The sequence below is a fragment of the Rhyacophila brunnea genome, unplaced genomic scaffold (genome assembly GCF_057557595.1).
Source record: "Rhyacophila brunnea isolate RB1 unplaced genomic scaffold, BYU_Rbru_1.0 scaffold_6, whole genome shotgun sequence".
In the NCBI taxonomy this organism is placed as follows: Eukaryota; Metazoa; Arthropoda; class Insecta; order Trichoptera; family Rhyacophilidae; genus Rhyacophila; species Rhyacophila brunnea.
Window position 1 is genome coordinate 26,423,262 of NW_028233276.1, and position 60,948 is coordinate 26,484,209.

The following is a 60,948-nucleotide window of genomic DNA, read 5'->3' on the forward strand; positions in this document are numbered from 1 at the left end:
ATAAATAATCTTCATTTATTGAGAATCATGCATTGAATTTGAATATAATAAGTAACTACCAATACCATCGTCATTCCTAATCCATTGCAACGGAATTAATATAGTCGGCCTTGCCTCATTGATTCGAAAATAATCAAAAAATAGCACTACCATCGTAAATCGTAATTCAGTGACCCGGCCTGTATATATTATAGTCGTCCTTAATACTGCAAATATAATAATAGAATGCAATATATTCATTCAATTATTTGAGCGTAAGATCATTGATCCCGCAGTGGTATTTTTCTTTAATTATCTAGAATTTTTATTTTAGACATTTTATCATTTCTTTTTATGCTAATGAAATTCATAACTCGCCTGTCATGAATGGACTTTTTCTAGAATGTGAATACATATATATTATTTTTATTCGGCCTTTCATACGGATTTCAACAGCTTTGAGCTCCTCTCCCATTCTTATCAATTTTTCCACCCCAGCGTTCTGACGTCACAGCTCGATAGGGGTGAACGATGGTGATTCGACTTTATTGTAGTCATAGAGTACCTGCGGTGGACGTGCAACGAATAATAATCATGGCAACCATAGATGGATAAAAATAAATAGTATTTTTCTAAGAAAAATATACATAACTAGGATACTAACTATTTTACGCGAAACTGATATTTACTTATTTATGACTTATTATGAACATATAAATATTGTATTTTACAAAGATTTTTAATTTAATTACAAGTGGAGCTTTCTGTAGTTTTCTTATAAACATCACTGAAGCAAGTTCCCGTTTGACTTATTAGTTTATGCTCTGAAATTTACGTAGCTGCACTGAGATAAAAAAAAACTTCTTGCATTAGTGATACTGGCATAAAACAAATTTAAATACAATGGACAATCATTATTTAGGATATATTATTTAGATTAACAATCACAAAACAATCGTAAACAGCGTTAATTCATAAATCTATAGTTTCAGTAAATATCAGGAACATATTAAAATGTATACCTGTAATTTTTCAATATACTAAGATATAAAATATTGTTTTTTTATGGCAAACAACTTAAACGCACTGAAAACGTTTTGAAATAACCATCAAATGTTGTATTTTTGACAAAATCTTTAATTCTGAGACACTACATAATAATATTATAATACAATAATTTATGTTTTATATTTTTTATAAACGCTTTACAGAAAAAGGTTCCGTACCAATAATTTTGGGGTAGTTTGATTTATTGATCAATACAAATTTTGGATGGCCAAAACATAATGTAACCCTAATACTGGTTATTTATCATTACGTGCATACAAACACTAAATAAACATTCACTAGTGGTAATAGTGGTAAGAAAATATATAAGCACCTACTTATGCCGATGTATAAAAACAAACTGAATCAAAGTTCTTCCCCATCAAATCGATCGGTCGTAGGATCAATTCTACTATTTTCATTCATATTTGATTCATTTGTTTGTAGATAAATCATAATATGAATACTTAGAGGGAACTATATTATGTAGCTATAATACGTGGATGCAGTCGTGTTTGACTCGGCGATCGAACGGTTGGAGGTAACCGTGAACAGGCTCGCCGCGAACTGGAAATGTGTGGGTCTTCATCTGAATGCGACTAAAACCAATTCCATGAGCAGTGCTGCATGCATTGACACCGGCACTCTTCTGCAAGTTTCCGGTTTGCCGTCGAGCTGGTGTTCTGGTTCAAATATTTGGGTTCCACGGTTGCCGATGATAGTGGTATTTCTGGTGAGCTTGGAATCCGCATGGGTATGGCGGGGTGCATTCAGCCAACTTGGAGTATATAGTTGGTATTCTGTGAGGACCAAAATGTCGTTTGTTCAACGTGTGCGTGCTACCTGTACTCATGTATGGCTGTGAGACATGGCATCTTACTAAAATTTAAAGGTCTCGGCTTTTGAGGTTTGAGAATCGATGTCTCCGCTGAATTTTAAGGGTACATTGGTACGACCGCGTTACAAACATCCGAGTTCGTGAGCAGACACAGCAGCCTTCGGTGATTGAGGTAATCGCAAAGAGACATTTTACGTGGCTGGGACATGTGTTCCGGGTGCTGCCAAAGAGCGCGACACTTCGTCACAGCCTCAAGGGTTCCATCGTCGTGGCCGGCCCTCCCTCACCCCGCAACGGTGCTACAAAATCGATTTACGTGCTGCAGGTCTGGAATGGCGGGAGGCGCAAGAGTTGACGATGTATCGAGGGAAGTGGCGCAAACTTGTGCTTGCCCTATGCCCCAATGCTGGATCGTGACAGGGTGAAAGAAGAAGAAGAAGAGATAATACGTAATTAGTGTCGTTAAATTCATAGACAGGGAAAAAATAAGATTATAAAAACGGAAAATGGTACTATTGACGTTTTGCTTTCGTAACTTATTATTATTAATTTGAGACTCCGTGTGATCATCCATCTATATCCCATATAATAATGATTCATTGCATAAAAACATTATCTCAACGCAGCCTTGTGATATTAATCTTGGCTTGTTAAGCTTGCTAAAAATTAAATGCAATGTTAAATGCCTGATTTAATCTAATTGACTTAAATTTAAATTTTGTACTATTTAATTTGAGTCGCTTTTTTCGAATGTCGAAAAATTGATTATTTGTTTTTTTTACATTTACTAGGTAAGTAGGTATATTTAGTGACATTTCTCATTAGTTATTGTTAATAAATTCACAACACATAGGTACGTAGTTCCATTGTTTAGGAGTAATTACATTTTAATACACTTACTATAATATGTATCAATAGTGAGTATTTATTGTATCTACGACGGGTATTTACAAACACTTAAAACTTATAAGTAGGCACTTTTGATCCTGTACTTAGGCAATAAAGATTTTACTTTCTTTTATTGTATATGCGATAATTAACTGTATTTGCTGTCAGTGTGCATTTACCTTTGGTGAGTGTGTACTCTAATTTAACGTATAACTATAACTAAAACCAATTACAACAACAATGAAAAAGCTATATTTTTAGAAAATGCAGAGACATTTCCAGGACATTTTTACTTTTCACTAAATTCTCGTTTTTTTTTATTTTCAAGCGGGTTCAAGGCTGTCCATTTTTAAGATCACTCATCCTCTATTCCCTTTTCTCTTTCAATGATTAAGTAGTACTAGAATTTTTGAAGCATTGTTCTTTATACTCGTTTAAATTCAGAGTCAGGGAAATTTTCGTCAGATCAAAAAAACAATAGGTGGCTTAGTATCTTAATAAAAATATTTTGTGACTTCTTTATAAAAATTATTGAAGGTCGCAAAGCAAGCAATTGATGTTTTTTGTCGTAATTCACAAGAGAACTGTATAAAACGACAGAATATAATTAATAATAACATTACATATTATTCATATATATTACTAAAATAAAAAGCTTACGTAATAATATAACCTCACCTAGACTTTCAAATTCTTCAAAGTCAGAATACATTTAATTAATGCCACAACTCTATACCATAGTTTACTTACACTGATGCAACGAGCAAATAAAAGCTTTATGTTGATGTATTTGCGATGGGTTTATCATTGTTTTACATTTTAAGTGTAAGTGAAATCATAATCAAGCATTATTGATTCACTGAGTAAAAATGTATATTAGATTAGAAATTTTTATTTTTCTGATTTCGTAGACTAGTTTTATATTTGGTTATTTTATTTAAAATAAAATCACTCATATACTATTATGCTCGCTCCTTGCGGAGAATGGCAAGTTATAATAACAGAATTTTAACGAGGAATGGTTAATAGTCATTCACCGAACCCATTGGATACTTGCACTGGATCCATCATTGGTTGAAATAACAGCATGCCTTTTTGTCAGCCAAAACATCGAATCAGCAAACCGCGACACCAAAAACCGCTGCTCCACCAATTAAACCATCGTGTGCATTTTTAAAATAACCTCTTTATTAATTATTGTTGATAGATTGTATATACTTATGTTTGTATTAATGTCATTTAAAAATTAGATAACTTCCAAAGTATAAAAAATACAAAATACATTATTAAAAAAAATAATAAACGTATTAAAGTTGTAAATTTATATTTTATCTGTAAAGTTTTTGTATTAAATGCCACATAATCTGCGCCATTTAAAACAATTTTATTAATGTTGGTCATGCATAACGTATATTATGTTTTAAAAAGCTTCTTATAAGCCGCATATCCGTGTAAACATTATGCTGCCTTATTTATACAATGTAATAAAATAGCCACGTTTGTGGTACAATAAAACGTTATTAGCGACCGGGGAGGGTGGGATTGACGGAAGGAAAATCTACCTGAATTTATGGGGCGCAATCTATTTCCTGTAAATGGAAAATCTTTACAGAATATCCACCGCGTTCGCTGACCGGTATTTCCCTGATATACAAAGAACGAAAGAAAATAATTAAGTTTCTATATATGGATAAGCCTTAGTTAAGATTGTTCAGTGAGTGAAGGTGGATTGGAAAATTCTTCTTTGTTAAGAAAATGCTTTGAAGGAAACTTAGTTCACGGGCACAGGAAAATACTTGGAGATTTTGCTGTTTCGATTAGTTTTAAAGTGAATTTGTTTCTAAATATTGTATCTGCAAAAAATATTACTTAAATAATATTTTTTTATTTAAAGAATAATCGTCAATTTTTGAGAAAATAACAAATACAAGTACGTTATAATTAAAATTTGGAGAGATCCTGATACTACTTATAAATTAAGATATTTGATAATTTAAAACACAACAGCCGACTGCCGAAATCAACGCAATTAGTGAAGCGTTTCAGAAATGTAAAAACTACTAGTTAATTTTGTACTAATTAAAATGGATGCACATGACTCAATTGGTACTATTGGTAGAGCCCATTGGCGCGAATCCAATGGATGATGGTTGGAATCTTGTCTGGTGCTATATTTTTTTTCAAGATTTTTTCAAATAAATTTCAGGGGAGTTTTAAATCGTGTGGGCTTGTAAATTATACCGAATTATTTTGGTATCTGATTAAAAATACATAATCACTGAGCACTAGGTATTCGCACATAATAATAACATCAATATAAATATGTAATACACTATGTGCCCCATAGCCTATCTACTTCCAAAAGTCACTCTTTGTCACTGTATGCAGCTCGTGGTAATTAGACCTGCTGGAAATGCTCCAATTATCAGTGGTATGTATGGAAATTTAAAGATTTTTGGTGTATTTGTCTGTTTAAAATAAATTTTAATAATAAAACATGTAATAACTATGTAGATACTTACATAATGAATTTTTAGATAATTTTAAACTAAAAATGCAATGTTACGGCATTCTAATACTGCTTTCGGGCGGCAATTTGCCTAGGGATGTCACTGTGCGTTTTGATGTTTGATCGCACGCCCGTTTTTATACACAACTATTAAATTAACCCTAATTATAACAGACAGACTAACGAATAAACAAATTGTAAAACATTGTAATATAAATTAAATAAAACATGACATGCTGTAATAGTAATATTATGCAGTAAGTAATCACTAATTAGTATTTAGACTACTATAATGTACAGTGGTGTAGGACGGTACACTAATAAAATTAACTGAAAATAATGTAATAGTTTTTTAACATAATCGAGTGTCTCTACGAAAAAAAATGTGTGTATGTTTATTTGCTAGATTTTTTCAATGTACCGTTTGAATCAACGTAGTACTACCTACTATTTTCAATATACCGTTCCCATTGTTGCAATTTTATATTGTGTACAAAATTTAAATTATCATGATCCCGAATCATCATATGCATTGCATTAGTATTTACTCAACTGTCAAAAATCAAATCAGTCATGTATAGATTATAACACACCGCTCTCTCTCGATTCAATTATTATTGTTTTGTCAACGAACGATCTGTATCTGTCTGCATTAAAATTGAACGTAGGTATGAATCAATTCGGAAATAATTCGAATCAAATATTTGTTTTGGAAACGAGTCTGTGGGGTCAGCGAACGGAGGTCGAAGTGTAAACGAACGTGTCGACACACTGAATTTAAAAATAATTGAATCATTCTGTGTTACCAACATAAAATTAACGTATGCAAGTATGCCAATGTGATTTGCATTACTATTCTGTTCCACATGTCGAAAGTGCCTACCTACTGTATATTATTTATTATGTAGCGATCGATGTCTATTTAATAATAATGTTTACCATTGAGTAGTTATGTATTTACAAACATTGTTCGATCACAAAATTATCTATCATATTGAAACATAATATTATTATCCAACTGGACTAAAAGAAAAAATATTGAGCATTCAACATCTCACAGGTAGTGGAATTATCAATTTAATAATTATTATAACTACAGCGAATTTATTTATATATATATATATATATAATATGTATCCCAGTATTTATCAATACCGAAATACCGGTTTTAAAAATTCAGAATCTTGGTACCTATATTCGGTATTAAGAAAGCAGAGAAAAATGGCAAAAACTATAAGTATCTAAATGACTGAGTCATCCGACAGAATGAAATAATAACAAAAAATCTACCATACATTTTTTTTTGTTTTGGACGTAATATAAATTTTGGTAATATCTTGAAAAGCTCTTGAGCACAGAACAGATTAAATTTGAGTTTGGTTTGAAATTTTGCCTGAATGAAAAAAGATCTCTCGACTTCTAAACGGATTTTTTCATTTTGAGCGGTAAAGTTGTTTTTAATGGATGTCGGTATTGATACACCGGTATTCAATGTAAAATACCGGAATACCGTTATAGATGTTTTCTGTCGGTATTGCAATCCTTGGTAACACATAGTTTAACAAAATGGTGACAGAAAAGAGATCCTCATCAATGACACCGAACTCCAGTAAGTGAAGATGTACACCTTTATGAGACAATAAACTATAGATTGATATAATTAATATATTTGATGACATTATTCACAAATCAAAGATAGGGTGTAATGTTTCCAAAAGTGACCCCCATGTCGACTAAAACGCAGTGTTCAATCAGTGTATAGTCTACGCGTAGTATGGGAAGACGCACACTGGACATAATGCGAAAGGATAAAAAACGAAACCTATTTACAGGTTAACATTACAATCACTCAGTGAAACTCAAGTTGCCGCCAAATTGGTATCGAAGATATTAATACCTGCCAGTGTCGGCAGGGTTTATAATAATTCCTACACATTACCGCTATGCGAGTGAATGTATGAATAAAATAAGGATTTCATCAACAACTATCTGCTTGAGATTAGGAGCACCTGTGCAGTTAGGCCCTATTATTTGCTACATTTCTGCATATTGGAAATGCATTATAATACTAAATTAAATATCATGACCTTAAATATTCTGCATAATGATATTTTGCACGCTTTGCAAGTCTCTAGCTATTATCATATTATTATGATGGTCAGTCATTAACTAAACTTTACTAAAAAACTGTCATATTACAAAATCTATTTAGAGTTTAGAGTAACTTCTAAGGAACAGTTCCAAGTAACTTTTTTATAGATTAATTTAATATGTTTCAAAAACATAAATATTTATTTTATTAGCCCTGTAGTGATATAAAAATATATACCTAATGCCGCTTCGAACAATGGTCGTGCTCTCGAAACGAAATAATTCAAAGTTTAATGCTGCCACAAGTTGTCGTCTGTCAAAAACCACTCTCAAATAATACGTAAAGAGCCCCGTGAATGAATCGACTTACCCACATACATTTTTGATTTACTATTGCATTATTTTCTACACAGTAGAGGTCTAAAGCTTAGAAAAGCTCGGATCACAACGATAATGAACTTTCGGATGCTGGGTTCAAACAGCCGTGTTTTTTTAACTGCCATAATATATCTTGAATTTACTACACTGTAGGTGTGTCCTTAGATTGGAAAGAGAGATTACGAAATATTAGAAACTTTCACGTCATCATCAAGTAAAAATTATATATAAGTACATAATATTATGTAAATGGTAAAACATACTCATAAAAAGATATGAGTGATTCACCACTGTCTCATATCTACTAATAAGGCTGAAATTTACTAACGACTATGCGTCCGAGGTTTTATCTCAAATCCCATTAATATTCGCCTCTAAATTTAATCACTTATGGCTTCTAGTGGTTTAAACTATGGATCCTGCAAATTATCGGGCATATTCCTCATACCCAGATACTCCGAACATTGTGATCAATATCTAATAAAACCTACGAGTTATTGGGACCGGTCGCATTCACAATTGTATATCGAATTCGCGTAGCCTAACAGTCATAATTATTCGAATTGTTAGTGTCCATTTGTGTCATCCGCGCTGTCTTGTCTTTTAGACATGCCGCGTCATAATATCAAAACAAACGTTTGATGCCCCACGGATCTGCGTGTATAGAATGCCGAGAGTAGAGACGTCAACCCGTTGAGAAAGATTTTCGTCAGCCAAATCAACCGGGTCATATTCGTCAGTCTCAGAAGAATAAAAAGTAATGTTCCGGTTACCTCATTGCCCCCACATCCTGCAGTGAACCCCCAGGCCAGGATGTTTAGCGGGGCCCCCAACCTATCGTTTAGGTTAAGGGCAGTGTGATGTTCTACAAGTAGTGTTCCTTAGATGGTTTTCCACTGATCGCCTGGGATTCATAAGGTACAATAAAGGGCATTCAGTGTATTTTCAGCATTCTTTTGTTTTTTTAAATAAATCGTACTTGATATATTGAGTTGTCAGCACTCGGCATCATAATATTATAAAGCACTGATCTCGTCCACTTTTAGTGGTAGCTAAGAAGGTAAGTAACATGTGACCTGACGCCATTTTTCATAAATAGCCATTTTTATTAGTTAGGAAACACAATTATCATAATTAATAATATCAATCATATCGAATTGCATCACACAACCATATAAATTAATGATAAAATAATTCAAATAAAATAGCGCCACGGGCGACTTTTTTACTATTAGAGCAAATTTATGGTGTGTTTATTTCATTTAACTGCTCGACCCGCTCCAGGCTGGAGCCCTGTCAACCCCTCTTTGTGGGGACCATGAGTTACCTACCTAAATAATTAGCATTTTTACCACGTTTTTATTAGCTCGTATTTTTGTTTGTCCAGTACATTTTTTTTCTTGTTTGTCCAAGATTTGTATTGGACGATTGAAGATTTTTAACTAACTTCCCGACTAGCTAGACATTTGAAACTTTTAGAATATATGAGAACACAACGACAATGCATTCTTTTAATACTTTTAGCCATTTTTAAGCAGAATTGAATTCATTTTCAGTTAATTCTGTTTTTTATGGAAAGTTATTATTGTTGGTTGCCAAGGGGGTCGTAGCAACTAAATTATTAATATATACGTGCGTTACTATGGAAATAAATATGAAATGTCAAATTGTTTATTCAGTATTTCTATCAAGTACAGTAAAAAGTTTATATTAATACATAGAATTGTCAAGTTTATATGATTCAACAGAAAATTTTAAAACATGGTAGGTATATAAAAAGTTTTTTATCTTAATGTCTCCGCCACTCTCGACCCTTGTGTGCGCGCTCAATACCAATACACATGTGAATAACCCATGATACCACTGTAGAATGATTTTCCTATAACAGACACATTGACAATATTTTATTTTGCTGTACGTTTCAATGTGATTTTACACGAACTAAATTCGTACGCTCTATTTACTACAAGTCATTTATTCCGGAATAAACATGATCGGAAATGTAATCTCACTTTACCCCAGGACTCCACCCACCCCATAATATGTTCCTTGCCATAATGCTGTTCGCGTCGTAAAAACTTTACTCTCTATCTTTTCGATGGCCGGAAAACCGTTTGACCGGAGAACATCATTTTTCTTTAGAGGCAATTCTCGTGTTCGACCCGTCCGCCGGAAAATGCCCAGCAAAGGCAAATCAATTCAATGGAGGCTTATCTTCCATCACTCCTCGTCGACGCCCAGTACATACGGCACAATTCAGAAGTCCGAATCCGGAGTCATTCAAAATGAAATCAGTAAATACAATCTGGTTTCTATTTATAACGCTATTGGTCCATTACAGTAACCTTTACGAGACCTAGTTTCAGAGATTCCCAATTGCGACTGCCGGGGTTACTCGATAATTCGCAAAAGCTAGTAAAAAAATTGAACACAAAAATAATGGTTCAAGAAAGGTTCAATTCTCGATGTTATTTAAAATAATTAAATGATATCGAGAGTGAGATGACATGAGTTAACTCATTCGCTGCTGACTAGATAATGATTTTTTAATTACCACCTTTAAAATTCACATTAATTACATCGATCGGCCGCCTGGTCATTACGCGCCAGGTGCGTCTTCACGTCCAAAGTATTAATTATGCATTAAACTTTATCACATAAACGAAACGCGCATTCAATATTGGTAACTAATATTTGAATACACTTTGCACGCTTTATATGCTATGCGTCTTATATAAAAGTAATTCACCGAACCCGACTTCAACGCCTGGCTATCACAGTTCTATATTAGCAATCTGTTATGTGGTTGAAACCAATGTAGAAGTAAATTATGTGAGTTGTACATATTACGACAATAGTGAATGTACATAGTACCTGTGGGTCTATTCTATACTTATCGACCGCTAAAGTGATAAAGTGATATATATTACCAAACGTAGGATAGGTTTGTATCAAAATATTAGCACTTATTGTAACAATTACACGAAGTTGGTTTTTATTGTTGCAATAAGTGCTATATTTTAACAGCACCTATCTTGCTGCTGTTAAAATATCGCACTTATTGCAACAATAAAAACCAACTTCGTGTAATTGTTACAATAAGTGCTAATATGTTGATACAAACCTACCCTAAGTTTGATACTATTTATCACTTTAGTGTTCGATAAGTATAGAATAGACCCACTGAAAGACAAAATCCTGATTTCAAAAAAAGATTCAAATGGAAAGTACAAAATCTATTTATTATAGTCTCTTTATTAGTAAGTATTATCTTTCGTTGTACCTACATTAAATAGGTAGGTAATTAAGAAGTCATCAGTCAATCGTTAGCCTCTTCACAGTTATCTACCTTAATCAATCTGATTAATGTATACGAATGAAAGATACCTTATTACTTTGAGCGTGATTACCAACCTTTTTTGTTTGGCGGAACCCTTGAAAGTAAATTACAAAATAGACAACAGATTGGATAATGACATACATTGGCAACTTGCCACCATTAGAAGTTTAGAAGATTCCAAATGCCACTCCAGACTATTTAGTCTCACAGTGTATGTAAATTAATTACCTACTAGATGCAATGTATTCTTTCTTATTCTTCTTTTGTGGGTAGTTTGATTGGAAATATGCAAAAAAAATCTTCAATATTGTGAGATATACAATTCATTGAACATCCGATAGCGCCGCTATCATATCAACGGTATCTACTCGGGAAAGATTCATATGACTGCTGAAATGTGCCGCTCTTAAGCAACTCATGGCCTGCCTATCTTTATAGGATGTCATAACAATTAACTAATATTTTTTTCATTGCCTACAAAGTAATATCTCAACACATTTTATTGAAATGCTATAAACTTTGTTTTACTTTAAAAAGTCTTAAGTTCTACTTTTTTAAAATATCATATAATATTTTGAGAATTCTCAAGCAACCCCTGACTAGCTAACGTACGGACCCTGTAGCATGTAAATAATATAATTATAGTATACGAAATGGTTCTCAGAGTTTTTCTTCCGTAGAATAAGCAATGATAACATCGAGCGGTGCATGAACGGTAGTCGGGTGTCGATGAGACGGTGTCTCAACGATGCTACGTTTTAGCCGGCTCTCACATCTAAACTCACCTCGTCTCCCGTACAGCCATAAATCAAACTTTCTAGGAACGTCGATCCGATGTTGCATATGAAGACCGCGCACATATATCTACCTAGCGACAGTCGCACGTACCTCTCGAAACGTATAGATATTCGGATGCGGCGAGCCGGTATAGGAATGACCAATTCGTAGGTGTGTGTATAGGGTCTATGACGATTTGGCGCCGGGACAACTGGACGCCACATAATTCAAAAATAAATAGACGTTAGGTACTTATAGGTACTTTAAAAAAATGTGTAATATTATTATTTATATTTTAATTATTATATTATGATTTAATAGTTGATGATAATTTAAATATGCACACGTAAATAATGATTTTAATCGTGCATATATATGCCTTAGGTATGGTAATTCTCAATTTGGAATAAAAAACATTATGTTAAGAGTAAAATGAATTAAAACTACTAAGTAGTAGATAGAAACTGATTAAAATTCCTCGTCTACGTTCTGTTTACGTGTCTACGACAGTGCGGCGTCCAATTGTCCTGGCGTCCAGTTGTCCCATTCCCGTGTGTATGCGTTCTGACGCCTTCGACTCGCACCCCGAGATGCATGCGATTTGTTGATAGCAGCACTAGATGTTTTTTTTTCAAACTGGCAAGTGTGTTTACCGAAAAAATACCATACATAACCAAAGAGAGTCATGATAATAATAATGCAGTAATAATTATAATAGTACATACCTGGTGCAATAGGTCACTCTATGGCCTCTATGCATTTATAATAACGATAAAGTTCTGAGAATTATTATGCATTGCCGTAGGTAAAGTTTAATAGGAATTAATTCTTTTGAATGTACTCGTATATTCGACTTTTAAAAAGCTGTCGTTTATTTAACTGTTATGTCGATTCTTTCCGCAAGGGCAGACTGTGATTGGAAAAAAATGAGGGATACCTGAACTTTCACCTTGACCTTTCATTGGTTGCGCAATCAAAAACAAACAATAATGGGAGAATCGCGTGCAGTGTAAATCCTATTTGCAGAAACGACAAGGCAAAAACTACAACACCATTCCATTGTCAATTTGTGATAAAAACACATACTCGGTTTACTTAATTTTATGGCTCGCTGCGTAGTTAATGTTTTATTGTTATTTTTTCGAGTACATAATATGTACCTATTTAACACCATTTTAAAGACAATAAAAATTAGACACAAATTCCAGTGTTTTTTTTAATAAATCTAATAATAAAAACAGTGCTCTATTTTAGTTAAGCGGTAATATTATAATATTTACCCAGCGTTTAATTGATTTTTAAAAACTAACCAACACACTCTGCACATTGTAGTCTTAGTTCAATGAAAACAAAATACGTATGACTGAGAAATTGTAGTGTCCACTATTTATGTCGGATCTGAACAGCCTACCTCCACCCTTCGCCACTGATGTTCGTAAATGTTCGGAAACAATTTTGATACAACTTTTGAAAAGTTTGTATACAATGTTCAATGTTCACCGAACCAATATATATATATATATCGTCATTCAATACAATGTGTGGTTACTTTTGAATACATTATTCAGCCACTAAAAGCGTATTATAATACCCGTTTTAATTAATAAATTCATTTACTAACTAAGTACTCGACTACCTACCTACTCATGGAAATGAATAAGTAAGTACTTACGTGGATATCTAATAAATTATTGTAGTAACATTAAAACTGTGTTCCTACTTAAGAATTTATTATCATGATAATAACACGAAGAATAATGTGGGTAAGAGTCGGTATCTATGCTGATTGTGATAGGGGGTGAGGGGGTGCAATGGCCTTTAGGAACGCCACTGTTTTGCACCCCTAGATATCAGCCATGAATGCCCCTGAGTCACCAGTTTTTCGTAGATGCTCCCCTTCAATCGATCGCAAACAATAATTGTAATGTGTACACAGAGTAATTTAATAAAAATCAATAAACAAAAAATATGCATTCAGTTATAGGTGGGATAATCTATTGCTGTCTAGACAAATTTATTTTAAAATCGAATAAAAATAGTTTAATAAAATTTAACCCTGAAAGCTAAACCAGTCATTTTTAATTACGTAGGAATCAAAACACTGATTTTCTTTACATAATATATGTAATTAAGTACAGAAACATTGAGAATCCACACCGAGGCATGAAAATGCTGATACATATGCAATCTAATATAAATAGAAATTGCAAAAAATCTTAATGTAAGTGGTCAGATACAGCGACGATTTTCTTTGAAGCAGATGACGCAGTCAATTCACCATAAGATTTAAAAGGGGGCCTCGAAACAGTGAAATTCAGACATACAATATTATTGAAGTACATAAACCAACATCTTAAATATGTACGCAGTGACTTATCAGTAAGTATCACAATTTGAATAATATAAAATAGTACGCAAAGCAAAGAATAACCACCCACACAGATAATGTAAACAAATACATATGTTTAAAAAATCACTAATATTGTTAGGAGTCATTACTGTCAACTTTAATAATACTTATTTTTGGTTACAGGATACGATTCTTCGAAAGAGGTACATTGAAATAAATTTGGTTCTATACGGTTTTGTGGAAGGGGAACCATTCACATGTTCATGTTACGCTCACCTTTGAACCCACCACTGGGCAATATATTATCTGGTCAAGAGTTTCAAAATTATCAGAAAGGTGGATCCAAAACCGCTGGATCGACGAGATAATTGAGATAAGTTCTGTGGAAGGACATGGCAACGCGATACAGAGAACCGAGAGGAATGAAATCATCTAGGCTGATGATGACGGTGAGGATAATATCATTGATTAGTAGGAACCTAAATATAAGTTTCTAGCTTTAAGCTATCGATCACAAGAAAAGGTGATTTATTTTCAATGCGTTACCATTAATATTAATATTATTAGTAAATACCTCTTTCGATAATATTAATTAAAATGTATATTAATAACAAAATAAGGCCATATACCTATTTTGATAATTAATAAATAATATATTATATGGGAGAATATTTTTGTACTTACAATATCTGCAATACAGGCTGTTAAAAAGTTTATAATATATTATTCACTTCACAAATTTAATATTGTTTGTCAGATGAGTCAAAATATTTTAATACAAAAACACTAACTCACTGTTATTTCATATATTTCTAATGTTTTGTTTATATTTGACAAAAATCACTGCACATAAATAATATTACGATAATAAATAATTCACAACACCTCAACTGACATAATAAAACAAACTTTTAAATGTCAACACCAATCTGTTTTTTTAAATGTTTCAAAAATTTTACCGCACTTTTTAAATTTGGAACTATGTATGTATTGATACTATACAATGTTTATCGGCGCGATTTTATGGTATAAAAATGCATAAAAATTGGACGTGAATCAACCCCACAACACACGCCGGCCGGCTTTCGTGCCGCGAATGGGAAAACGAAGATGCAGATTGGTCGTCTGGGTGGTAGGTGGCGCCAACGAACATGCGCGAACTATTTCGGTGGTTCAAAAAAGGAAGACAGCGCAATCTGTACTGTGCGCCAGAAAGCTGCCGGTTATATTCGAGATAAACAAAAATAACTGAGAAAAAAAACTTGGGTAGGTATTGAAAACGACGGAGAAGACGTTCTTCATTTACTTTTTTTATTGAAGGAAATAATATTTCGAGCGTTAAAGAAAAGCCGGATAGCTATAAAAGTGTGCTTCGACAGAATGGGATCTTAAAATACAAGTGTCCAATTTATTGTTTGTCCAAGATTCGTCTTTATAAAATTATCTTATTTCGGACGGTGTGATGGAAGCGAATCGTAGACACCGAATGTGAAAGCGTCTAGAGCAGGGGGGGGCAAACTTTTTGGATTGAGGGCCAAATTCAAGAATTCAAAATGAGCGGCGGGCCGCAAGTAAAACACCATTTTTAGATATACACTATTTATTTTATAATCACGAAAAATGAAAATTACAAAAAAATTAATGAGAAGAATGAAACTGTTCATTTTTTAATATTTTTTTTAAATTCAGGTGTTAGTTTTGTAGTTGATATTCTCAAAACTTGTTAATGGGCATCGGAGATATTTGATCGAAAATATTTGTTCACATATATAGGTTGATTCAAAAATAACGAACATTTTTCTTGCATAATCTTTAAGTTGGTCGAATTTGTCTGAATTAAGGGCATTGTAAAATTTGGAGATTTCTTCACGACTATGCGATTCTCTTAAATCGGTGTCACACTGCAGATCAATAATCTCAAGTTGTAGCTCTGTCGGTACAATATCAATATCTATTGAAAATGGATCGCGTACTATTGCTAAACTTGTCTCAATTTTTCGGAAGTCACCAAATCTTTGTGAAAAATCGTCATTCAGAGCTTTAATAATTTTACCATATTCTTCAAATTTATATTCTGATATATTCAGCAACTTCAAAGTTGCAAAGTGGTCCACGTTGTTATTCGATATTTGTCGAAGGAATAACTAGAGTTTTAATTGAAATCCATTCAAACTTTTTACCATATCATGCATATATTTTTTTCCTTGCAACGCGGAGTTAAAAGTATTTAAATGTGTCACGATGTTCAACGTAGAAAATAGTGGTAACATAGTGTGAGACGAGAGGCAATGAAGACGTACTGAGATAATACATTTACGAAACAACAAATTCTTCAAATTTTAATCTATTGTCAATATTTTTTAAAAAAATATATAAAAAAGTTATTCGTAATTAGAAGTAAAATAATTAATGATGGCGGGCCGCAAAAAAATACCCGGCGGACCACATGCGGCCCGCGGGCCGCAGTTTGCCCGCCCCTGGTCTAGAGCTTAGACTTTATAGTGTTTCGAGTGTTCGACACCATCGAGCCTATGCCATGGTTCGATTCGACATAAATAAAAAGGATTTCGAGTTATTTTCATTTAAAAAAAATACATTAAAACTACCAATTATATAAAAATTGAGAAATTTTATTAAACCACATGTTAACTCATTGGAGACAATCGCCACCAATTTGACGCCGCTTGTCCTTAGTAAAAAATGTTTTATTTTTAATTTTTAGTTATTTCTTAAAATCCTCAAAATATTAATTAAATGAGGAATACATATTAAAGTGTTTCGATACCTATATAGGTTTTTTTTTTAAATATTGAAATGAGGAGAAACCTTAAAAAGGAGCACCGTTAGTAGATACCTACATAACCCAAATCACCTCTTAAATACCTGTAATTATTATTAATTTATAAAAACTCTCAAATACAGATAAAATACATTGAATAAAATATATGACAATAGTATTATGGCGAGGGAATAACTTTAATGAATCCACTTAACAATATAATAGCATTTTAACCGCATTCGATTCGCATTTCAGAGAAAATAGTGATGGCTTAAAATTCGGGCACTAAATCATCTGAACCATGTGCCTGACACGCTTGTCTAACTTGCCCACAATAGTTCGGACAATTTACGAGCATCGGTTTAGCGCACTTACACAACACAATAAATCTCTGCAACTGTAAATAGGGATTACATTCGACAGTAGCTCGGGACATCTCCAAGTACTGTCATAGATCGACCGCCTCAGACAATATTGAGTGCAGCCACAATCACTACCTTACTCTAACTAACAGTTAAAACTATTTTAAATTCCATCAACTACCCTCACTCGATATTAGGTACATACATAGATTTAATATAAATTCATACCTTAATTTCAGGCTTTTTGTGGTGAAACTTTTTTTACTATTATTTCTTTGTTTCCATTATGATTTATGGATAAAAAAAATAAAAATCCACTATTTTCTGTTTGTGGTTGTAAGAAGGTATGATCCTCAAGCGTGAAAAAATATGAGATAAACTTAAACATGTGTTAAAGAATAATAATTATTTTGTTATTTTCAAAATTTACGTTTGTATCGTTTGTATGAATGTTTGTATGATATGCAAGAAAGTTTGCCACATGAACGCAATGCGCATTCTCGACTTTATCACGTAGGTACCTAATTTGTTTTGTGTACTAGTATTTAGGTAAAGGGCCTTAGGATTTAAAATATGATGAAAGATTTGAGTATGTAGATAGGTACTCGTGTAATATTTAATTCTTAAAAATTGAGTTTCTATTATATTAGTTTTGTGACTAGAACCACTTTTGCAATTGAATTTTAAACAAATCCCATTATGTTAATAATGTCGATTAACGCATACACAGTATTAATACTTATTGCTCTTAGAATTTTTTAAACTAAGTAGGTACCTACCTACCTAATTAAATAAATTGTGTCTGTGAGCTTAGAAGAAGTTGAAAAAGTGTTTGTATATAAATAAATACTTAATATTAAATACTAAATAGGTGCCATGAACAGAAACTAGCATTTTATATTTTTATTACCTCATTTCAATTTTAAGGATGAGGTTTCAAAAATACCAGTTAATCCAAGCCAGGGGCGCGCCAAGCAGTTGTGATAGGGATGAGAAACACCCGGGTGGCAAGATTCAGGAAGCGACAAGACTCCGAAAAAATAATATGTTATTCAATTATATAAAATAAACTTTATAATGCAAAAAACTCGACTGCGGCACAATTATCTCCCATATTACGAGTATTAAATATTTTTTTATATAAATTGTGCTTCCGGATTCATTCAATACATATTAAACATATCGCGTTAATCTTACGCTTTTGAGCTTACAATCTACATTATTATAATTTTCAGAATGTTATATTATTTAATAGGTTAAAATATGTCATAATTTTTGTTACCTACTTAATATATATTTTGATGACAATAAAATAGTTTTTTCAACATTATTTGATGTCAGATTTCCACTAAAATTGAATTATTTTTTTGGGGGAGGGTGACCCTATGTCTCTGTCTCACTTTTATCTTAAATGTAGGTACATTTACATACAATATTGTCAATATGTCAGTAGTGAAATAATAACAAACTTCAATGTTCCATGTTTAATTCTAAGATCGTATGGGTCTCCACAAAGTGGAGGTTGTATTAATAGAATTTTGTTTTTACGAGATATTAATGTTAGCCGCTCAACCTATGTCCATACTATGGTATATGAAAAACAACATGTGAATTTGTCAAACCACGGTATTATAAGCTAGACGCGTCACCGCTCGGCCATCGTGGGCGTAAAATGTGCATTCATCATAATAAAATTAAATCATAGACGCCGTTTATAGAAATTGCAGAAATGAGAAAATAATATGTGAGAAAAGAAATGGCGTGATTTTCCATGCAGCCACTGTTGTGGTGATAACGCTATGATGCCCATATATCTTTGTTTGCATTTACTATTAATACAGTCTATAAAGTAAATATTTATGAAATATCTTACTGTATCAACAACTCGAGAAAAAATAATTTATCACCTCACCTTTAGGAAAATCAAACAAACCCACGTGATACAACAATGTAGTCAATGTGCCACATACGTCACTCATTTTTGTAGACCCATAATAATATTATTAATAAATTCTTATCCACTTCTTATCAATGATGCTCTACTTTGAGAATGATTAATTTCTAGAATAATATTTTGTCAACACGTAGATGACATTTTGGTGCAAGCTAAGCAGGCTGATAAGTGATAATTAAGCAGAAGCGATTTTCTTTGACGTAAGTGAAGCAATCGATTCTTCAAAAGATTTAAAGGGGGTGCGAAAAACTCATACAGGTTATCGAATTATGAATTATACTCAAATTTTAAAATACGCGCATTTCTCAAAAAAAATGTTTAAAGCATAACAAAATTCCTGCAAGTGACTTCAAAGGGACTCACATTAAGGCTCACAGAGATACGTACCTACACGTATCCAAACTAATATTATTACTTATGTGTCATTTCTGTCGTTATCAATAATATTTTTTTTTATCATGGTGGGCCTAAACCGTCCCTAAACCCGCCACTGTACGTAAGAATGTAACCAAGCCATGGTATTGTTTCTTTCTCGTTTTGTTTTGATTCATTTTTAGAGATTCTCCATCTTAGGTAGAAGCTTCTGCTACCTATAACTTTCCCAGCATTATGAGCTGGAGTAAATAATAATCCTCATTGCGAAAGAAGAACCTACCTATGCAAGTTTTCTGCGCTTGATGGTAGCTACCTATAAGTTATCTTGGCTTATTGACTCATCTTAAATTTAAAATTAATAGTTACCAGTCATCTAAGAGTCCATTTATGAAACATATTAAATAACATAATATGTACTTCTAATTTACGAAATATTTATATGCATAATCAATCTAAAGTATAATGATTCTTCTTTCACAGAAAAAAGTTTTTGTGTATGGACAAAACGTATGGGGTAGTTTGTTGGTTGTAAAAGCTCGATCAATCTCAGATTAAAACTGAGAGAGCAACAGCTGGTGGTATTTTTGCAAATAATAAACTCAAATCAGACCTTCGTGTTATCACATTATCTCATAAATGAATAATAAATTATTGTGCCCCACGATCTGGCATGATGTTTTATTTTCGAAAATAGTACCTTCAGGCTCAGTGCTTATACTGTTTTATAGGTACTGTCCGTATCAAAAGTAACTTGTAAATTGTCTGCCATTCGAGTGTTCTTGGCAATAATATCTGTACTTCAAATACTTACCCAATTATGTTTTGTCTATCTATAAAATTCATTGTACCTAACTAATACGAAGATAAAGTTAATCAATATGTACATATTTACACTATTTTATTTAGATTTAGTTTTAATTTTAGTACTAAATAGACTAGCTCAGTGTCTAGTAGGGTTTGCGGGCGGAATTTTTAGTGCTCCAATTACGGGATTATTTTTTTTCCAATCCCGGGATTCCGGGATTACATTAAAACTACAGTATAACCCCTATTTTACGTTTTTTAAGGGACTGGAAAAAAAACCTAATTGGAGGGAAAATGTAAAAGGGGGTATTGAAAAAAAGAACATTACAATTTTATGTTCCTAAAAAAATAACGTTATATTAAAAAACAACATTCAATTTAAATTTTTATTGAAAAAATCATGTACATATGTATATTAGTTTGTTGCATTTTTGTTTTTTTGTTATGTAATTCTCTTTCAACACTATATAAACATTTAAAAGTGTCATCTTGGATATCAGCAAAGTTTGTAAAGTAGGTTTTTAAACCCTCGGTGAACCTCATTGCTTCTTCTTTTGTTGGAATATCAACCTCGTCTTCATCAGACAGTTCTTCAGAAGCGCTCGTAACTTGCATATTTTGAATATTTCCGACGTTAATCGCGGGAAAGAAAAACGTAAATGCGGGTATTAAATGTACTGAAATACATCGGGACCGAAAAAATTACACGCAATTGCCGGGAAAACGTGAATACCGGGCACGTAAAAACGAGGTTATACTGTAGTTAAATTTTATCAAATTAAAAAGTGTAATGCCTGGTACCGACATTGCAATATGAATATAATAAATAACAATGTATATAATGAATATAATAAATACAAATAATTTCACGTATATTATAAGAACATTCTTGATAATTACTCATTTATATTCTATTACGAAAATGTAAGTACATATTTTTCCGATATCATAATAACATTTTCCAATAATTCAATATAATTTCAAGCATTCTTTTGTTGACGAAAACATGTATTTTTCTGTTCATAAAAATCATATTAAAAAAAATCCGACCTTTCGAGATCAAGAAAATATTAATCGGGATCCCGGAATTCAAAGCCCTAGTCTACTTATAATGATAACTAGCTTAAATGCAAATTTTTTAATTGTTGATATCAGCAAATCAATAATAATATGTATAATATTACTTACTAACATCCACTAAATTGACACTCCTTTTGAGTATTAGACCGAAACTAACTTCTGTATAACAAAGCAAACAGCAAAGCAGACATTACGTTATGTGCGATCTGTGACAAAGATGTTATACCTACCTAGGAAGTAAAAACTAATTTAAAAAAATGTTCACCCAAACACATCTAAAACAGATGGAATATGGATATTAATAATAATTATTGATTAAAAACAGTAATTTCTTTATTAATAACGTGCACCAACAATAGCTATCGCTATCTACATAAAATATATCGTGATTTATTCAAATAGCAATTTTGTTATTACCAACTCGATGTTTCCCTTTGGATTGATGGTATACCTTCTTCCATTTAGATTCTAGTCATAAAAAATTAGAACACCTGCCACTATTTCCGAGATGCACATCGGATAGGTATTTATTGGTAGGTAGATTCGAAACGACAGCTGCACACTGTCCGAAATCTTACGCTGCATTTTGTATCCTTCGGGAGTCGGGACACACACAGACTCGTGCGCCACCGCTATGCATCAGTATTACTATATAAATTATAATAATTATTATTATACACACCATTAATTTTATTTATGTCATTGTTTTTTCGTACTTTTTTTATTTTGAGCTTTTTGTTGGTAATTTCTTATCTTAAAAATAAAAGGGTTCTCCTAAGCGAGTCTTCTCGCAAAACAAATACATTTATTATTGTTAGCTGCCAATTTTCGATGGAAAAACATAATTTTATTTATCACGATAAAACATAAAACCATAGATTAAATAAGTAACGATAAAACTCAATATATTACATTCATTATACAGTGGAACTTGGTTATTACAAGGAAGATGGGACCGACTGAATTTAATCGTTATAAACATTACTCGTTATATCGTTATATAACATTTTTCACGCCACGTTCTATTTAAGCATACAGAACATAAAACATCAGAAAACCATTGTAAAAATCCCCGAAACAAGCATGGCATTCATAAACTGCGAAAGAAGTTGTTTATTTTGTTTACATGCAATTTCAATCATATGCGTGGATACTTTTTCAATGTTGTCGGCGAAAACACCAATTAGGTACTTAGACACTTCCCGGCGGCATATGTCTATTTAACTGCCCGGTCTGATTTTATTGCGTAGAGTCGAAAATGTTGTTTTTAAACGAACGACACATTAACATTTTTGCTCGGTATACCCGAGAAGTTGCTCGTTATAAAAGTGAGTAAATGTATGGAGAAAATCATAAACTAAAATGTCAACGAATATTTCCTCATTACATCCGAGATCTCGCTATTTCCGTGATCGTAATAACTAATAACCAAGTTCGACTGTATTGTAATAATTTAATAATTATCAGTACTGATTTCGTCCGCTTATCGGGATATTCTCAGCAGCCAGTAATTTGCAGTGACGTCCCGTGGGGGTAGGCAGGTCATGCATTGTAACAAGGGTGGCACATATAAATGGCGGCGAATAAGGGAACGAATACAAATATTACAACTTTTGAAAATAGTGGCGTTTTTCCATGAAGTAAACGATGCTGTCGATTCATTGTAAAATACGTATCGACATTTTAGTTTTAAAAAAAAATTGAAGCATAAGAAATCCTGACAACACAAATTCATGGAAGGCATTTTTTTACAAGGGTACCTACCTCCAAACAGTCCAAACCTATCAGCGTACCTACCTAAAACCTCCACTGTTTGAGAGCAGTCTTTGTGAAAATGCTTTGATTCTCAGTAGATGTCGCATATGTAAATTTAAAGATTTTTTCTTTTATTGTGTTAACTGTCAATTCATGGTGGAAATACATTCTATTAGGTATAACTTTAATTTAATAAAACGCAAATTTTTAATTCAACTCCCTGAGAATTAATGCCCCTCTGAGGCGGACGAAACCGGTCCAGATTTAATTAATAAAATTGGAAAAAGTACATACCTACTATAAAAGTTTGTGTTTTATTAAATTAAAATAATAATTATTAAAGTTTTTCGTGTATTTGTCAGATAGGTAGCCGAAAATAAATAATAAAATTTCTCGAGTTCATGTGTGTTATTTTAATGAAATATATTAATTACCCCGTTTACCCACTAGGTACCTTGCTGATATCATTCATTATTATCTTTTCCAATGATCTAGCGAATTGATGCTTATTAGCCGGTTCTATGACAATTATTACCCGCTGGACAAAAACTCCCTTCATATTAATCCCCTGTATAAAAATAAAAACCATTTAAATAAAATTTCCTTTGACACAACAAATAGTGGATCCTACTACAAAAAATATAAATCATAGATTTGTTAAAAATATTATTCTCAAGCGGTTACGACATGCATGCTTATAAAGTGGTGTGTCTATGTTGTGAATCCCGGGTCTGGCAGAATCGTCATGTTTTTCAATGTGTGTTTGAACCCATAGCATGGATCTAATTATTATGTTGAGCAATTAGTGGCGAACAACCATTTCTCATAAAACAAAAATCTCTTGAAAGATCCATACTGGATTGTTGAGCGAATTCAAAATAAAATAAGAATCACAAACTTTACAATGATTTTTTTTGAAATATTTGAATTTAAATAATATTTCTTTTTAATGCTTTAAGATGATTGTATTCATCAATTAAAATACTTAATAGTGTAAATTATTAAAAATCCAATATAATGGGGCTTTATCTAAATAGCTCATAGCGCCAACATGGTTGAGTATCACTGCTTTTTATTATATGTACCTACCGTACACAGTTGATAGACTATTTTTAAATATTATTATATAATATATGTATTATTTGCTATTTACTTTTTCAAATTGAATAGCCTCCTTCTTGACCATTTTATAAGGAATGTATCCGAAGGTCAGTGGTACGCAATGACGTGCCTAGGCAAAACGCCGCCCTTACACAGATTTAGAATGCCGGCCCCTTTTATTTTTAGTTGAAACATTTAGTTAGACGTTTCTACCAGAAAATACTATTCTGGAGACCCACTTATCACAGGGGGAATCACCAAATAATACATAACCACTTTTGCTCCCTTACACAATTGTAACAACATCAGAAAAAAACTAAAAGATCCAACACTAAATGCTTTGGTATTACAGGAGGACCTCGACTTTCGCACATAATTGGTTCCTGAAAAGGTGTGCGAATGTTGAATGTTCGAAAGTAGAGGGAAGTAAAAAAAAAAAAATTGTGTGTATTTTGAAATATTTATTTATCAAGTAAATATAAAATGTTTAAGAGACATGTTTAAGTGGGGTTTGCGGGTGTTTCCCTTAAAAAGTTATCAAGAGTTAACTGTTTGCCACTCTTCTTTTTCTTATATTAAATAAAATATTTTAAATAGTAAATCATTAACTTTACAATATTGCTTAACTGCTGGCACGAAATGTAAAGTGAACCAATCTTTTAATATTAACGCAGTAAACCCAGGCTTTTTTATTTGATTACTGGAAGCAATTCTTTATCCTTCCCTTTCAATGCTCTGGAATTTTCTGGTTGATAAATTAACATTGGCATCAATTTTAAATCACCAGCCAAGTTTCCACCAAGAAGCAATGTCAATCGGTTTTTAGAAGGTTTATGCCCAGGGGCAACTGATTCTTCTTAAAATAAGAATGTACGACTAGGCATTTTTTTCCAAAATAAACCTGTGGCATCTACATTAAATATTTGGCTAGAGGAATATTCTCCATCTTCAATAATTTTGGATAATGAGGAAATAAATTCTTTTGCAGCATCTTTATCCGCATCAGCCGATTTTCCAGTGAATTTAATATAAACCAACCGTTACTTGCTTGAAAAATCGTGTTAGAATCTTCTTTTTCTAGCCTTCCAATCTTTGTACAAACTAAGAGCCTTCGCTTGAATAATTGAAATATTCAGAGGGACATCTTTTTGATGTTGGTCGTCGATCCATGATGACAAATATTTTTTCCATTTCATCCATAACTATGCCGTGTCTTTTGGAAACTACCTTTAAAGATAATATATTTCCACAATTTTGAACGTATTCCTTAATTTTATTTTTATTTTTCAAAATTGAACATATCGTAGTAGACCTGTTTGTATCATACGAACGTTCGATTGAAGCAAAAGATTCACCGCAATCATAACGTCATGTTATATTTAGGGTGAAATATTTCAAATGAAGAAAATTATCAAAACGCACAACATGACACGCCCGCACGCGCTCCTGCGCATATCTATCCTAGCTAATTCACAAGCAAAGTGACGGGTGCGAGCAGGATGCAAGTGACGCAAGAAATGCACTTGCTTGTGAGCGAGCGAGAAGGGGATATCTTAACCCACGGCCAGCGCGACGTTTTAAAAAAACGATTTTTTTTGAAATGTGCAAAATACCGAATTGTGCGAAAGTCGAACGTTCGTAAGTCGAGGTCCGCCTGTACTTCCGGCATATTATTCAGAATAATGTTTAAATTACATACTTACTTAAATCTTTAATTTTTTTTATATTGTATTTATTGTCAACACAATATGTTATTTTAATTTTAATTGAATTTGTGATTTTATTTGTTATCTTTTCATAAATAAATAAAACTGTTTTACTATCACATTATTATTTATATTACAATATTATTTACTCCATTAAACCTTTGTATTTCCAAGATTAAACGTACACAATATTCATAATAAATGTCTTAAATAGTATAAATTTAATTATACCAGATTTATTTTTGACCGATTTTATCAATGTTTTTTGTATACATAAAAATTTAATAATAACTATCAAAAAAATGTCAATCCTGAGACCAATCCCGGAATCCCGGGATCGTCAAATTATAATCCCGAAATCCCGGGTTCGAAAATTTGGTACCGGATTGGATTCCCTAATCTATGCCAAATAATACCTTTTACGCAAAGAGATTGAAGACTGGAGAGGGAACATGCCATCATTTACGTACGAAAAACTACGACACGGAGAAAAGACAGTTGGTATTACTGAAAGCTGCTAGCTTCACAATCGTGTCGTAAAAAACATGGCGGTTGCCGGATAATGATTGTTGTATTATTGTTATTCGGCTAAAAAGTGTGTTTTAATGGAAGAATACAAAGGAGTAACAGCATTTCGGAACAATATATGCATACTATTAATTTATACATTGATAGTTTTTCCTAAAAGATCTTTTATAATAACAATTCACCACTTTTACAATAAACGTCAAAAATGGTTGTTTATTGTGAAAAATGCCCAGAGCCGTACTCAAAATATTCGATGTGTTTTTCAAAGTAAAAACTGTTAGTGGTAGTTTATGACATTCATTATTTACACAGATTTATATTTCATTTCAGAGTTAAATATATTTTTAAGAATAGTTAAAACAAAAAATTGTATTTATATGAAGTAGGTATCTAATGGAGTATTTATGTAACAATTTAATAATTTAATATTTTTTTTTTGTATTAGTAATAATATAATATGCAAAATAGATCAAATATTGTATGTAATTATCTATATAATCAAATTTTCAACACACCTGTATTTTGTGTCAAATAGGTTTATATAAGCAAGTAATTTTATAAATAATATGTCAAAAACGAAACCATGTTAAATTTTTATTTCATAAAATATTTTCTAAATACACATGTGAAAATAAGTACCTAGGTAATATAATAAATTTTTTTTTTGATTTGTTATTAGGTAACTGTGTAATTATTTGTGTTTTTATTTAACAGTTTTATCTAAACAATAACACTATGTTATTTTATATAGAACAATATGTAAAAACAAGACCATATTTTTTATTCCAAGATTTACCCATTTGCTATTAACTGATTTGTCTTTAATTTTTCGAAATTTTGTGTTTTTGTGTTATTATAAATAAAATACATACTTACTTCCATTTGCACTATTCTTTCTTACCCTGAATCCTAATAAAGTTTTTCTTGCGGGAACTTTTTATAATGAAAATACGTTTATCATAAAATTGGTTGTAAGCTGGTGATGATAAAAAAAATACTCAGTGGGGCGTTTTTATGTCCGCGTATGGCCCATTTGCAGCAAAGTGTACCTAATTTCAGAGAGATACAACTTTATCTTACAAAACGAGTACGCACTGACATTTGTGTGCTACCTCTGTGGGAGGAGTCCAATCTATTTGCTTTTACGACTACAAACAGGTACAATTCTATACCTGATAATAAGATAATAATAACATTTTCAAAATATATGAAGAATGTAATATGGTCTATTCTGCTCTGTCGGATTTAGCTGTGCAACCTTTATCCACGATAATATTAAAGACAGGATATTGGATTGGATCTGCATAATATTATAGGTGGAGTTCAAAAAAAAAAAATATAGGATTTATACCCAAAAACCATGTTCTTCCATTGCGCAGGTCACCGTTTGTAAAATGTTTTAATTAGATTTGTTTTTTCTACTCTTAAAATGATTTTTTTATATTGTGTAGAACTTGCTTCAATAAAATATAATGTTGTTATATTATACATTGTTCGAATTTGACTTTGAAGTCCTTGAGCTAGGGTTTGCTCTTCCTCCTTCGCGTGAGGTTATATTCTACTAATTTAATTTCCCTTTTCTTGTCGTTGGTCATTCCTCCCTTTTTATTTACTGGTCATACCCGCGCATTCATTTTTTATGTAGGGAGTTTGGGACTCCTTTGTCTTCATTCTGGATTTGACTTTCTTATTGTTTACATGTTGCGTCTGACGGTTCATTCTAACTATCAAAAAAAATATCTTTGACGAACGTTAAGTGATAGTTAAGTGAACGTTAAGTGATCAGTGATTATGGCGCAACATCTGAATGACCATGAAGAGGATATTCTAAAAGCAATTGACACCAGACGTTGAAGCAGATCTGCTACAGGAGGAAAGTTCAACGTACGAGCGTCGATTAATATGCTGATGTTTGAGGTATCCTCGTTACGTACCTTATTTCAGCAGGGGGACCGGCAAGGAGTAGCACAACGCCCAAAAAACAATTCTTGGCGGCCCTACGGTCGTAGAGTTAGGTCTAAATGACGAGTTGCGTTAGTGCGACCACTCGTCATCAGCTAACCATCTGACGGAGAGGAGCATCGCGGCCCTCCAGAATGCGATGTTTTCCCAACGGGACAGCTTCTGGAAGGGTATGCAAGGGTTAGTGGATTGGGCAACCAATCCTCAAAACATCATAACAGCGATGGGCCTGTACCAAAAAATCGAAGAGGGTTTTGGGGACAACGCATAATAAAATTTGCGAGAACAAGACTCAGATCCTTACCGGAAGGATACCTTCACTCGGGAGGCACTATCAAGGATTCCTCCGAGCTCAGAGTCCCGGAAGGCCCTCGAACTCACATTATGGCCGAGGTACTCCCAAGGGGCGACGTCCTGTGGGAAGGGAGTTCTCCATCGGAGGTACGGGCTCCCCCAGGGATCCGTACTCTAAGCGGAGGTGACCGCATCTGGACGACTTTCGACTAGACTTTCGGGGAGTCTGGATGGCGTAGTGTACCCCCCCCCCCCAACATTGGTAAAAATAATAGCCATAGCCCGCATAGCTTGTATGCGGACACCACCATTGGTAAGTCCTTCTTTACTTTTACGGAAACTTAAACGCAATAATCAGCAGAGGTTACTCTCGAGATCGAGGACTTACAGAACTCAGGGGTTCTAGAAGAAGCGGGTCCAACCCCCAGTTTTCTCTCAACCCTGTTTCTGATCAAGAAACAAGACGGGGCCCTATGCCCTGTTTTCAACCGAAAGCGTTTGAATGCGTTCCTACAGCCAAAGCCATTCAAACTAATTCACCATTACAAGGTTCCAGCCGTCTTACAAAAAGAAGACTGGCTAGTAATAATAGATCTAAGCCAGGCGTACCTCCAGGTACCCATGGCTTCTCAACATCGTCGATTAGTTCGACTAGCCTACCAAGGGGAGCTCCTACAATTCACGTGTCTCCCGTTCGTGCTGTCAGCCGCCCCGATTATGTTTGCATCCCTGACCAATTGGGTCGCCGAACGCCTACGAAAGAATGGCTGAGAATATTCACTTACCTAGACGACTTCTTAGTAGCCAACCAATCTGAGAAACAGTCTCGGTTCAGGTGGAATACAGGATAACCTTCCTACAGTCTTTAGGGTGGTTAATAAATATTAAAAGATCCTGTCTGAACCCAAGCCAACAATGAGGGTTCCTGGACATCACGTGGGACATCACGCCGGAGAAGTGTGTAGCACTCCGTTACCATCTGCTAACGCAGGTACAAAAAGGGAGTTGGTCCTCAGACAGGCACATATCCAATCCCTTCTGGGGCGACTAACTTCACATCCTACCTCCACGAGGAAGGTTGTATTGCCGACGGCTACAAAGCTCCAGTCATAAATATTGTCGAGGTCCCATTCTCGCCAATAGGCGACAATCCCACCACAGGCCTAACAGGACATCATGTCTGGCTACAGGTTATAGCCTATCGGCTCCTCAGAGTTGACACACAGAACGACATTCAATCACTTCCTGACGACAGACGCAGCCGACACAGGCTAGGAAGCCCAACTGAATGAACACCACCTATCAGATACGTGGGAACAAGACCAGTTAGCATGGCATGGCATTCCAACAGGAAGGAAATATTTGCAATTCAATCTCGGGTAAAAGCATTCATAGGATGAGATCTGCTTCTGCAGACAGACAACAAAACAGTGGTGGCATACATCAACAACGAGGGCGGCACAAAATCTGTTACCCTCCTAAAGCTATGCCGACAGATACTAGTATTTACCAGCGAGCCAACATCACGTTTACTGCACAATACCTCCGCAGAAATTACAACTGCGTGGCAGATCATCTCTCCCGCAGACAACTCATTCCCGAATGGCACCTTATCAACATCGCAACCACCCCCCTGTTTCAAAGATGGGGTGTTCCCGAGGTGGATTTATTCGCAAGCGAAACAGCACATGTCGTTGCAACATACGTCTCACGAGACGTTACAGACAGTGGCGCGCTGTTTCACGACGCCTTCAGCCGAGTATAGGACTTCAGACTGGCGTGGATATTTCCCCCACCAAACTTACTTCCAGAAGTCCTGGCGCACCTGAACTCAGCAAAAGGGAAGTACTTACTAGAGTGGCACCGAGCTGGAAACAATGTTTTTGGGGAGTGGACTTACGAAAAAGAGGGATAGTACCTACCTCCTTATACAATACCTCACCTACATACCACACTACTAGGTACGGAGACCAACCGTCCACCTCCAAGGACCCAGGACCTGTCTCTTTAACTATAGGTAATTTCGGGTGGGGTGAAATAACATCAAATTGAATGGTGGAAGAAAGGGCACTCCTTACTTCCAGATGGCGACCTTCGACTCTAAAAACTTACAAACCCGCTTGGAACAAATGGAAGACAATGTCATGGGTAAAACGAACCTAATGGATTATAATAGTCCTCAACCAATGGAATTGGCCAGATACCTTGGCTACTTGCACAACACGGAGGGTCTGTCGTACAACACCACCACCTTAAGTCAGCCATAGTCACATTTTGCAAACCGATAATCATTGTAGATATCAGCATCAACGTGGTACTACAACACAATATGTTTCGCTAGATTTCAAAATCAGCCAAGTCCACAATAGATGAACAGGAAAAAAACAGCTTTTTGTTTTCACAAATACACAGTCACAAGGGTGAAAGTTTATATTATTTCCAGTATAGAATATTTAACATTAATAAATTCCACATTTTGATAATGCAGAAATGTTATAAAGCAGTAGTTCTTTAACAATTCACAAAAAAGTAAAAAATACCTAAAGGTGGACTTGGCTGATTTTGAAATGTAGTGACACATATGTCAAAGGCAATTTCGGTACATAAAACCAAACCCGTCAAACCACCGGTTTGGGATCCAGGACGAGTGGTACCTAGATCATCTTAAGAAAACAACACCGGTGGAGTACAACCTATACGAAACGTCTCGCAGGACAGCTACTCGGCTGATTCTCGCATCGGGACGAAGGGTTCATGACATCACACTACTCAGTGATAGTAGACAATATTGTATTGGTTGATAAAGGTGACCACATAATTGTGTGGCCAATGTTTAGCGCAAAGACAGATACCGCCAAGCATCGTCAATCGGAATGGAAGCTAAGCACTTCCACGTGTCAGAACATCGACCCTGTATTCTGGTTACGGAAACTCGTCTGCATGTCAAACCCAAGGAGAGAGGAAGGTGGGGATATTTCGGAATTATTTATATCTTCAAGAGGACCACCTAAACCAGCCACCAGAACAGTTATAGGGAATTGAAAAAGGTCAGTACTGTTGGAAGCAGGGGTACAAGAACCACCAGGCAGTGTCCGCTCAATGGTGGCTTCCTTGAACTGTAAATATACCCAATAGATGATATCTTAACGAGAGGTAACTGGCGTAGTGAGTCGACATTTTTCACTACATCTACCAGAGACCGATGGACACACCACCATCAGAAGGGGAAAAGAACCAATTCACTTCTCTATTCAACCCTATACATTGAACGTCACGATGGTCTATACCTCGTCAATGAATCATTGTCACATACCGGAATTTGTCATACCCAACACCAGGTGATAACAAACAGATATCTCAAGGACTTTAAAGTCAAATTCGAATAATGAAAGGAGTTTTACCTACCAATAAAACTCTTATTATTCATGTTGACTTTAAAGTCCAGGTAACATCTACCTGGTTCCTTGAGCCATATCATAATAAAGACAAAGAAGTCCCAAACTCCCTACATAAAAAATGAACGCGCGGGTATGACCAGTAAATAAAAAGGGAGGAATGACCAACGACAAGAAAAGGGAAATTAAATTAGTAAAATAACACCTCACGCGAAGAAGGAAGAGCAAGCCCTATCTTAAGGACTTATAAGTCAACATGAATAATAAGAGTTTTATTGGTAGGTAAAACTCCTTTCAATAATGAATTATCAAAAAAACGTTCTTGAGCCTAAGGTGGTGCACTTGCACCACGCTGCCGGCAACCATGCCCCCCAATCATTTTTTTGTGTGCGTGCTTGTGCGCATAATAACATTATTATTAAAAGTTTAGCGGTTCCATTATTTAATATGACTATACAAATAGGTACCAATCTATTATAGATAGAATCTAATAAAAGATATGTATTGACTATAGATTGGCATTGACTATACCCGTTTTATGCTAAATTAATGTTCTACCATGGGGTAAAATGATGGCAATATTGTCAACATTGGCAACACTAGTGGTAAACGTCAAAAATCGACCACAATCAACATTCGATTTTATAATTTTACTACTCAATGGACCAGCAGACCATTAATAAATCGTTTATTTTAGGTAGTACAAGCTGGAAGACAATTAATTTTGAAAAATATCCCTGCATAAAAACGTTGGTTATTTTACAATGTACGCATCACAGAAAATATAATTTTTCAGTGTTTTAAAACACAAGCAAGTATAAAAATAATATTTCGCCGTTCTAAAATTTAAATTATGCCTTATCGATGTTATATAAAAAATTACAAATTTTATGCCGCTTACGATGCGTACAATATGGTACAAATATAGATGATGTTTGTAATAGATTTATTTATTTCTTATTTCTGTTATAGTGTAATCTGTCCAAATACATTAAAATAATCATGCTCGAGATGGATGACCCACCAAAAGCTCCTTTCAAACCCAATTACCAAAGCGAGGAGAATGTTATTTTCCAACAATCGGATTTGTTCTCAGCAGGTTTTTCTGTTATGGATGAATTGCGACGACAAGGAAAACTCTGTGATGTTATTTTAAAGGTAAAATACTGATCTACTAATAAGACTTGTTTTCATTGTGTGATTATTAAATAATATTATGTTGCTATAGTGAAATAGGCATTAACTCTTGTTACAATTTATTTAAAAGGTACTTATTAATTAACTTTTATTGTCTTGAATATACCTCGGTACCTACCACAAGTAACAAATTAATAACCTGTTTTTACTAAAGTACTGGTTAATAATTATTATCTAGCACGTATTGCGACAGCATCTAGTTTTCGGTGCTTTTTACTGGTTCTCCGTCATCGTAATCTGTCAGTCGCCATTTTGAATTTTAGCTATCTTTTTGTCATCGAATTATAGTACGCGGTCCAAGCCATTATAGTATTTCGGCAAAAATTATAGGACGTGTAGAAAATGAAAGTTTTTTTGTTTGTCACATAAACATAACGGAGAATTCGAGAAATTCCGATGCCCTGCTTAATTATAACACCTCTTACGACCGAAAAATGCTAACACCGGCCGCCGCCATTAACTGTCACATTAATTTTTTAGAGTACCTAGGTATACACAACGTGGGGTCCTAACCACAGGTATACAGAGCAAGTGGCTGACATCCATTTCTCGTAAAAACAAAATCTGTTAATACAAACCTCTACTCTGTGGAGAGTGTATACAACGCAAAACCACGTCCATTGACTAATATCGCACACTGAGATCTTATATTATTTATATTATACACCGTCCCTCGCTTAACGTTATTACGATTTGCTGTGATTGAAGTACGAACATTTTACAGAACTTTAAACATCGCAATATTACCTAGATAACTTTTAAAAGCAATGAAATAAGCAATGGGGAATATTCGCACAATTAAATAGACTGTTTTCATAAAGTGCCGAAAGCTTTTTTTTAATTGTGGTATTTTTGACGTACTATACTTTTTTAATAGTCATCATCATCATCATCAGCCCGAATCTATCCACTGCTGGATGAAGGCCTCTTCAAGTTGCTTCCACTTCTCTCGGTCCTGTGCTTGCGTTGCCACGTACTTCCGCAGAACTTTATCATTTCATCGATCCAGCGGCCTCTAGGTCTACCTTGTGGACGTTTTGTACTTCTTGGATACCACTGGATGACTAGATTTGTCCAACGATTGTCTCTTCTTCGAGCTATGTGTCCAGCCCATCTCCATTTAAGGCTTTTAATAAACTCTATTACATCGCAAACCCTTGTCTGCTTCCTTATCCACTCATTCCTCTTTTTGTCCTTTCGCGTTATGCCCAGCATGCACCTCTCCATACCACGTTGTGCTACTCTAAGTTTCTGGATCTCTCTTTTACTTAGGGTCCATGTTTCACACGCATATGTCATCACGGGAAGCACACACTGGTTGAACACTTTGCGCTTTAGGCACAGTGGAAGGTCACTTTTGAAGACATTATTCAGGCGGCCAAAAGCACTCCAGCCTAGCTTTACTCTGCGAACAATTTCATCAAATATACATCCATCTATAGATACTTGTTGTCCCAGATAGATGTAGCTTTTCACCTGTTCGAGCTGAGTGCCATTGATGAGGATCTCTTTTTGGCCTGCAAAGCAGTTGAACATGACTTTCGTCTTTGTTACATTTATTTTCAAACCTACTTTGTTGCTTACTTCAGCGAGTTCCTGCATTCTGCTTTGGAGGTCTTCTGAGTCTTGCGAGAAAATTACTATGTCATCGGCAAAGCGCAGATGACTCAGGTATTCTCCATTTATGGGGATCCCTTTGTCATTCCAGTCAAGTTGCCTGAATAAGTCTTCAAGGGTAGCTGTAAATAGTTTAGGTGAGATTGTATCACCTTGTCGGACTCCTTTGCTGATAGGAAATCTGCGCGATGGTTTATGGAGATTTACAGATGCTGTTGCGCTACTGTATATATTATTAAAAATATTTATATAGCGTCCAGGGATTCCTTGTTTTCTGAGTGCGTCGAGTATTGAACATTTCTTTATCGAATCAAACGCCTTCTCATAGTCTATAAAACCCATACATAGTGGCAGTTTGTATTCCTGGTACCGCTCTATGATTTCTCTGACGACTTGGATATGGTCCATAGTGCTGTATCCTCCTCTAAATCCGGCTTGTTCTCTCGCATAATCTCTAATAGTACGCGGACGAAAATGTAACTTTTCGAATAGTACGCGATTCAAAATGTACTATAATTATAGTTCGGTTGGCAACACTGCGCTCACTGACAGATGACAGCGGCCGGTGGCGGAGAACCAGTAAAAAGACCCTAGTTTTCTTATACATGTATATAATATATTGAATTACAGCAATAATTACTTTCAACTTAAAAACTGTACAGTGTACATAGTATTTTGGCATAAGTACTATACTTACTTTCTATCGTACAAATTACGCAAACCAAAATTATAGTAGACAAATAATAGGTAAATTACTTACCATGTCAGATCCTAATCAGAGTATACGGGGTTCCACAGTAGAGGTTGTTTTTACGTGAAACCACTTGATCAACTATTAGGTCGACACTCTGAGCTCAAACACACATTGAAAAAACAACATGTGAATTCGCCAGATCCCGAATTTGAACCCGAGACCCTCCGTTTTATATGTCAACACTTTATTGCTCATGCTTTTTCACTTTTGCATTTTATCATGGGTGACAAAACACTATTGACTCGTACAGTGGTAGGGTGTTGGTGGCAGTATAGAGATATTGAATATCATTAGAGTGGCGCTGGTGGAGCCTTAATCCATTCTAGCACGATAGATACCAGAAAGGCAAATAAGACGCATGTCTCAACAACATTCTCAGAATTTCTCCACAGTTGCATAAAGGATTTCATCTCCAATTATGCATGTTATATGCTGCATGTCTGCAGCGTGTGGCTTATTCCCACCATGTATTTGTGGGGAATTTGGGCTCTTCAGCGTGCTAGGTTTGGATCTAACACCGGTGGGAGTTACTTATGATTATGATTTTGTATAAGGTGTCTAATAACAAAAACCGATTAGTCAAATTTAATATTACTACTAAATGGCGGTTTTGTGCTTGTATTTCTAGGTTTTTAATGATTTTTTTCGTATGGTTTTATTAGTATATAGTTATGGATCATTAGGTACATACTGTATGAAAATTGCATATAGAAGAGGGTACGTAATTTTTGTTAGATTTTAACCATATGTGTGATTTATCGGTTATTATAATTAGACACCTTACATGGAAATAAACTATTCGAATCATCAACGTTCCAGGAACATATCACGGTATTAATGACATACTTAGTTTGTGTCTATATTCATATTAATTATTTAATTTACAGATTGGCGACACACTTATTTCTGCACATAGGATTGTACTGGCTTCTACTATACCATATTTTCAAGTAATGTTCACTACCGATATGGTCGAAAGCACTCTCAAAGAGATAACTATGCAGGGTATTGATCCACTGTAAGCTTATCATTATACATAATCAGTTACATATAAATACTAATGAAATCTTTTTATTTTATATTTGTCAGTCAATCTATACTCAGTTATCTTGTTTTCTTTATATTTTCAGATCACTAGAAAATCTGATTAATTTTGCGTACACAGGCAGAATCAAAGTTAATCTTTTCAATGTCCAATCGCTTATGGTGGGATCTTCCTATCTTCAACTAAATCAAGTCCGCGACGCATGCGCAGATTTCTTAAAACATAGGTTTGTTATTCATGCATGCTTTAATTAATATCTATCGAGGCTTCAGTGATTCAAACCAGCTCAAAATAGTCTGCTAGCAATTACAGTGGCGAAGGATGGAGGTAGGATATTAAGATTCGACATAAATACTTCATAAAACGCAATTTTTTTTGTGTCTGTGTTTAAATGTCCCTCTGAGGCGGACGAAACCGGTCCTAATCTATTGATTAAAAGTGAAATAAGTACTCCAAAAAAAAACAACAATACAATGCATTTCCACCATGAATTGGCAGTTAACAAAATAAAAGAAAATAAATAGTTCAGACTAAACTTCGTCAGTCATACTTATTTGTTTTCATTGAACTAAGAATACGATTTGCAGATAGTGCAGGTTAGTTTTTAAAATTTAATAAAACCCTGCCTAAACTAAACCATAATAGTTTAAGACGTGTACTATGGGCGATCTGATAAAACTAGTGCACACATTTTCAGCAATACATATTACAGATGGTGTCAGTTGGTTTTTTTAAATTTATTAAGCCCTGCCTAACCAAATCTAAAATATCTAAAATTATGTATGGTATAATGGCACAATTTTAGATGATTTATAGACAAACAAATATTTTTTGACTATTTACTTTGGCTTGAATTAGGCAAGGTTTAATTGAATTTCTAAAACTGACAAGCACTATCTACATAATATTGTAGTCTTAGTTGAAAACAAATATGTTTGACTGATAAAGTTCAGTGTGCACCATTTATGTTGGATCTTAACAACCTACCTCCACCCTTCACCATTGATCAATTATGCTAAACCAAGTTAGCACTTACTCAATAGATTTCATTTCGCAATAGTGATAAAATTAGACACAATTATTGTAATTCTACAGACAAAAAAAATGTTGGAAAAGGGTCAAGTAAGTACTAAGCGATTATATTAGCTGCAAGCCATTTCGCATAGCCTGTATTGAAAAAAACGAAACCATTTTGACACATTTTTTTATTCAATACCATTGTTAAATTCTTATTATTGACAATGAATAATTTTGAAAAATCTCAGAAAACATACATATTAGATAAAATCATTGAAAAAACCTTGGTGACGTTTGATAATACAAATATTAATTTTCATTTGCATGAGACATAGGCCGTCCAATAGCTCAAAAGATAAGAGTACCCATCCAGATAGTGAAATATGTAAGGTTTGAGTCCCACTTGGTCTAACTTAAATGGTCCAAATAGAGTAAAACCTCGTTAGTAAGAACACTGATAATTCGAAATTCGCCGTAATTCGAAATTTTTGCGAAAAAAAAGTCCCTTGAACATTATTTTCATATAAAACCATATCTTTAATTCGAATTTCGTAATTCGAAATTATTTCAGTATCCTGGCATATAAAAATATTCAATAAATCGTAATAATGTACACTATTTCGTGAGCCAGTCTTTGAAAATTGTGAGACTTTTTTTAAAACATCATAAATTGCTTATTTTATGAAGGTAATAAAAATAATCATGACATTTTATCACCCAATTTGGTAAGCACATCTATGATCAGAAATGAAATTAATGAAAATAAAAAAAAATTAAAATTTCAAAATTTTTATTTTTTATCCCCCCATACATTTCATAATTCGTAATTCGAATTTTTTTGGATTGGAGTTTCATGGAACTCGTATTAACGAGGTTTTACTGTAGGTATGTTTTCTAAGGTTTTACAAAATCATGTATTTCCAACAATTTTAGAGTCACTCAATCAGTTGTTCCCATTAATTATTGAATGTTTGTTGGTAAGATAAATCCGGCAACATCAGTTTATTACATGGCAATGGATGATGAACTTGGTGCTTCTTCGAAGAATTGCGAGGAGGTATCAATGCGCCAACATACAGAATAAAAAAAATTGTGATTACCAATTCAACCACACTAAAAATGTTGTAGAAACATTAGTGTTTTAATTCATAAAGTTAAAACATATGTTTCCATCTCATTATATTATAATAGTCCAAGCTCTTTGTATGAATGCATCACTAAATGTATGTTGATTTGCTTTCCAGAATTCATCCACACATTGTCATTGGCATACGACAATTCGCTGACACTCACGGTTGCTCAACATTAATAGATTCCTGTGATAAGTTTATAGACAGAAATTTTGCGGATGTGTCATCATCGAGTGAATTCTTAGAACTTAGCCAAGAAGAATTGAACAGTCTTATCCAGCGTGACGAACTACAAGTCAATAGGTTTGTTGGTTATCTGAAACTAAAATTTATCTTTCAATTAAAATTCTAGCCACCAATATCTCGAATATGTACTCTCCAATAAACATACGTGCAATCAAACATTCAAGATATTCAATGATAACAAAAATTTTAGAAACTTTTTAAAATTCAAACACTGAAAGCAATCAACACAGTATGTAATAAGACCCTATATTGATAACGTTCATCTATTCTATATTAGGTACTTAAGAGAAAAGAATGAATTTAATTGACATTTTGAATGATGTATTGATGATGCGACGAAAAATAAGAGTATTACAAATTACTTAATCAATTTAAGAAATGTATATTAAAGTCGAATGCGGATATTTGGTCTCTAAATTTTCGATCAAATATAATATAAATATACGTATTTTTTCTATGAAGGCCCTCAATTAGTGCTGCAGGTAGGTTCCCTGAATATTTAAATCCGCCACTGCCCACCTTCCTGTTTTGCAATAAATCAGTCTATCGCTACTAAATATTATGAATACATGCAACAGCTATGATTAACCTTCCATAGAAATACAAAATAAGAATGGACAGGGTATTAGAAAGACTAAAAAATCAGCTAGAGTGATTACATACTATAAAGTATGTGGTGAAAAATATCACTTTTTAATAGTGATATTGTAAGGGATGATTGAGGGTAGGTAGGTTGAATGACTTCAATGAATAGAAGGTTGATGCGTGATTAAAGTAAATACCAAATATATTATCCCCACAATAAATGATACAATTTGATACATACAATTTTACAGTGATTGAGCTGTTAAAGTATTGATTGACAATTAAGATTATGACGAGGCGTTTATAAGAAATTATCCAACTCGACGGAAGTAGATGTTACTGAATGAAAGATTTGAATACATGTGTTTTTAGTAGATCGTGCCATCGAGTTTATATACTATTTTATAACAAAGGAAGTATCGCAAATTGATACTTGCCTTGGGGCAAATAACCGTAGAGCATCGTCTATTGTTTTCCCGTTTGAACTCTGATGATGTTAAAGCTTAGCGAGCAGTATTCGCCTAGGAAATTGATGCGGTCTCGCAAGTAGCAAACTGCTTACAAAGTTGCGAAAACAATTAGAGAAATAATTTAATAATGAATTAAAATATTGAGTGAGTGAGACGTTGTGCATTGCACAATCGTAGGTGCATGACCCCAAGGGTACATAGAATCGCTGCTTGACTGCAGCGACAATGGCATGATTTTACTGCTTAGGTACATGACAATGTTGCAATCTGTTATTATTAAAACTATGAATCTAACGATATAATTCTTCGTAATACCAGTGAGCGAGATATTGGAATTTCACCATTGTGTGAGGTTTTTGACCTGTGTTTTGCACACTCGGTGGACTGATAATTCTTGCTGCTTGGTTTACATTGTTATGAAAATACCTAAACATACTATAACTTACAATGTATATCAGTCTTAATTATTACAATTATATTAACATGATTGATGATTCATGGTGTGCACCGATAGTGATATAAAAATTTCCCAATAGATAAACAAATTGGAAGAATGGAAAATTTGTTGTTTGTATTTCCGAATGTATGCCACAAGCGTGTTTATGCGCTTTACAATTCCATGCACGCAAGGCTGGCTATAAAAAATGAGCGTATATACACACTGTACTTTACACTCATTATACTAGCCCCGGTCAATTGTTTTAAATAATTTAATATATTGTACGCACACTGCCATCTCTTGGAATCTTGGTGAAATACTTAACCGAAATAGAGTCTTTATGATTATACCAAATAAAGATAGGTTTATAAGGTTTTATTTTTCCATAGAAACCGCCATGCTAATACCTCCTGGCATTTAATGGGTTTAAGTATGGACACATAACCTCACTGATATCGGACAACCAGGAGGTACTCTGATTTTGTTTTCGGCCATATAAGACATCTGAGATTTTAAATCTATTGTGTATTTATTTTTTAGTGAAGAAGTCGTCTTTGAAGCTTTAATGCGGTGGGTTCGCCATGACCCTGACACTCGCGGGTTGAGTCTACCCAGACTTCTTGCCAAAGTTCGACTCCCTTTGCTATGTTCATATTATTTGGCTGATAGGGTTGCTACTGAAGATTTGATCAAAAAATCTCACCAATGCAGGTATGTACGTACATATGTCATAATAATACATATTATGAGGTGTCTACTAACAAAAACTGATAAGTCACCCATCTAGACAAAATCTAACAAAAAATATGCACATATTCTATGTGCAATTTTATACAATATGTTATGATTTATAACTTTTAAACCATGTAAAAATCACACAAGAAAAATGTACCAATATGTGATGTACCACTCAAATAAATTTTAGTCTAATTAATGTTTCATCCATTTATTAAATATTGAATTGTATATAATGTAATTGAATATAATATGTACCTATTCTTAACAGATTCTACCAGACTATACTGGGAAAATTCTGTTTTGTATTAAATATTCGTAAATGTAATATTAAGTATTAGTCTGTTCCTTGTAATTTTTCAGAGATCTACTGGATGAAGCTCGTGATTACCATTTAATGCCAGAGAGGCGATCTTTGCTGACAGCATACAAAACCAAACCCCGGACGTTAGAATACTTTTCTGGAATTATTTACGCCGTCGGCGGTCTCACCAAAAGTGGTCAGTATAATTACTTCATCTAGTTGATTTAATAGTGACCAAAGAATACATACAACATACAGTTTCAAATTTTATTATCGTAACGAAGTAACGTGAAAAATATCTATTTATTTAATTATTTTTTTTATCCAAGACAATAGAATTCGAATACCTTTTGACTTTGAATCCCATTATGTCCACAAATTTATCTAAGTCCTTAGTATGTTTCTGAAGCTTTTTCAAAATAATTCAAATAAAAGGACATCTAAGCTAGATTTGGGGTAATCTTGGTGACATCTATGAATTGAATTATGATTGTTAACCCAACCTATTGCATCCTTGCACTGTGTCAACAGCTGCTGGATTATACATATGGCCCACAGATACAAACAAGGCCTCTCTACCAACTTGATTACCATGGGTGTTTCTTGCATTGATTTAAATGACAAAGTTGATTGCTACTATGACAGATTTTCAATACACCTCAATAGTAGCATTGTTAATAGGTAATATCTCCACCTGGGTTGGTAACTTAGTAATGAGAGCAATCACCCGGAAAGCAACTGTGTGTTCGAATCTGACTTATCTTTTCTTGAAGATTTCATTTAGAATTTTTCTAATTGGTATTTTTTCTTAAATATTTTCGTGTAACAAGTAATGCATAATTTGATTACGAATGGGAGTTACATCTATCACAATTCAGGGAGCTTTTCTAAATAATAATACAATTGCTAATCATCTAGAACAGTGATGCACAACCTATTTGAAAGAAGGGCCACAATTTATCCATTTTATATTTTTTCATGGGCTGCAGTCAATGACATTAATATGGACGAAGCACCTGGAAAAAAAAATGACACTCACTTTTTTGTCGGGTCTGCCGAATGGCATAATCTGTTCTAACGCCATTACAATAAAGGTGATATTGCTATAAATTCCCGATGCTTTTTCTCGGGTCTGCCGAATTGTTCGGTTCGAACGGGTTCGCTCAAATGAAGATTGACACTAGAAACACTATTCTAACGCCATTACAATAAAGATGATATTGCTATAAATTCCCGATGCGTGATATCGCATAATGGAAATTGCGTGACGTGTACCTATGTGCGAATATCGCTATGCGCGAATTTACTTGCTAGCTACTGTATTGAGTGCGTTGTCCATTAATAATATCATTGGCCGCAGTGGGTAAACAATTATGATAACATATTATTATACTAGACGAGATATATATTTTATTATTTTAAATTTAATAGTAACATATCCCCTTCTCCAATCACTCCACTTTACATTACGTATATACATAATATATTATATTATGTACATGATAGAACTTATTATATAGGAAATTAGAATATTGTCGTATTCAATGAAAAATTTGGTGATGAAGTACTTGCTATTTTGGGCCGCAGTTTGTGCAACACTGATCTAGAACGTGTTTGCATTTTATATATTATTTATAATTTTGGTAATTATGTATTTTAAATAATAGAGAGCGACAACAATAAGTTGAGGTGCGACTTTGGTGCTAGTGTCGTAATGTGAATATTGCCAATGTATTACAAGCTATTGCCTGCGTACCGGTTCTCTAAACCACCGCACCTCAAGTTATAGCTATCGGTCTCTATTGATGCATTTTCACATTATTTTCGTCATTCAACATACAGTTGAAAGTCGATTGACAAGTGGTAACCATATTTCAACTAAGTTAATCAACTTGCGAGTTGAATTGAACAAAGTTGTGGTCCTTTTTACTTTTAGTCGATTCAACAGTGAATCATAATTTGAGTCAACTGGTTGCCTAAAGCAATCAAGGTGATAACAACTCTCACTGGCACGGGAAATTTGTTTTGACTTGCATGTGATTAGTTGATTGTCATGCGGTATTATCGAGTATTGTTATTTTAATTTCTGAATTAAGTATGGCATCTTTATCCGAAGAAGTTTTAAAGTGGTCAGACGAAATGATGTTAACGAACTAGCATATTGACTCGTGGCGTCGATTACGACAATCGGCTTAACTTAAGTCAATATGTGGGAGCATACCTATCAATTTTTCAATTTCTTGTTTAACATTCACCATAAAGTTGATCAAAAAATTGACATGTGAGAACGTTACATCTTGAATTCTATTTATGAATAGACCTTTGACCACATAAATTCATGCATATGCAGCTGTAATTATTAATATATAATATATATATGTGTATAGAATTTGATTATTCCAGTAAGGTTACGACCCATGCTGTTCAATATTGATAAGAATACAGTGCGAAACATTTTATGTTACATATTAAACAATATTTATGTACATTCAAACTAGATAAACAGGCCAACGAAAACAACATTTTCATCATTATTTATAGAAATTGTAGTACCTACAGTGTATGTCAGAAAGTTATAAAAAAATTAGTAAGATTATTCGGGCACGTTGCAGTGAATTTAATTATCCGTCCAAATACATTTAATTGTAGTTCACACAAAACAATATGGCCCCATTAGGGGTCGTCCATAAATGATGTCACACAATATTTAGCCACTTTGTCTTAATGACGTCACATTTTCTGCCAAACCCTTCTCACAAATCATCACATTATAACAAATCCACTACCCCCATTAAGACGTGACGAATTATAGTTATCGAAAATGTGAATGATCAATTATTTATTATTAAAATACCTTAAAAATTAAATTATTTTGTGAAATAACACCTTGATTACAAAAAATAAAAAAAATTGTACCTAATTGAACCTGAACTCACATCCGCTGCAAACTGGGTGGTGATACACAATAATAAGTCCCTTATGACAAAAATTTTCCTAATACGTATATAATTCTGAGGTAGTTTCTAAATTATGTAGGCCCAATAAAGTGTTTGAATTCTTAAATCTCTTATATTACACATTGCTTCAGAAAAAATAATTAATTAATTAATCGTTTTTCCTTGTAAAATTAATATTTATTTTTTCCAAAATGCATCTCTTTCTGAAATACCTTGTATTTTACGTATATATTATAACTTCCACTGATGTTGAAACCAGAGTGAAGCAACGAGTCAGAGGAAGATAACCTGCCGAGACAAGTGACATGATGATCACCGAATTTCCAAAGAATCTTGTGCACTTGGCTTAGTGGTGAGAATTGCATCAAGCTACCAATAATTTTAACTCAATGTTGATTGCGTTATTTTGTTAAGAATTGCAGCAATGAACATGACTGTTGCATTCCTTTACCACATGGCTTCATCATGTTCTAGTCCAACGTTTACAGCATACCCATGAATCACTTCCATGTATTACGTTGTCCTATTTAGTAGTACATAATTATTATCCTAATATATATAAATAATTATCATATTCTCTTCATCAATTGCTGTCCAGAGTGGCCATTTCCAATTCAGTATCTCTGACATATGGCAATCATTAGCTCTAGCTATCAAATTTTTGACTTACCTCTTCTCCTGTGCCCAGAGCTGGATTTATACTTGAAGGGGCCCTTCTTCATATTAGTATTTATATTATTTGCTTGCTGAAGACTATTATATTATATTTGCTTAATCGTAATTTTTATTATGCATTCCAAAGTTGTAAAAAGAACGACTTAAATGCAACACGTGACTTTTGCAATATATTTTATATTATGTATGTTTGACCATGTGATTGAGAAATATTTCTGCATTATTAATACTTCTGTCAGTGGCATATTTTTTGTTGCTGTTGATTTCGAATATGGTGCGAAAGTGTCTGTTATCTCTGCCTGAATGTTTTTACATATATTTTTTTATGTGCCGGGGCCCCTACTATAGTAAATCCGACCCTACCTGTGCCTTACTGGATTGCTTGTTATCCATTTTGCTGGCTCATGATCGTTCATTTGGTACACATACCCTAACCAGCAAAATTTCGATTGCTTGTGCTCATAGCACCATACGGATGATAAAGCTAAGCTTTGTAATCTTTTTTCCAACAGGATTTTTCTTCCAAAAATGTTTAACCCATAAATAATAATATCCAGAATTGTCAGAATTTAATCTGCACTTATTTTACAAATATCATCTAAAATATGCTCTCGGTTGTTCTAGGTTGCATAGAAAATATGTCTTTCGAAAACATAAGATCATTCATTTTACTATTTTTTCACAGGTGATTAAAAAATTTGTGCTCCAGGCATGAAACAAATAATATTTTAATACTTTCAAATGGTATTTTTGTTCGTTGACTCTTTTTAATTATCTCTGTGTTCTTACTATGTATGTCTTTGTAAAAGAACCAAAGTACTCAAACATATTATATACCATATATTATTATATATATGAGTAACTTGTAAATACCGATGCGGTTTCCCATAATGTAACAAAGCAGTGATAAACTTTTGAATTAGGAATCTTTTGAATTACAAAGTTGCCAATCTTATATGAGCTGTTAGCACTCATCCTAATTGTAATATGTCCAGGTGAGTCACTTTCAACTGTGGAGGCGTACTATCCAGACCTAGGGCGATGGCGTTCGGCAGAAGCCATGTCAACACTACGCTCGAGAGTGGGCGTAGCCACATTGGGGTCGTGGCTATTGGCCCTGGGAGGATACAATGGGGTGGAGAGGCTTGCTACCGTCGAAGCCTATGACAGAAGCACTAAGAAGTGGTCGCGTGTCGCCTCAATGCATTCTAAACGCAGGTATAAAGTAAAAGAATTTTTATTAATATTTATATTTTTCATATTATTAGCCATAACCTAATTACAATTTTTTCTTGAGATCTTGTTCTGTTATTGTTGATTCAGTCACTTTTTTGATAGTGTCACTCCATCTGGAAAACACGCACCCTCGCGACCTCCTCCCTTCGACTCCTCCAGAGATTACTCTTCTCTCCAGGCTGCTCGGGTCTCTTCTTACCATATGACCGAAAAATTTAAGAATATTTCTCCTGCGGTTAGCAGAGAGACTTTATTTGAGACCAAGCTCTTCCATTACAGAGACATTTGGTATGCCTGGCCGTCCATGGAATGCGGAATATTTTTATTGTATCTAATAAAACATTGTTACTATTATTTTGTTTCTATACATATGCCTGCTATGGCCGAGCGGTAACGTGTCGGCTTATAATGTCCCGGGTATTCGAATTCCGAGTCTGGCAAATTTACATTTTGTTTGGACCCTGTGGCTAAAATTTATTTCTCATAAAAACGAAAATCTGTTAATACAACATCCACTCTGTGGAGGTCCTATTATGATTCTTTAAGAAGTAAAGAAGGTCCCCGAGGCGTAGGGTTTAGATAGCGTCAGTAATGTCAAAAGTTCATTTTGCAATGGTGTCATTACTGATAGAGCATTCATTGCCTGTGATAAAATGTGAATAACATAATATTATTAAGAATGTCTGTACTGTCTACAAATAATGAATTTACAAGTTTTGTAACATTTCTTATATTATAAATATGCAGAATTTTTTATGTGTGCGTGTTAATGATTAGGCATTGTATTTATTACTACCCGACCAAATCTTTTGTTAAACCCGTACATAGTTTTTATTGTTCCGTTATCATTATTATATGTACATGCATATTATATCATCACAATCGTTTACGTATCTCGCTTTCATTTTTTTCCAGTGCGGTGGGAGCAGGATCTTTAGCCAACCACGTTTACGTGTGCGGGGGATATGATGGCTGCACTTCTTTAAATACAGTTGGTGCGTAATATTTCCACTTTCATAAAGCCCTTAACTCATTTAGTGCTAACACCGCGACTAGCGCGTTTGCTTTAGTTGGCCATTAGATATAATTAACATGATACTTAAATATAGTAATTAAATATTAATTAACAGGTCAGCAGTGATTGTGTAAACATACACATATGAAATTGATATCATAATTATTGTGATGGGTCAGTCTTTTTTTAAATGTGACTTAGCTCGCGTATCATATAGTCAGCAACTGCTATTTTGAGTACTCCTTCAAAATCGAGAAAAATATAAATATTATTTAACAATAATAGCTTCTCCCACTTTAGAAAATTTTATTTCTATTTCAAAATAATCTAAAATATCTAGAAATTCATGTTTAACCCTTTGACTGCAATGGTATTTTTCAAATTCCCAACGAGAAATGCTATCAATTATAATTATTGTTGATAAAAAAAATACAGTATTACTTTTACCATTTTAATATTTACCTTGCCTATTGGTTGTGTGATTGGATTATTATTTTACCACCGAGAGTAACAACTTGCGGTAGGTTGAATTGAATAGAGGATTACCCGATTGCCTGAAAACTTGCCAATTGAGGGAATTTGAATCTATATTCCCTGTTCACACATGCGTTTATAAATTCCCGGTAGCATAATTCCGACCTTTATATTGATTAGATAATTGCCAATAACGTTAGATTGTTTACTTTTAATGTCAATTATAAGTTTTAATATAACGTAGAAACATACGTGGATTTCCCATTTTATAAATAACTTTAATTTCAAATAAATAAGAAGCAAAAGAAATGTTAAAAATGGTAATTAAATGTGCAAAGCAAACATAATAAAAACCAGTTTGATAATGGCACAGTACAAAGTTCCCAAAATAACTTACCATTCTAAGCATTGTGACGTCAACAACGATCATGGTTAGCAATTCTCGCTGATATTATGAACGATATATCGTTTTTTAGCATTTAAATTAATGTTGTCAATTCATAATCACTCTTAGCTCATTGTCCTCAGTGTTATTAACTTGTAGGAAGTTTTTAATCATTTTCAGTAGTCACACTAATGATCTTTCTCTTTCTGCTACACTCAGAGACAGAGTTAAAATACTTTGAAACACTACATAATCGATATTTGCGAAAAATAAGATTAGTTATAATATTATGCACTGCTATTAAGGTGATGTCTCTAGGTAAAGTTGTTATCGAAAAATAGCTAGAAAAGTTTATTAATCGGTAAATATATATTCAAAAGTAATGAGAAAAATAAAATAAAAAATTAAGATGTATCGTGGAGTTCTATATACCAAAAATACGTGTCAAATTCGGTACATTTCTATCGGGTGGTAAGAATGAATGACATAAGATTTATTATCAAAATTACGATAAAAATGTACGTAAATCTATTACCTAGGGAAACGCTAAACGTTAATTGGAATTTATTATATCCTTATATCTTTTTTTTCAAATTTAAAAAACATCGATTTAGAGGTTAGAAAGCATGCAATTAAAATCGAAACATCTCGGTTCAGACTTAATTTATCGCAAAAAACGATTAGCGTTTCTATTAAAAATATTATTTAATAATTTTTAGGCTAGTTATTTAAATTTAATCTTGTATTTTTGTATATTAACGAATCGATTGTAAAAAAAATGAATATTTGACAAGACTTTATCGACATATGCTGCTAACGCGGAAATAAATCGAACTATTTTTGAAACAGTACTTGCATAGATTAAAAAATACATACACACACACATACATTGAAAATAAAGGTTCGCCAGGTACGAAGACAAAAACTGTGTTAATTCTGCTGTCAATAATTTTTGTTTGCGATATTAGAGCATATGTCAATGGACTACATATATCAACCTCCACTTTCTGAAATAGTGTTGTGTAATTATTTCAGATATTTATTACTGTTTTGACGTACCTACCTTTTATAAAGCGATTTTAAAATAAATATAGTTTCATAATAATATAAAGAAAGCATACGAGCGAAAATGCCTAAGATACTTCTGACACACATCAAATTTAATCTTTGTCTAGTAACTGTACAATTTATCCATATTTATGTTAAGTGTTTAAAATGTTATAAGTAAAAAAAAAATCGTCTATTCACGTGGTAGTCGCGAAAATTATGAACAATATACAATGTTAAAAATAATAAGAATTGTTAAAATTTCTAGTCACAATATTATTCAAAGACAAATTAACCCGATCAAAACAGCCTCGACAAACTTCCACTTCACTAACTTTTGTTCTATATGTTTATCCTGGATACAGCGGCAAACACATTTTGAAAATAGCCGATATACTGGATTATTTGTTAGTTTGGGTTAGTTTAAGTTAGATTAGGTAATCCTAACAAATAATCCAGTATATAGGCTATTTTCAAAATGTCTTTGCCGCTGTATCCAGGATAACCGACTTGTACCCTAATTTTAATTACATACATACTATTGTACTATATTTGGGCCATCAAACGTTCATTCCTGTCTACGGCCTTAAAATTATTATCTACGTGCCTATATAACTGTATGCCGTCCTGTCAAAAAGTGGAGGTTGATAATTTAGTATGTAGAAAATAGAAGTTATTATTAGTCTCCATAAAATATAGGGTAAACAATTCAGTGAATGAACACATAAGAGGTGAATTTGAAAATAAATTAAATTAAAAACGATTAAATGAACTAAGAAAATTATAACAATAGGTAGGTATAATAAATTGTGTATAACCGTGGTATTACTAATTTTATGCCGTGATGCTTTGATAGTTGAACTTTTCATAATATTTGGATCACTATTTAGTTGCTCATTTATCTGCTACATCATAAAGTCGTAAATATTGTTTTTTTATGAAGCAATCATAAATACAAAAAATTAAGATCTACTTTTCAATCATAGTAGATACCTAGGAATATGGTATAGGTGTTGATAATTTTTAATTATTTATTCGAGATCTTCAGGGAATTACAAAAGTCCACACCTAGAAACCACTGGGCCAATAAGGTTTCTTTTTATATCTCCAAATCCATTTCACTTACACATTTATAGGTAAAATAAATAAAACTATCTTTTATTTTATCTTGCACTGTTCTTTAAAATCGACATTAGATTTTTTCAAAGAAATAACGTTCTGTCTTTTTCTTAGAATATTATGTAATCAGTGGTGCACTTACTTCAAATTCTAAATTTTTTTCTTACGTTTTACAATTTTTTTTTTAATTTGTCACTTATTTTGTCCTTGGGTTTGCTTATCAAGATTTGTTCGCATGTTTATTTACGTTTTTTCTTACCTCCAACTTCTTTTTTATTCAATTCGTTGCGTGTCTTACTTTATTCTTATCTCAGATATAGTTAGTTAGTTAATACAAATCGTCCACTCTGTGGAGGCCCATATGAACCCATTAAGATCGGACATGGTTGAAACGAAATGAATTGGGATGTCTATATAATATCGACATTGTCATAATTATAACTACAGTCGAACTCGGTTATTACAATCTCGGACATAGCGAGATCTCGGATGTAATGAGGAAACAGTCGTTGACATTTGGTATATGATTTTCTCTGTACATTTTTATTCACTGTTATAACGAGATACTTATCGGATATACCGAGCTAAAATACTGGTAATGTGTTGATCGTTTAAAGACATTTCGACCCTAAGCAATAAAATCCGATCGGACAGGATGCCGCCGGGGACAGATTACGTTTATGACACTAGTTAAGTGTCTAATTGTTGTTTTCACCGACAATAAAAATACCTATTCTCTGATATAACGAGTACCGCTTATAACGAGCACATTCAGCCGGTCCAACCTTCCTAGTAATAACCAAGTACAACTGTATATTCCTTATTTTGTTTAATAATAATTCGAATGGCATTTGTTTTGCTATTCATTTCATATCATTCTTTTATTCCACCTCTAGTAGAAATTCGATGTAATTGTCAATTATACAAGATTAAACTCAATCTTATAAACATTTGTACTTAAATGTTCATTTACTACTATAAATGAATTTTACTGTAGAAAAATATTTATATTAATTCGTATTGACAACGTAAAAAAATCTGGTTCATTGACTGGACAGGATACCCTTGTATTGCCACTGTAAAAAAAACTACGGTAAACAAAATGTAAAAATCATAAACACTTTAAATCAAATCAAATAGATATGTTAGAATTGTAAATATTTTATGGGGAAAATATTAATTGTAAATATTTTTACATAGGTAAGTAAATATATAATAAATTTAAATGCATTTTTATCAAGCTTATGATTTTTAATATGTGGCGACACACAATATTTTATTTTATATTTTATTGCCATCTGGTTGCGATCGACGAAAGTTTTTAGTAACACATTTTTAGAAATTCATGGTAGATGCCTGTAGATGCCTTTAGATGGCGTTGAAGTCACATTTGATCGTAAAATGAGGCAAAGAATTCGCCTTAAGTTATATATTTTTTTGAACATAATTGTAAATTGAGGCCCATAGCAACTGTGATTTTGAACCCTCTGAATAATTTGATCGATTCAATGAAATATATCAACCATTTTCTATTACTTATTAATAATTATTGGCTCTTTGTACAATTCCAGAGAGATACTCTCCGGTGAATGATTTTTGGGAGGTAGTATCTCCGATGAACCGCTTCAGATCGGCAGGCGGCGTGGCGTCTCTGGGCGGGTGCGTTTGGGCTCTCGGAGGACACGATGGCTTGTCTATATTTGACTCGGTTGAAAAATTCGATCCTCGACATCCTATGTGGATTAAACAAAAGCCCATGCTCACTAGAAGGTATAACTAAATAAATTTAATAAACCATTTTTTTTAATCACGAGATTTTAGAATGTAACATTTTTATTGATCATAAATAATTTTAAAACACCTCAGTGGGTCTATTTTATACACAAATTGGCTATCGACGGTAGTTTATAATATTTATGTATTGAGGTATTATAATTATTACAATGAGTCAGCCACCTAAACAGTCAAAACTATCTATCTCGCTCTGAAGGTTAACACAGCCAAAAGAGGAGCTGTTAAAACATAGCACTTTTTGACCGCTTAGACAGTTAACTTATTGTGACAATTAACTGCCTCAATACATAAATATGATAAACTACCGTCGATAGCCATCTTGTGTATAGAATAGATCCACAGATATACCTACACTTAGGTACATACTAATAAAAATCTTTGAAAAAAATAATTAAAGGTAAAAATATATCAAGTACTATAAATGTGATGTACTTGTTTGGCTACATATAATTTTTATGAAAGAAAATTGGCTGGAACCATCAGGCTCTATTCACAAATGGTAGATTTTTTTTTCAGTCAAACTAAATTTTCATCGATTAACACTTTGCCGTTGCGCTAATTCGTTTTTAAATAAATGCTACTTTTGAATTCGTACAAATTACCACTTTTAGCAAAGTGCTGATCGATGAAAATTCAATTCGGCTCCAATACATGTCTACGATTTGTGAAAATTAACCTGGGGTTTTCGTACATGCCTTTGCTTACATCCTGTGATATTGTAATGCAAATTTAATATAATTCTTGCTCTAATCAGTATTATTAATACTGATATATTCTCCAGTCTTCAGTATTGAATTCAGCTTTTAAAATTATTATCAAAACATAATCAATTTGTAATTTTCTCTTCAAATAGATGTCGACTTGGCGTAGCAACGTTGAACGGCAAAATATATGTTTGCGGTGGATACGACGGGTCGACTTTTCTCAGATCGGTAGAGGAATATGATCCTGTGAACAATCAGTGGCGTTTTTTGTCACCGATGAATCTCATGAGATCACGGGTCGCCTTAGTTGCAAATATGGGGAAGCTGTGGGCGGTTGGTGGTAAGTAATTTTTTTATTCCAGTAACATTTTTAATATCATCCCACAACACTATGTACTTATGTACAAAATCCTATAATTAAAAAGTGCATACCAACCTTATCACCTATGTATTTAAATAATCATATTTTAGCTTTATCAAAATATGTTGTGTCAGCTGTAACAGTAAATTTTTTTTGTTGTTTAATAAAAGCTTTATTATGTAATCTATAATTATTTTTAAGTAAAATGTTTGAATTTTATAATCATATCAAAATGCATTTCTAAATTTTCATTTGACCATACATAAGAATCTAATAAGTAGTGCCCAATACACGGCTTGCCATGTTATTTATTGTGACCCACCAAATGTAATATGTATACAGTTACCGCGTTGGCTTATAATATTGCGGGTCCCGAGTTCAAAATCCTGGGTTTGGCAAATTCATATGTTAGTTTTAAAAGAGTGTTTGGATCAGAGTATGGACCTAATAGGTTGAGCATATGGCTAACATCCATTTCTCGTAAAAACACAAATATATTAATACAACAGCCACTCTGTGGAGGCCCATATTATGATCTTCTTAGGATCGGTCATGGTAAAAAAAATCTTTGATTATCATATAATTAATTAGCCACACAATCTGATAAAATGTTTTCTATTTTTAATTGTAACTTTTAAGGATTATTTTGCTACAGAAGACATCATTGATATACGCTGTAGTGTATAATTACATTGAGCTTGACGCATATTACCATTAGTGTGCATTAAATGTTGAGTTTAACAATATTTGTCGCTTCTTCTATCTGATATAGTGTTGTGCGCACACATGATAGAACTCAAAATCATCTAAGGAGGCATTATTTGTGAATGTTTTCTTATTACATAATACATAATGAAATTTAACAGGGTTATAGCTCTAGTGGTAGGCTTTGCTATAGGCTGAAAGGTTGGTAGCTAAGGCCCATCCGCGATCGTTTTCTTCATTTTTTGTTATTTGAGTTGGCTGTGACAGTTTATCGTTACACGTCAATAAGATTCACTCTACCTGCGATTTTTATATACTAAATGTAAAATAGTTTTTTTATACAAGATTTACTCTCAGCATGGAATAGAGACAGAAAGTCTATCATTGAGCAAAGAATTAAAAAAACATTAGTTGCCGTACTATAGGATCATTATGGTGCACTACGGATGAACTAAAAATTAATAGTTTTATTACTCTATTATCTGAAACAATGGCATTTATAATAAATCATTAATTATTCGAAAGTTTTAATAAAAATGATATATCCAATAAATGTGTTTTGTTCCAATTGAAGAATGTATAATATTATGTAATAATGCGTTATAGAAATAAATATTATTTTTGCAGGATACAACGGTGAAAACAATCTCAGTACAGTTGAAGTGTACGACCCTCTCGTAGACACATGGTCGTTTGTTTCACCGATGTGCGCTCACGAAGGAGGAGTCGGAGTTGGGGTTCTTCGCGCAGATTGAATTGGGAGTCCCTTGATATGGTATGGCTGTCAAAACTATAGAAGATCACCAAATGATGATTCTATGGAAGTCTGTCATATTATTTCGCAATTGATTTATTTTTACAGCTTGTTCACACAGCTAGGAACCAATTAAAATTTTAAGAAAATCTATCAATATTCAAAATACAAGGACATGTCTATAGAATTATTAATGTTGTGATCCTTGTTTGATTGTTATGTAAAAAAATATATTTTTATCTCAATCAGTATTTCTTGTTCAGGAAGTCAATTTATTTGGGTTCTGAGCTTAAATTACTGTCGTATACTACTTTGATTAAGGCTACCGTCAACGAAAATTTTAGAGTTGTGAGCTTTTATCATTGTAACTATGTTATCATTAATTTGATAGACTTTTTTATATTTGCACTTGCTTGTTTATTGGTGTTAGATGTGATTGATTCCAAAAAGTCGCACTATGATACAGCAGTGTAAAAATTTACATATCTGGTTTAGTGTGAGAGTATTTATTACATGAGAATTAATACATCAATTTGTCTTAATATTTCCTCATCGTTAGATCACTATTTGACTAATATGTCAAAATATAATCGTATTTCGTCTACTAGAAAAGAGAGGTGCACAGTGTGGGTGAAGAATTTTTTCTGTTTGCTTAGCCCCTCCATGCACATTCTTTATTTATACACTTAAAATATGATGGTTCTCTTGAACATTTCTAAAGAGGTTGGAGAACATGTTGCCTATTTGGACTGTAGTTGTGACCGCTCTGAACAGAGCAAACTGCAGTGAAGTCCCACGTTTTCTTCTTCTTCGTCTTCTTTTCGCATCCATGATAATTTCATGGAATCATCAGTACTGTTATACATACTGATTATTCTCGTCAATTTGAAATCCGTTGTTTACAAAACCGGATAGAGACCAGTCTGTTGTATTACTGATCAGTTTTTTTTGGGAATCTTTTGCACATCAGAATTCTCTACCTTGTCGATTATTTCTCTAATGAATCTGCATTTTCAAGAGTTACTTATCGATGAGATTTTTAAGATTGATAGATGAGTTGTAGTTGAAAGATTTGTGTCAGAAGAATCGGCTAAAGACAAACTGAGCAAATCACGTTTTGACGAAAGATTATGGCGATTTAGATATTTGGTATCGCAATTTTTTTGTAAATGGAAACTCACTGGCACTTTTAAGTCTAATGTGCTGACCCATGCGGTTTAGTGATCATTTCCATGACCTGTGATACCATTTCCACTCTATTTTCTCAAGGAAATGTTTATATAATAGAGCTCTACATAGATAGTCCTATACATAATAAACTTCTCTGAGATAAAAAGATCTAAAAAGGATCTCTTGGAAGCATCCGGTTCTCCAAGGATTTCAATCAAGAATGCCAAATATTTTTTTTTAAATAATATGTTATTACACCTTGTCAAGCTCCACCGGCGAAGCATATATCAAACAGAGCGTTGCACCAATTTCTTCTGTCAAGTTTCACGCCTCTTGTCATTTTAAATCTGCAGCATATAGATCATTGTTGTAGCAATACTGCAGGGTGAGACAAGGTCGACTACAACGCCAGAATGCATGTGGCCGTGCCATGAGAGTAGTCTCAGGTGGCATCCAAAGTACATGTACCTGTCACGTGAAGCGTGTCTTCATAATCACATCCGTCGCTCAGGATGGGACGCATCTGCTCAAAAACTTAAGTATTTGTGACGTAGCAGTACCCCAAGATTTAACGGAGACATTGATTGAAGAGTCAATCATATAGCATGGTACATAATATATTTCTAAGGACCTGTCATAAGACTATATTTAAATTCATATTTAATACATGTTATTTTTTTGCATGTCTAATGGATTTGGGTCCAGAGTTATTTTGCGGGTCTCGTTGTTGAGGGACGTGACCGCGGTGATTGGGGATGACCAGCAGGTGTAGATGGAGAGTCATCAGGAGAAGAGATGAGAAGTAGAGATTTGGTGGTTACTCCGATGGATGGAGGAGCGAGTTTTATTTGCAGCGTAAACAGTCGGTACAAGAGTATGTTACAAGAGCGTTATGTTACAATACTTATGATACTGTTCCGAGGTCCGAGCTCGGGTGGAATAGAAAGCTGTGCGGAGCAACTGACACAAAGCTTACTGATCGGACAGAGTTTAAAATTGATATTAATAGGTATTTAGACTAACTAACTCATCAACTATGACCCGCTAATTATATGCATGAATATTCGGTAAATTGTGAGTCATTGTTGATGAAGTTTGCAATTGAGAAATCTGCTGGCCTCTGCATTATTGCACTTCGAATGTTTCGATCCCATCGAATAATGTTACGTGTGTAGAATATACTGACTGTAGATACGACGATTGTGCGATAGATTAAATGACTTGCTAATTCTTACACTGTCGAAATAATGCTGACAAGGCCCGAAGTCATTGACCACTACAGTGATTACCTCATTGAGCACTTCCGAAAGCATTCATATCTCCAAAGATTTCGGAAATACTAGTAGTATTTCCGTAAATTTTTAAAATGCAATCTTTCATAGTGCGAATCTTCTGCACATGGTGTACATGGTGAGGTTTTACTGTACTATAAGTGTATTTACCACCAGAAACCCTTCCATCGCGTTGAACCAATTGAAGTTCAAATTTAAATCTTCATTTTATTTCATATATTATTACGTTATGTTATCATACAGCATTGTAATAATATATTTCGAAGGACTTTCGCAAATCGAGTTTAAGTCAAAATAATTGCACATTGCAGGATTCCTTTGATTTTTCAATATCCACACATCTTCAAGGATTATCGCTGATTTCCACAATTAGGTGTGTCGAAAGTATCCAACCACAATGAACTGATAAAATTATATTTCAGCTGTGGGTGTTAAATAAAGTTTCCATTTTCTGATTATAATTTTATATTGGTTACGTATTGTGGTTATGTAATACGTGATTATCCCATACATTCCTTCTTCTCACTTGTCTATCAGCATATATCATCCAGACCACGATGAACTTATAAAGAAATTCTGCGTTGTCTGCGCTGAAAAACTTTTATTATAATATCTCCTATAACACTGCAGAAATACAAGTTTGTATATTTTTCTTAAAATAATTAATACAGGAATCATTATGTACCATTAAAACTTGCAAATATTAGGTATTAATTTAATCAATTTTATTGCCACTATGCAAAAATGTTCAGAACCTCAGAACAGGTGATCTGATATTTTTATTGCGGATTGATGCTGACAATTTGGTAAACGGCTCTTGAGTTTGGGGGTCGTGATCCAAGTTAATTTTTTTGTTAGTATACGTAAGGGTACATGGCAAAAACAGGCTCATCGACAAAATGATAATTTTGCAAGAGAGCAAAAAGAAGAATGAAATCGTTATTGGTTGGAAAATGGGAAATATTAAGTAAATGAATTTATATATTGATTTCTCATTTATTTTGAAATATAATAAAAGTGAAAAAAGGTTATAAAAACATATCCTACATTTTTGTGCAGTGCCACAATACACAATGAGCTGATTTGTTGCCTTCACCACACTTTCTTCTCACTTCATTTATGAAGCAATAAAATCGATTTTGGTAGTTTTAATGATACTGTTCTTAAGCACTTCCTCTGTTGAACAAATTGGCATTTAAATCTCAAAAATAAAAAAAATGTGATGAGCCTGTTTTTGCCATGTACGCTTCATATTATGTAAATTAATGTTATAATTTTGTTATAAAGTGTAGTAATATAATTCTACACAGTGTTGGACAATTTACATATTGACTTCAATTAATGTGTGAATATGGATTTTGGTTATTTGTGTCCCCGCGTCTGCCACAGAGTGCAGTCCATTTCGTCAAATCTGTGCATGTGACAGCTCTGAACAGAGCATACTGTAATGACATAAGTCCCTCTTTGTTTTTAAACTCAGGCGATGTGTGTTCTTTTCATATCCATGATGATTTCATTGAATCCTTGATTCCGCCTGTTCTCAACAAGTTAAATATTTTTTTATAGAAAAATATTTATTATATTACGTAAAGTATTTTTATATAACCACCAATTCATTTTTCTTTCTGAACCGGAACGTAATATCAAATATTCCAACGAGGCTCGAGGATTTTACGAGACGGCTCGCTGTTGTTCGCGAATTTTACGAACCGGTTCACCATCCTCTGGATTTTTACAAACAGAAATGTTATCCTTGGGAATTTTATGAACCGGAGCTATGTTCCCGTGTGTACTGCTCCATTACAAATGCTGGATTCATAATATCATATCAGTTACCTAGATGTAATTACTTTAGTAATCATCATCATCATCATCAGCCGGGATCGATCGTCTGCTGGATAAAGACCTCCACCAACTCCCCTTCCTCTCTTCTTGGTCCCTACTTCTTTACTTCTTTACTTTGTGTGTTTGTCTATCCAGCGGGTTTTAGGGCCATCCCTGTGGGAGTTTAGTGCCCGTCAGGTACCCACTGTATGATGACATATGTCCAGCGGTTGTCTACTCGTCGAGTGGCATGTCCAGCTCATTGCCATTTCATCTGCTCAGTGACCTCTATCACATTGTGTAGGTACTCTTGTGTGCTTCCTTATCCATTGGTTTCCATGCCACGCGCTACTTACTCGTAATTTTTGGATTTCTCTTACACAAGAGTCCATGTTTCACATGCATACGTGAGCATTGGTAGCACACATCGGTTGAACATTTTACGCTTAAGACACAATTGAGCGTAGTTATACACAAAGCAGTCATGCCACAATTTTGAAAAAAATGAGTTATTGTGATTTCCATAATCTCACGTTTATTTTACATTCTGTACAAATCAGCCAAGCTGCTGTCATACAAAAATCTCATATAAATGCATTTTAAAGATTTTGCAAATCGCATAATATAACATTTTCGATCTGCATAAAGCAACCAAGTTGCTGTCATACAAAAATGTCATAAATGCGTTCTAAAAATTTGCCATATTCGATCTGCAAAAGGCAACCACATGATATTATTATGTACTAACCTAATTATTAAAATCCTGACTGTAAGCTGTGTTTTTCTACATTCAATTAATAAACATTATTTTCTCAATTAAATTATATGTTTTTCATTTGATTATATATAATATAATATATAGATTTTTCATATAAAAATTAGTGCCAGACAGCTAAATATTAATGTATAATTTACAAGTTTTTCTAATTATTTTCAGAACTTGAAATTCCTATAATACTTGAATAACTTAGAAGGTTTTTTTTAACAAAATAGATGCAAAAATAACGATTGTTCTTACAAAAATAAGAGTTAGCTGCGTTCAAGAATGAACATTCTAAAAAACCCGTTTTGCACAAAACAGCCTGGACTGCTAAAACACCAAAATTTCATAGATTTTATGCTTTTATCTCTTTATAAGTTACACAAAATCATATGTATATATAATATCTATCATTCAAAAGGTATAAACAGTAAACAAAGGCTTTGTGGATTTAAAGAAACACACTTTACATAAAAATGCTTCTATCTCTGTTTGAGGTTTGTGTAGACTGGCTGCTTTGCGTATAACTACGCTCAATTGGAGGTCACTTTTGAAGATACTATTCAGGCGTGCAAATGCACTCCATGCCAGTTTGGTTCTGCGAGCAGTCTCACTGTCAATTGGCAATTGTTGTCCGAGATAGATGTAGTTGTTGACCCGCTCGATTTGAGTGTCATTGATGAAAATTGCTCTTGGTTTATCAAAGCAGTTTATCATTACTTTTGTCTTTGAGACATTTATCTTTAAACCTGCTTTGTGGCTTTAATTTCTAAGCTCCTACATAAGGTGTTCTGAAGGTACCTGAATAGATCTTCCCTAGTAGCGGTGAATAATTTGGGTGAGAT

The 60,948-nt window shown here is 33.6% G+C and overlaps 1 protein-coding gene across 1 annotated transcript; it reads left to right on the top strand.

The window, feature by feature from the left end:
• The first annotated feature begins 32,899 nt into the window (after positions 1-32,899).
• On the top strand, positions 32,900-58,723 carry KLHL18 (Kelch like family member 18). The gene is made up of 12 exons (XM_085957258.1): positions 32,900-33,058; positions 33,265-33,450; positions 36,748-36,878; positions 36,991-37,131; positions 39,167-39,355; positions 41,333-41,503; positions 41,891-42,027; positions 46,459-46,681; positions 47,615-47,694; positions 52,311-52,509; positions 53,387-53,577; positions 54,931-58,723. The coding sequence occupies exons 2-12, from the start codon at positions 33,295-33,297 to the stop codon at positions 55,056-55,058; spliced, it is 1,746 nt and encodes a 581-aa protein (XP_085813384.1). The 5' UTR covers positions 32,900-33,058; positions 33,265-33,294; the 3' UTR covers positions 55,059-58,723.
• The last annotated feature ends 2,225 nt before the right edge of the window (positions 58,724-60,948 follow it).

Excerpts from the sequence above, each read along its gene's own strand:
- KLHL18 (XM_085957258.1), top strand. The coding sequence starts at position 33,295 with ATGCTCGAGATGGATGACCCACCAAAAGCTCCTTTCAAACCCAATTAC. Across the intron at positions 37,132-39,166 it reads GCAGATTTCTTAAAACATAG|AATTCATCCACACATTGTCA; the intron begins GTTTGTTATTCA and ends TTTGCTTTCCAG. Across the intron at positions 47,695-52,310 it reads CACTTCTTTAAATACAGTTG|AGAGATACTCTCCGGTGAAT; the intron begins GTGCGTAATATT and ends GTACAATTCCAG.